The sequence below is a fragment of the Stegostoma tigrinum genome, chromosome 40 (assembly GCF_030684315.1).
Source record: "Stegostoma tigrinum isolate sSteTig4 chromosome 40, sSteTig4.hap1, whole genome shotgun sequence".
Taxonomy (NCBI): Eukaryota; Metazoa; Chordata; class Chondrichthyes; order Orectolobiformes; family Stegostomatidae; genus Stegostoma; species Stegostoma tigrinum.
In genome coordinates, this window is record NC_081393.1 from 16,454,606 (window position 1) to 16,525,571 (window position 70,966).

General features: G+C 43.6%; 4 protein-coding genes across 9 annotated transcripts; 2 read left to right on the forward strand and 2 right to left on the reverse strand.

Moving 5' to 3' along the window:
• Positions 1–326: 326 nt before the first annotated feature.
• On the reverse strand, positions 327–19,292 carry LOC125448117 (outer mitochondrial transmembrane helix translocase-like). 4 transcript variants are annotated; one of them, XM_048523162.2, is made up of 10 exons: positions 19,189–19,292; positions 16,720–16,910; positions 12,065–12,166; positions 10,740–10,860; positions 7,795–7,995; positions 6,505–6,611; positions 6,010–6,099; positions 4,845–4,895; positions 4,551–4,723; positions 327–3,998 (listed from the first exon to the last, which is right to left on the reverse strand). In XM_048523162.2, exons 2-10 carry the CDS (start codon positions 16,897–16,899, stop codon positions 3,878–3,880), a joined length of 1,146 nt encoding a protein of 381 aa, XP_048379119.1. In that variant the 5' UTR covers positions 16,900–16,910; positions 19,189–19,292; the 3' UTR covers positions 327–3,877. The 4 variants fall into 4 exon arrangements, with proteins under 4 accessions (XP_048379119.1, XP_048379120.1, XP_048379122.1 ...); XM_048523163.2 differs by having other exon boundaries at positions 19,185–19,290; XM_048523165.2 differs by lacking the exon at positions 19,189–19,292 and adding an exon at positions 17,659–18,172.
• A 5,620-nt stretch (positions 19,293–24,912) lies between these two features.
• LOC125448091 (WW domain-binding protein 1-like) lies at positions 24,913–37,827 on the forward strand. 2 transcript variants are annotated; one of them, XM_048523113.2, is made up of 4 exons: positions 24,913–25,384; positions 32,521–32,623; positions 33,524–33,685; positions 34,430–37,826. In XM_048523113.2, exons 1-4 carry the CDS (start codon positions 25,301–25,303, stop codon positions 35,077–35,079), a joined length of 999 nt encoding a protein of 332 aa, XP_048379070.1. In that variant the 5' UTR covers positions 24,913–25,300; the 3' UTR covers positions 35,080–37,826. The 2 variants fall into 2 exon arrangements, with proteins under 2 accessions (XP_048379070.1, XP_048379071.1); XM_048523114.2 differs by lacking the exon at positions 24,913–25,384 and adding an exon at positions 28,428–29,659 and having other exon boundaries at positions 34,430–37,827.
• Positions 37,828–38,865: 1,038 nt separating this feature from the next.
• LOC125447976 (profilin-2-like) lies at positions 38,866–39,989 on the forward strand. Its single transcript, XM_048522801.2, has one exon. The coding sequence runs from the start codon at positions 39,440–39,442 to the stop codon at positions 39,902–39,904; it is 465 nt and encodes a 154-aa protein (XP_048378758.2). The 5' UTR covers positions 38,866–39,439; the 3' UTR covers positions 39,905–39,989.
• Positions 39,990–41,839: 1,850 nt separating this feature from the next.
• On the reverse strand, positions 41,840–57,590 carry polr3d (polymerase (RNA) III (DNA directed) polypeptide D). 2 transcript variants are annotated; one of them, XM_048523230.2, is made up of 9 exons: positions 57,366–57,584; positions 54,276–54,454; positions 53,830–53,873; positions 50,356–50,510; positions 48,879–49,003; positions 48,034–48,199; positions 44,873–45,117; positions 44,004–44,156; positions 41,840–43,384 (listed from the first exon to the last, which is right to left on the reverse strand). In XM_048523230.2, exons 2-9 carry the CDS (start codon positions 54,438–54,440, stop codon positions 43,265–43,267), a joined length of 1,173 nt encoding a protein of 390 aa, XP_048379187.1. In that variant the 5' UTR covers positions 54,441–54,454; positions 57,366–57,584; the 3' UTR covers positions 41,840–43,264. The 2 variants fall into 2 exon arrangements, with proteins under 2 accessions (XP_048379187.1, XP_048379188.1); XM_048523231.2 differs by lacking the exon at positions 41,840–43,384 and adding an exon at positions 43,397–43,808 and having other exon boundaries at positions 57,366–57,590.
• Positions 57,591–70,966: the final 13,376 nt, after the last annotated feature.

Genomic DNA, 70,966 nt, shown 5'->3' on the forward strand with positions numbered 1-70,966 from the left:
AGCAACAGAGTAATATACTCCCTGTAATACTGCATAACATTGCCGTCCTTCAGTTTGCCATAAGCAACACGTCCTGAATAATCAAAAAGCAAAAAACTGCAGATGCTGGAGATGTGAAATAAGAACAGGCAGTGCTGGAAATAGTCAGCAGATCTTGCAGTATCTGCAGAGCAATAAACAGAGTCAAAACTTCTCCAGAGGAGTCATGTTGGATCCGAAACCTTAACTCTATTTCTCCCTCTGCAGATGATGAGAATTTCCAGCACACAACTGTTTTTAACACGGATTATCTGTTGCTTTAAAACAGAAATGATGTAAACAACAACAAAACCAAGATCTGTTTATTTCATAACAATATCTCACAGCATTAATTTACTGAAAATCCAAGGAAAACTTGGACTGATAAACGATTGCAGTCAATTGAATACTCATAACAGACAACCAAAACAAAGGTTCCTTTCCCACTGTACAATGGTCAATGATAGCAAATTATAAACATGTTCAAACAATAAATTAACACTGGAAATAAATAAATATTTCTACTCAACTTCAGCAGCGTTTGCAGATCATTGCAGCGATGCATGACTTACAGTCCCAAGCAGTGCAATATTGGAGGATCATTCTCATGACCAGGAGCACCTATTTTTCTAGCCTTTTCTCTCCTGAGTTCATCAAAATCTGCTGGAATCTGCAAAATCTCAAGGCCACCACTCATTCAGGGGGAGGTGAATGAAACAAAACTGATGCACTTAAACCACTCCCACTAAGCTGTTCTGATAAGGCTGGTTTTTTTAAAATTGTCCAATAGTTCTTTCACAAACGAGCTTCTTTTAAAAAAAAAACAAAAATCTGGTTAGTAATTGATTTTGAAGATAATACAGTGAAAATCCTTACCTAAACTAACCTTCAGAGCATAACTTGGGTCTTCAGAGAATTACATGGGCTCTCAGAGAATTTGTTCGGTTAAGGTTTTGTTAGAAATTTGAAAACCCAATTTACCGCACAGTACAGTAAAAATGTTAACTGTAAAATAACTCAACATAAAACTGGGCAATAAGATGTGACCTTTCTCTCATATTTGGCCTTGTTCTATCAATCAGACTCACTCCAGGTTTCTAAACTGGTTAACAGCTTCTCTCCCATTTAGTTGGAAGGTGGCACGACTTGCTCATGCCGCTTGCTACACAGTACATGACTCAAGACCTGCAAAAGCATGGGTTTTGCTGATTACAATGTTTCCTTATAAATATCGCAATGTTTTTGTCATATGTGCTAAACAAGCATATCTCAGAACATCGTAAGATTCAACAGTCACACTCTGCAGAGGTTTATGGAAGCTATAGTATAGCCCTTTAAATCATATAACTGATCCAGACAAGGAAGGTCATTTAGTCTGTTATGGTTCATCCATTCATTAGTGCCCCATTGTTAACTCCCACGCCATTCTCACACCCATTCTATGTGCTGGTGACTACTTATGCAAAGTGCAGCTGGAGAGCAGTTCTAAATAAGTTTTGCCCCAGTTTGAACCCTTACGTGGCTGTTGGAGCTTGAAGAAAAGGAAATGAGGTTTATTCATTTGGTGCACAGTTAAGACCACTTAAGAAAAACAAAGATGTGATTAGATGCATGATTATTTATGGTTGTGCTCTAATAAAGATGCTGACACTAGTTGCATTACTGGTCATTCTCCAGATGCCCATCAAATAAGTCACCTTTTTTTAAATGGGAGCTTACAGAAAGAGACTTGGGCTGATTATGCATTCCGAGAGGAGAAATCATGAGAAACACACAGTCATTGTGACAGGATACAGGCACAAAGCGATACAGATGCATGGGTTCACACATCATCAAAATTAGAAACACAGGATGATGGGTTTAAAAAGTACAGTGCAATTACTTTCAGAGGAATCATATTCAAAAACAGGTTGATTACGATGAACTCATTTAGTATCGTGATTAGATTACACGGCATATTGTGTAAGGTTTAGGTGTTCATATTGCAAACAAAACACCAGTGTACTCAACAGCTTTAAAAAAGTTACAGGAATCAAGAGGGCATCCTTCTGTCCAGAAAAAGAGAAGGTCAAGAGGTGAACTGATGAGATGACCAGTTTTGCCCCAGTTTGAACCCATAGCCCTTATGTAACTGTCAGAGCTTGAAGAAAAGGTAATGAGGTTTATCCATTCGGTGGTCAGGTACTTAAGAAAAACAAAGACGTGAATAGATCCATCTTCAGTCCAACCCAGTACCTGTTCACCTCTACCACAGGTAGGAGGAGATTAATCATGAAACCATCCCAGAAGAAATGAACCTTGTACCAGTCTGATCCACACCAGCCATCTGACAAACTGAGCCACACATTGTATTATACAAACAGCTATAAAGAAAAGGTGGTGAAGTTGTTAACACAGAAGTAGCTGGGGATTCCTCATGAAGCAACTGAAGAGGAAAATAGTGAATGGAACTGATAAATTAGTATCGGTTATTAGAAACAATTTGCACTTCAATCGAACTGTCATCCAAAAGCGCTTTCCAACCAGTGAAATACCTTTGAAGGACAGTCATTGCTGGAATGCAAGAAATGTAGCAGCTAACTTGCCCAGAGTGTGATTACAAATGGAAAAAGACCGCTTTATCTTAGGTTTGTTGCAAACTAAGTCTTATCCAGGAGAATAGCTCTCCCTCTCTGTGCTGGGGGATCTACACGCATCTATCCGAAGGGACAGACAGGACCTCGGTTTGAGGAACCTGTGGACAAGACTGCACGCTCTCAACAGTAGAGCATTCCTTCAGCACTGAGCCGAGGTGCCATCCTGAACTGTGTGCTTGATTCTCTGCAGTGTCAAATACTCAACTTGGAATGCAAAAAGACAGCACTACCCAATGGGTTAAGCTAACGCTCCACTGAAAGCGAATGCAATCAGTGGCGACTGCAAAACCAGCACTGCAGCCGCTGTTCAGAAAACAGTCACCCTCGAATAGCAGCAAGGCAAATTATAACTTCTGTGGCATCAGTCAGAAGAGAAATGTCGGCCAGACATTCCTGCTGCGCTTTTAAGATACGCTGACTCCTTTCCAACCAACAAGGTCAAACCATCAAAAGAGGGCTGATGGGGCTTAACACGGCAGCTGAAACAGAACACCCATTTCAATATATAAACCACACACCCCCTCCCTGCCCTGCTCTCCCCCTCTCCAACACTGCCTGCTGATCACTAGATTTAATCCTTCGTCTGCCCCTATAATTTTAATTTCCATGACCACTTGGGTTGGGGACTAAGGTAGGGAAGAAATCGGGCAAGCTTCCTGTTCCTATTACAGCCTTGGCCATCGGCAGTACCTACCCACCATCAAAAAAGCTTGGTGACATGCGCTACCCCAGCTCACCCGCTGAGAAAAGATCACATTTGGTGAGATAGTGGATGGTATTGGTACCCCAGTGACAGCCAGAAATGCAGGAAAGGAGCCAGGATGGGAAAATACAGCCCAGCCATCCTCACTTTTAGCTACTTAATGGGTCTCCACTGAAATGGAAGGGCGAGACAACAATTGCTAGTCTTTTCCACTAATACTACACTCCAAATGAGGTTTTGCACTAAGATGAGTCAGTTTGATGAGCCACTTTACTCTCAGCATACTGCCAGTGTTTTCCACACTTCTTCCCACGAAGAGCGTTTGATTGTCAGAGAGAAATGAAGGTTGATGCTGTTCAGCGTCTCTTGCAGTCCAATTTCACAAGGGGACAGTAGTTAATTTGTGAAAATTAACTGGACCACAGCTATGCAAAAGTCAACAGAATTTCCCATAAAACAAAAAAAAAGTGACTTGTATACGTAAGACCTGTTGGTCAACATTGCTCAGTGTGTGCTCCGTTCAGTCCACAGGAGTATCTTGCAGTATCAGAGCATTAGTTCCTGCCTTTGATTCTTTCAACTTCTCCAAGGCCAGGTAGAGGTCTGTCTGAGTGATTGCTCGGAGACCCTCATCGGTGGAGCTTTGAAAAGAAACAAAGCGTGCATCAGATTATCATCCCTTACAAATACAAGGACACAGACTGAAAATTGACAGCTGCTTCACGTTGCAGCCCAATCACTCAAATTGATTCAAATTTCAATGCTGTCATTTGGAAAAGATCTATTGTACACCACCACCTCCCTGTCTGAAAAATCTTCTTTCAGTTCCTAAAGCCCCTCAATCATTGGACAATGGCTCCAAAGGTACTGATTAAGTTTTGGCCTTACTCCATTGCAGTCCTCAGAGGCTTGGCTTAGCAAGAGCCAAGTCACAAGTCTTGACCATGAGGAGAAAGAAAAATCTAACCCTGGCAACAGAGCGGAAAGAAGAAAACATGGATTATCCAAAGACATAAGGCACAAGTCACCTCTGTTTTCCAATGAAGGGATGTCTTCTCTGTCTTTAATGCATTTTGTCTTCCTTTCAATCATTAACTGTCTCACACTGTGGGATAAGCTTTGCCCTTAGGAGACACCCCCAAATCAAATGCAAATACTATCAAATGAAACGAAGGCACAGCAATGAGAGGTACCTTTCCTTGTAGTCATCAGCCTGCAGCTGTCTCTCGATGCACTGCATTTGCTCCTTCCGAACAAAATCACGGAGTCGGTGCAAGGCTGCCTCTCGGCAAAGTTCCCGCAAATCACTGCCCGAGTAACCGGCTGTTTTCTCTGCTATTTCTTTCAGTCTCACATCACTGTTTAACTGGTAGGGATATTTTAAACAGAGGGACAAAAAAAACTAATCAATAACCACCTCCAAGGTAGAGCAGAAAATGCAGTGGGTGACAGACAAATGTGAGTAAGAGGAGAAGTGAGACACATACACATTCACTGGAAAGGATCAACTTCAGAATCTCGTACCGCTGTCTCTGCCTCTGTGGGATTACAGAGAAATGGTTATTGAATGTTGCTGAAGAGAGAGAGAGAGAGAGAGAGGTTATCGATGCTTTAGGTCTCGCATTCACTCGAACAAACACAAGAATGCCAAATTTCAACTGAATTTCACAATGAGGTAGACAACAGATTGTTTGGTAAGTCAACAGGCGTGGGGACAGAAAGCATAGGGAAACGATAGCTTTTTGGACACCCCAAAGCTTATTGGAAACAGGGCACAAGGCTTGAACAATTTGTTTTTATTTGGCAGAGAAGATGTATGAACGCATGCAACTTCTAGTGAATGTAAATGAGCCATTAGCATGACATTTTAATCTTACATTGGTTGCTAGTCTACCTATTGGCAGTCTCAGCAAATCATGGCATCACTTCTAATACCACAAGTTTTGTCTTGGGTTCTGAAAATGTGACCTGGTGTACTACAGTAGTTACACCCCCCATTTCAAAATTTGATAAATGATCACAAAGGTGACAGATTTAGGCACTGAAACAACCTTGCATGTCTAATGTCTTGCCCACAGATGCCAGAAAATCAGAGCAAAGCTGAAAATTCTATGCTTCCTTTTACTTAAAGAATAACCTCTTGGTCTAAGTGTCTTTTTCTCCAGAACATCAACCTGCAGAGAAATCTACTTTTCTTTCATTTTCCTGAAAGAACAAGTGTCCATGTGTGTGCGTGGGTGCCCATGGGTGCTTGTGTACATGTACATGAATTTTGGGGAAGGATTCACATTTGCATTTCTACATTAGTGACTGTGCTTGTTAACCAATTATGGCATTTTCATCAAATATGTTTTGCTTTGATAATAAACCGATACACCATGTTTATTAAGAAACTGGTAGGTATCAATTTTGCTGTTTATTATTGGTCAGTGTTTTTTCCAACCTGCAGAGAAATCTTTCATTTTCTTGAAAGAACGAGTGTCTGTGTCTGTGTGTGTGTATATATTGACACATATATGATATTTAAACTTGGTAACTGGAAAAATAATTATTACTTCCATTGTGACCATAGAAAAATGCTGTACGTCTCCAACTGCGGCCATAACAACGATGACACCAAAACAGCTCATGAAAGTACTGCTAAACACTCACAGGCAGACTGACATGGAATGTGCTGGGCATCCTTCTCAAGATGGCTGGATCGACATCCTGAGGTCTGTTTGTAGCACCCATCACAATCACCTACAAAAAATGGAACTTAAGGCACAGATCAAGCACAAAGATGGGAAACTTAAGATCGGAAGATTTACTACATTCTCCTTCTGAGAAACTGGAAAATGTATTTCTTGCTGATTAAGAGAATTTGATGCTAACACTGGCTGTTTATTAATCCTGTTTGCAATACACAAGAAACTGAATTGATCGTGCAAATTTTTAAAAGAATTAGCTTTTAATCAAACCATTGGGTGGGCTTCCTTTTTCATTCACTTCGCTTATGGAACTGAGGTCCTCTACAGCTAAAATGCATGGTTTTACTATTGCCCGTGATGAGCAGTACAGATACTCCACACTGCTTTGTGCGTGTCCAAAGTTCTACCTCTTCACCAGTGACCAAACTCTGCTGGTTTCAGGCAGAACCCCATCTACCTGGCAATCTGTGTCAGTGCTCAATCCATCCCACAAGCTCATGAACTGCGCTTTCATCATTGCTGTTGCCTCATGATCATTGCACGAACGGTTCCGTAGAAAGGAATCTGATAGATTGAAAATCAAAAATATACATACTGGCATGAGACAAAGGGCAGGGCACACAGGATTAAAGAAGCTCAGATGGTCAAGTTGTTACACATTATTAGCCTCAATAACAACACTTGTAGGGCTACCATTCTGGATCGATCAAATCTGCTCTGAGCCTGAACTTCTCCAAGGAGACTGTCTGAATTTCTCCAACTTTTCAACGGGGATTGAGAACAAAAACAGGGAGGTTTTGCTAAATTATACAAGGCACGAGTCAGACCACAGCTGGAATACTGTGAACTGTCTTGGGGATCTACCAACCATGTTGGCAGACCAGAGAAGGTTCATGACGTTGATACCAGGAATGGAGTGATTTTCTTGACAGGAGATGTTGAATCTGTATTCTTAGCTTTGAAGAATAAGAGGCAACCTTGTTGAAACGTAAGATTCTTAATGGACTTGCCAGTACAGATGCTTCTGCCTATGGGACAGTCCAGGCCTAGAGGGTATAGTCTCAAAGTAGGGAGTTGCCTACTCAACAGAGATAAGAAGAAATTTATTCTGAAGGTAGTTTGGAATGTTTTACCATTGAGTGCTGTCAAGGTTTGGTGGTTAAGTATATTCAAAGTTGAGACAGATAGATTTTTAATTAGAAAAGATAGGAAAGTGGAGTTTAGGATCATCCTATCAGCCATGATCACATTGAATGGCACTCAGTGAACCAAACAGCCTACTTCTGCTACTACACCCTATGGTCTTCTCTACAAAATGGAAGCTTCTGGAATCACTATCATGAATCTCTTCAACACCCTCTCCAATGACCCTCATACAGTTCCCAGAAATGAACAAGGCGCTCCAGTTCAGGTCAAAGCACTGTTTCGCACAGCATTGTAATAAATCCCCTGCTTTTGCACTTCATTCCCTATTATGAAGTCTAGGATCCTGATGCTTCCTTAAGTGCTTTCTCAACCTGCCCTGCCACCTTCAGTAATTTACGCACTCACAGCACCAAGTTTCTCTGCTTAGGTGCATAACAGCTAACTCTGAATATCAGATACCCAAGAGTGAGTTACAGGCTCAAATCAATCAAAAAGAGAAAAACATGGTTTATACTTACAGATGGCCCTTTTTTGTCAGACTCTGGCAGAAAAGGTAGTTCTTGATCCATGAATAATCACTCTCTGGCAAGTCAGCACCTACCTATTTCATCAATGAAGACAATACAAGGCTCAATTTTTGCAGCCAAAGAGAAGACAGCAGCTGTCAGCTTCTGTGACTCTCCGTACCACTTGTCGGTTAATGCTGAGGCCTGCATGTTGATGAAGTGGCAGCCAGTGACATTTGCGATAGCTTTGGCAATGAGGGTCTTCCCACAACCAGGAGGGCCATACAGCAACACACCTATACATAACCAGAGAAAGAAGAACCCTATTTGAAATCCAACATGAATAGGCAGACAGTCAGGATCTGAATAAGAAAATCTAGATAGATTGTCTTCAGGCACAACGATCTGCATCAGAATCAATTGGCTTTTCACTGTTCAGACATTGGTAGGCCTTTTGATTTGGGTTTTACTGAGATTTTCCAAACTTATAACTGATAGACAGGAACTAGACTTGCAGTTGAAACACAAGGCTGCGGATGCAAAGACACTCTGATCACTGAAAAACACGTAATGCTGTCAGAGAAATGTAAGCAGAACTCTGTGCTTGCCTGGACGTGAACTTTAGACAGGGCTTTACTCCATATCTAAAGCGCTACTGTATCTATTGTAGGAATGTCTAATGGGGACAGTATAGAGCAAACTTTACTCTGTAACTAATTTTATGCCAACAGTGTTTGATAGCATCTGTGGAGGAGCTTTACTTTCAGTTTAAAAGGATACAGGGGTGGCATAGTGGTTAGCACCTGGTGTCTCACAGCATCAGGGACCCACATTCAATAATAGCTTTGGGCGACTGTCTGTGTGGAGTCTGCACACCCTCCCTGCGTCTCCATGGGTTTCTGCTTTGTACTCCGATTTCCGCCCCCAGTCCAGGCCTTGTGATCACACACTCTGCTATGACACACAACCCATTGTTAGCAATTAACAGTCACCATTTACAGCTATTCACTGTCCGAGCCAGATCACGATCCACTCTTGTCTGTCCAACTGTTCTTGTGTCTTTGGGTTCTATCCCCAATCACCTATCTTTTTCTCCTGACACCCCTCCCACCACCTTACCTTCTGCATAAAAATCAATATTTTCCTAGCTACCATTAGTTCTGAGGAAGTGTCACCAGACCCAAAATGTTAACTCTGATTTCTCTTCACAGATGGAGGATTGCAAATGTTGAGCCCTTGTTCAAGAAGGGCAGTAGGGACGACCCAACTAATTATAGACCTGTGAGCCTTACATCTGTTGTAGGAAAAGTTTTGGAAAGGATTATAAGAGGTAAAATTTATAATCATCTAACAATCAACAATTTGATTGGAGATAATCAGCATGGATTCGTCAAGGGCAGGTCGTGTCTCACAAACCTCATTGAGTTTTTTGAGAAGGTGACCAAGCATGTAGATGACGGAAGGGCAGTTGACGTGGTGTACATGGACTTCAGTAAAGCCTTTGATAAGGTTCCACATGGTAGGCTATTGGAGAAAATACAGAGGCACGGGATTGAGGGAGATTTAGCAGTTTGGATTAGAAACTGGCTTTCTGTAAGAAGGCAACAAGTGGTGGTTGATGGAAAATATTCAGCCTGGAGTCAGGTTACTAGTGGTGTGCCTCAAGGATCTGTTTTAGGACTACTGCTGTTTGTCATTTTTATAAATGACTTGGACGCAGGCATAGGTGGATGGGTTAGTAAGTTTGCAGATGACACACTAAAGTCGCTGGAGTGGTGGACTGTGTGGAGGAATGTTGCAGGTTGCAGGGAGACTTGGATAAACTGCAGAATTGGGCTGATAGGTGGCAAATGGAGTTTAATACAGAGAAATGTGAGGTGATTCACTTTGGGAGGAATAATAGGAAGGCAGACTACCGGGTTAATGGAAAGATTCTTGGTAGTGTGGATGTGCAGAGGGATCTTGGTGTCCATGTACAAAGATTCCTGAAAGTTGCCAACCAGGTTGATAGTGCTGTTAAGAAGGCTTACGGTGTTTTAGGTTTTATTGGTAGAAAGATTGAGTTCCAGAGCCGTGATGTCATGCTGCAACTGTACAAGATGCTAGTGCGGCCTCACTTGGAATATTGCGTGCAGTTCTGGTCGCCCCATTACAGGAAGGATGTGGAAGCATTGGAAAAGGTGCAGAGGAGATTTACCAGGATGTTGCCTGGTCTGGAGTGCAGGCCCTAAGAAGAAAGGCTGAGGGACTTGGGTCTGTTCTCATTGGAGAGAAGGAGGCTAAGAGGGGATTTAATAGAGACATACAAGATGATCAGAGGATTATATAGGGTGGACGGTGAAAGTCTTTTTCCGAGGATTATGACGTCAGCTTGTACAAGGGGGCATAGCTACAAATTGAGGGGTGACAGATTTAAGACAGATGTCAGAGGCAGGTTCCATACTCAGAGTGGTAAGGACGTGGAACGCCCTGCCTGCCAATGTAGTTAACTCAGCCACATTACGGGCATTTAAACAGTCCTTGGATAAGCATATGGATGATGACGGGATCGTGTAGGGGGAGGGGCTTAGATTGGTTCACAGGTTGGCGCAACATTGAGGACCGAAGGGCCTGTTCTGCGCCATACTGTTCTATGTTCTATGTTGCGAGACCTGCTGAGCTTTTCCAGCATTTTTGCCTTTGTTAAAAGTTAGGTGAATAGGCCATGTTTGTTGCTTACAGTGTTCAAGGATATATACATAGGTGGATTAGCCACAGAAAACACAAGATTATGAGGGTAGGGTGGGTCTGGATGGGATGCTCTTTGGTGGGTCTGTTCACACTCGATGAGCCAAATGGCCTCTATCTGCACTGCAGGGATTCTACAAAAAAGTTTGATTCTGTATCCAACCCCCATGCTGTACCAGACAAGCAAGAACAGAAAATGTTCTGTTGTGTTCGATACCACTCAATCTCATGTTGAGACACAAACATCATCACCAAACCCTGCACTGCATATCAGATATTAGCAAGCCCATCTCAAGTACAAATCAAACCTCACCCTTTGGTGGCTGGAAGAGTTTGGACTCACGGAATAAGTGTCTCTTCTGGAATGGGAGAATTACTGTTTCCTGCAGTTCAGTGATAACTTCGTCCAGCCCAGCAACATCCCGCCAGGTCACCTATTGGAATGTGTCAAGAAACAAAGACAACAGTATTGACTGGGCTGGACCCAAATGTGACAGCAATCTAAATGGCATTGTAATGAACGAGCAGTTAACCCATCTTACGAGGAGGCATTAATCAAAACACCATAAATTCCCAGGATATTTTCTGGTCATGCTTTGGGATTTTTAGGCCCCATCTTTCCGCTAATAGAGAGCTCTGTGGGGTGGGGTGATGGCATTTTGTAGGCTGGGCTACCCAAAGAAATGCATTTCTTGAATACCTTCAGAAATTAACTGGAGGGTTCATTTAACAATAGCTCCTATCTCTTGACTGATTTGCTTATGAAGCCACTGACCTTGAGCCGAAATTGATGGGTTCAGCTAAAGGACAGAGATTGATTCTGGTGGTGGTGGTGGAGTTCAATTTGCCCCCACCACGGTAAGTGAGGGAGTAGAGAGATTGAGAGCAATGTTTTGCTGGCTGGCTTATTGCACTTGGAGGAAACACTCATTCCTTTTTCTCTTGGCCAACAAGATTTGTTACCAAGGCAACTAATCCATAAATTCTGCCCCTCTTCCTTTCATTACATTGTTGCCCTGATATACTACTTCCAATTACTTCAAAGTCCCTCAGCCTGCTTCCATTCAAACTGAATGGGCATGTTTGATTCTTGTTGAAATCAAAATGTCTGAAACATTTGACAATCTAAAGCTATACGCTTATTGAGAGTTATGATTCAATGTCTGTTTAAACTACCTAATCAAGCAGATTTTTTAAACATCCGCCCTTAGGTACAGGACTTCTGCCTGTATCCTCTCTCTGTTGTCTCAGTTTAAATGTTGGGCTCAAACCGAAAATATTTCGATGGAGAGATGGAAGTAATACAGGTTGAATCAAAAAACTCCAATCAAGTACATCTTAATGTCTCTACCAAAGAACTCTATAGCCAAACACATAGCAAATACTTCATTCTGTGCAATAGCAGATGAACAATAGGGAGTCTTGTATTGAATAAGAGATAACAAAGTACGGAGCTGGAAGAACACAGCAGGCCAGGCAGCATCAGATGAACAGGAAAGCCGAGGCTATGGGTTGGGACACTTCTATTGAACAGCTCATAGTGCCATACACACCAGCACAGACCAACTTAGATGAGTAGGTGGCCAATGATACGTCACTGACTTAATAAATCAAGAGACACCAAGAGAAAACACTCACCCCCTTTAGTGTTCTGGGATCCACCAAATGAGTTGCTATCATCAATTCATGCTCTGAGAGCTTGATTCCTTCCACACCAATCTGTTTCATCAGCTGTGCTGCCTAGAGGACAGTTCAACATCATACGTTGGCTGCAGTCAAGCACGACACCAGTGAAGAGTGGACATTATAAACTGTGCTACAGGTGTCTAAACTGATTAAAGTAATGAGGGACAGGGAGAGGTTGAAATGGCAACAAAAAACAACCCAAAGAACTGCAGACACTGGAATCAGAAGCAAGACTAAAAATGACTGGGAAACACACAGTTGATCTGGCAGTATCTGTGGACAGAAAGTAGAGTTAACATTTTGGGTAAAGTTCTGAAGGATGGTCACTGGACCCAAGACATTAACTCTGTTTTCTCTCCATAGATGCTGCCAGACATACTGTATTTTTCCAGCCATTCCAGTCGAACAGGAAGCCCCACACTTTTTCTTCACTAGACCAACAGGTGCAAACAACAGTCAGTCCAAGTTAACAATTCAGAAGTCGCAGCTAAGAAGAAAAATTAGAGAGCGAGCATTCTTCTGAAGGGCTCTGTGCTCGTACAAGATGGCAGTTGAAACGATTAACCATATTTCTGATGAGAGGACATGATGGGCCGATCTCAAACAATTTTACATAGAACATTACAGCACAGTACAGGCCCTCCATGTTGTGCCGACCTGTCATACTGATCTCAAGCCCATCTAACCTACACTATTCCGTGTACGTCCATATACTTGTCCAATGACGACTTAAATGTACCTAAAGTTGGCGAATCTACTACCGTTGCAGGCAAAGCGTTCCATTCCCTTACTACTCTCTGAGTAAAGAAACTACCTCTGACATCTGTCTTATATCTTTCACCCCTCAACTTAAAGCTATGCCACCTCGTGCTCGCCGTCACCATCCTAGGAAAAAGGCTCTCCCTACCCACCCTATCTAACCCTCTGATTATTTTATATGTTTCAAATAAGTCACCTCTCAACCTTCTTCTCTCTAACGAAAACTGCCTCAAGTCCCTCAGCCTTTCCTCGTAAGACCTTCCCTCCATACCAGGCAACATCCTAGTAAATCTCCTCTGCACCCTTTCCAAAGCTTCCACGTCCTTCTTATAATGCGGTGACCAGAACTGTACACAATACTCCAAGTATGGCCGCACCAGAGTTTTGTACAGCTTCACCATAACCTCTTGGTTCTGGAACTCGATCCCTCTATTAATAAAAGCTAAAACACTGTATGCCTTCTTAACAGCCCTGTCAACCTGGGTGGCAACTTTCAAGGATCTGTGTACATGGACACCGAGATCTCTCTGCTCATCTACACTACTAAGAATCTTACCAATTAGCCCAGTACTTTGCCTTCCGGTTACTCCTACCAAAGTGCATCACCTCACACTTGTCCGCATTAAACTCCATTTGCCACCTCTCAGCCTAGCTCTGCAGCTTATCTATGTCTCTCTGCAACCTACAGCATCCTTCGTCACTATCTACAACTCCACCAACCTTAGTGTCGTCTGCAAATTTACTAACCCATCCTTCTATGCCCTCATCCAGGTCATTTACAAAAATGACAAACAGCAGTGGACCCAACACCGACCCTTGCGGTACACCACCAGTAACTGGTCTCCAGGATAAACATTTCCCATCAACTACCACCATCTGTCTTCTTTCAGCAAGCCAATTTCCGATCCAAATTGCTATATCTCCCACAATTTTATTCCTCCGCATTTTGTACAATAGCCTACTGTGGGGAACCTTATCGAACGCCTTGCTGAAATCCATATACACCACATCAACCGGTTTACTCTCATCTACCTGTTTGGTCACCTTCTCAAAGAACTCAATAAGGTTTGTGAGGCACGAACTTCCCTTCACAAAACCGTGCTGACTATCCCCAATCAATTTATTCTTTTCTGAATGATTATAAATCCTATCCCTTATAACCTTTTCCAACACTTTACCAAAAACTGAGGTAAGGCTCACTGGTCTATAATTACCAGGGTTGTCTCTACTCCCCTTCTTGAACAGGGGAACCACATTTGCTATCCTCCAGTTATCTGGCACTATTCCTGTAGAGAATGACGAGTTAAAGATCAATGCCAAAGGCTTGGCAATCTCCTCCCTGGCTTCCCAAAGGATCCGAGGATAAATCCCATCCTGCCCAGGGGACTTATCTGTCTTCACCCTCTGTAGGATTTCTAACACCTCTTCCGTGTGAACCTCAATCCCACCTAGTCTAGTAGCCTGTATCTCAGTATTCTCCTCGACAACATTGTCATTTTCTAGAGTGAATACTGTTGAAAAATATTCATTTAGCGCTTCCCCATCTCATCTGACTCCACACACAACTTACCACTACTATCCTTGATTGGGCCTAATCTTACTTTCGTCATTCTTTTATTCCTTAAATACCAATAGAAAGCCTTAGGGTTTACCCTGATCCTATCCGCCAACAACTTCTCATGTCTCCTCCTGGCTCTTCTGAGCTCTCTCTTCAGGTCTTTCCTGGCTAGCTCGTAGCCCTCAAGTGCCCTAACTGAGCCTTTACATCTCATCCTAACATAAGCCTTCTTCTTCCTCTTGACCAGAGATTCCACCTCCTTCGTAAACCATGGCTCCCGCACTCTACGGCTTCCTCCCTGCCTGACAGGTACATATTTATCTACGACACACAGGAGCTTTTCCTTGAATAAGCACGACATTTCTAATGTGCCCATCCCCTGCAGTTTCCTTCCCCATTCTATGCTCCCTAAATCTTGCCTAATCTCATTGTAATTGCCTTTCCCCCAGCTATAACTCTTGCCCAGTGGTATACACCTATCCCTTTCCATCACTAAAGTAAACATAACAGAATTGTGATCGCTATCACCAAAGTGCTCACCTACTTCCAAATCTAATACCTGGCCGGGCTCATTACCCAGTACCAAATCTAATGTGGCTTCGCCCCTTGTTGGCCTATCTACATACTGTGTCAGGAGGCCCTCCTGCACACTCTGGAGAAAAACTGACCCATCTATAGTACTCGAACTATAGTGTTCCCAGTCAATATCTGGAAAGTTGAAGTCCCCCATGACAACTACCTTGTTTCTCTCACTCCTTTCGAGAATCATCTTTGCTATCCTTTCCTCTACATCTCTGAGGCTATTCGGAGGCCTATAGAAAACTCCCAACAGGGTGACCTCTCCTTTCCTGTTTCTAACCTCAGCCCATACTACCTCAGTTGACGAGTCCCTAAACATCCTTTCTGCAACTGTAATACTGTCCTTGACCGACAATGCCACACCTCCGCCCCTTTTACCATCTTCTCTGTTCTTACTGAAACATCTAAATCCCGGAACCTGCAACAACCATTCCTGTCCCTGCTCTATCCATGTCTCTGAAATGGCCACAACATCGAAGTCCCAGGTACTAACCCATGCTGCAAGTTCACCCACCTTATTCCGGACGCTCCTGGCATTGAAGTCGACACACTTCAAACCAACCTCTTGCTTGCCGGTGCCATCTTGCTTCCCTGAAACTTTATTTCGGACCACCCCACTCTCAACCTTTTCTACAGTCGAACTACAATTTTGGTGCCCATCCGCCTATTGAATTAGTTTAAACCCACCCAAACAGCCTTAGCAAATTTTCCCCCCTGGATATCGGTACCCCTCTGGTTCAGGTGAAGACCATCTTGCTTGTAGAGGTCCCACCTACCCCAGAAAGAGCCCCAGTTATCCAAGAATCCAAAATCCTCCCTCCTGCACCATCCCTGTAGCCACGTGTTCAACTCCTCTCTCTCCCTATTCCTCGCCTCACTAGCACGTGGCACAGGCAGCAAACCAGGGACAACAACTCTGTTCGTCCTAGCTCTAAGCTTCCATCCTAGCTCCCTGAATTTCTGCCTTAAATCCCCATCTCTCTTCCTACCTATGTCGTTGGTGCCAATGTGGACCATGACTTGGGGCTGCTCCCCCTCCCCATTAAGGATCCCAAAAACACGATCAGAGACAACACGCACCCTGGCACCTGGGAGGCAACACATCAACCATGAGTCTCTCTCGTCCCCACAGAACCTCCTATCTGTCCCCCTAACTATGGAGTCCCCAATGACTAATGCTCTGCTCCTCTTCCCCCTTCCCTTCTGAGCAGCAGGGACAGACTCTGTGCCAGAGACCTGCGCCCCACTGCTTTCCCCGGTAAGTCCCCCCTCCCAACAGTATCCAAAACGGTATACTTATTGTTGAGGGGAATGGCCACAGGGAATCCCTGCACTGCCTGCCGGTTCCCTTTCCGTCCCCTGACCGTAACCCATCTGCCTTTTTCCTGTACTTGAGGAGTGACTACCTCCCTGTAACTCCTCTCAATAACGCCCTCTGCCTCCCGAGTGATCCGAAGTTCATCCAGCTCCAGCTCCAGTTCCCTAACGCGGTTTTCAAGGAGCTGGAGTTGGGTGCACTTCCCGCAGATGTAGTCAGCAGGGACACTAGTGGTGACCCTTACCTCCCACATTCTGCAGGAGGAACATTCAACTGCCCTGACCTTCGTTGAGAGGGGCTTTTGTGATCTCCTAGCCTCACAATCCCAAACACGTTTATGTCAGTAAGGAGCAGTACCAGCACTTCACAGTGACTCATATTTGACAACCATACCCTTTTCTTGTTCTCCACCTTCTGTCTCCGTGTTGGATCTATGGTATCCACCATCCATTTGATACCAAAGTACGCGGCAGCACCAAATACCGTGAGACGGAAGAGCATCCCCAGCACCTCTTTCCGGCTCAGTGGCCGCACCACTGCCTCCTTGGAAATTTCATTCAGCAGCATGTTCATTTTGTGTTAACCTGAAGTGAGAAAAAAGAAATCAAACCGTAGGTGTCAAAACCTGCCAGTGACTTCCAAACAATCAATAAAAAAACGTGACAGCAACTGGCTTTTAGTCTATCTGGTAGTCCCCGAGACCAAAAAGCTGGCTGGAGACAAGGTGGTCACTGCGGGATTTCCAGCCTCTAACCTGTCCTCATGGCCACAGTATTGAAACGGTTATTCCAGTTCAGTTTCTGGTCCGTAAGAAATTGGAACTGGAGTCGGCTGTTTGCCTCTGCAAGTCTGCTCCGCCGTTTAATAGCAGCATACTGAGCTAACATTCCTCATGTCCACTTTTCTGCCTTTTCCCTGCTAGCCAGTAATCTAAGTCAGTCTTCAATACATACTCTGCCTCCACAGTGCATTGGCCAGGAGCTCCAAAGACACTTAAACTTCCGAGGTAAGAAATTCCCCCTCATGTTAGTGCTAAATTGACTCTGCTTTATTCTGAGACAATGTTCTCTGGTCCTAGACTCTCCAATGAGGGGAAATATATTCTCATCATTGGCCCTGTAAAGGCCCTTATGAATTACAGAATCAAAATTGCTGGGCTGTGGAGAGAAAGCAAACTTAATGCATCCGCTCTCGTGACCCTTCTTTGTAAACTGGTAGTAGCTAGGAAAAGGTGGCAATTAAGGTTTTGGAGTAGATCTGTAGCTTGGGTTGTGGGTGCTCAGGTTGGTTGGCTCGCTAAGATGGTTTGTCATTCTGCAGATGTTTCGGTACCGTGCTTGGTAACATCCTCAGTGCAGCCTCTGATGAAGCGTCAGTGTGTTTTCCCGCCTGGTTTTTAAACTCTGGGGTCCATTCCAATGGATTGCCTCACTTCTGGGTTTCCTCCGTAGTGGAATGTATATGGGGTCGAGTTCAATGTGTTTATTAATAACATGCTTCGTGGAGTGCCGTGCTTGCAGGAATTCTTGTGCTTGTCTCTGCCTAGCCTGTCCCAGGATCTTGGTGTTGTCCCAGTTGAAGTCATAGGTCTCTTTGTCCACGTGGATTGAGATGAGTGCGTGTGGCCGTGTCTTTTGGTGCCAGTTGGTGTTCACGTATTCTTATTGTTAGTTTCCTTCTTGTTTGTCCGACGTTTCTCACATTCTCTGCAGGGCATCTTGTAGATGACGTTGGTCCTGTCCATTGGGGAGTGGGTCTTTAGTTCGGGTGAGCACTTGTCATAGGGTTGATGTGGGCTTGTGTGCCACTCTGATGCCCAGCGGTCATAGGAGTCTTGTGGTGAGTTCAGAGGCATCCCTGATGTAGGGTAGTGAGATGAGTGTGTTGGGGCGTGTAGAATCTTTCTGATACTGTTCCTGTAGGCATCTCCTGACCCAGTTCTTTGGATATCCATTATCCTTGAACACTTGGAAGAGGTATTCTTCTTCCTCTTGGCGTAGTTCCATGCTGCTGCAGTGTGTTGTTGCCCTTTTAAATAGTGTTCGCACACAGCTTCATTTGAGAGTGCTGGGATGGTTCGTGTTGGAGTTCAATGCCTGGTCTGTGTGTGTGGGTCTTTGGTGTACTTTCGTTTGCAGTTCCCCATTTGTCTTGCGCTCTACCATGACACCCAGGAACCAGAAACAAACAACTCCCATTCAGTAAAAAACTTAGAGGGTGGTGTTTAGGCTTTTGAGCTCAACATTCAGTCCTGAAGGCTGCACAGTCCCCAAGCAGAAGTCTGAGATCTGCGGTTCTTCATGCAATTTCCCTGAAAAATCCCACATCGTTCAAAGAGGTCACCCATCGTTCTTGTAAATTCCAATGTGTGGACTGCCAACCCGTTCAACCACTACTCATGGTCAATGGTATTTCTCCTGATGATGTTAGGCAATAGACAACAGGTGCAGGAGTAGGCCATTCGGCCCCTCGAGACAGCACCACCACTTGACAGTGGGGTGGGAGTTGGGGGTTTACTGATGGGTCCATGAGGTCGTGGAAAGAGTTCTGACTCTGTCTGCGAGGGGGAGAAAGCAACTACCTTGCGGCCCGTTGCTTTTGTGAACACCCCAAGGCACAGCCAGGGCAATGGGACCCTCTGCCTTCACTGGAGCCGGCAGCCGGCATTCGCGCATGCGTAGAATGCACCTTCCTCACCCCACGGCTTCCCTCAAGCCCCCCCCCTAGCGGTTTAACCTGTAACCGCGAGCACAGCGCTGCCCAAAGGGACAAGACGGCAGCAGAGACCAAAAAAAAGCACAACTAAACAAAATACAGACTTCCCCACCCTCCTTCCCTTTAAAGGGCGAAACCACCACCTGCCTCCGGCCCCTCGGAGAATGCTTGGGCCATTCGGTCCGGCGGCCGCCCCGCTCCCGTCACCAGCGCGCCGCCATCTTCTGGGCAACCGCGAGCATCGTCCGGCCGCCACATTGGATTCGAAATAATGGTTCCCCCCCCCACCGCAACACAAAAGGTACTCCAAGCACTTTCACCATGTGCACCACTCGCTCCTCCTCCCCCTCCATCAGCAACGTTAATGTCATAACTTTCACACATTTTCCGCCCACCCACGCAACTCAGCTCTGAAAAAGTGGCATATCTGACTTTAACGTCAACTCTCTCTCTCCCCCCCCCCCCCCACAGATGCTGCTAGACCTGCTGAACATTTTTGGTTTTAACACGTTGTTTTCTCATTGTAATAAAAGACAACATGACATGTAAGAATTATATCTTGTGTCCTTTCTGACGTTTATAACACCTTCATCCAAATTCCATTTTATGTTTCCGAATCGTACAGTCTTAATGATCATATAGGGTTGGCGAAATGCTTTTGAGAGCGGCCCGTGAAGGACAATCTGGGTCTAGGCCTGAAACGTCAGCCTTCCTGCTCCTCTGATGCTGCCTGGCCTGCTGTGTTCATCCAGTTCTACACCTTGTTAGCTCAGATTCTCCAGCATCTGCAGTTCCTACCATCCCTGTAAGAACCTGCAGTTAGATAGTGACTAACAATATACAGCATTTGTGACAAATTTCAATGTGATATTGTGCATTTCTAAGGTATTCAGACATGATTCCTAGTTCACAGGAACATAAGAACTAGGAGCAGGAATAGGCCATCTGGACCCTCGAGCCTGTTGCGCCATTTAATAAGATCATGGCTGATCTTTTTGACACTCTGCTCCACTTAACCCACCCACTCACCGTAACCCTTAATTCTTTTACTGTTCAAAAATTTATCTAGCCTTGCCTTAAAATCATTCAGTGAGGTAGCTTCAACCGCTTCACTGGGCAGGGAATTCCACAGATTCACAACCCTTAGGGTGAAGAAATTCTGCCTGACCTCAGTCCTTCATCTGCTTCCCTTTATTTTGAGGCAATGCCCTCTAGTCCTAGTTTCACCTGCTAGTGGAAACAACCTCCCTGCCTCCACCTTATCTCTTTCCTTCATAATCTAATATGTTTCTGTAAGATCTCCCCTCATTCTTCTGAATTCCAATGCGTATAATCCCAGTCTACTCAGTCTCTCCTCATAATCCAACCCTCTCAACTCTGAATCAACCGAGTGAATCTCCTCTGCACCCCCTCCAGTGCTAGTATATCTCTGCTCAATTAAGGAGACCAAAACTGCACACAGTACTCCAGGTGTGGCTTCACCAGGACCCTATACAGTTGCAGCACAGCCTCCCTGTTTTTAAACTCAATCCCTCTAGCAATACCAGACAAAATTCCATTTGCCTTTTTAATTACCTGCTGCACCTGCAATCCTACTTCTGGCGAATCGTGCACAAGGACACCCAAGTCCCTCTGCACAGCAGTGTGCTGCAATTTTTTACCATTTAAAACATAGTCCATTTTGCTGCTATTCCTACCAAAATGGATGACCTCACTCTTGTCGACATTGCACTCCATCTGCCAGACCTTTGCCCACTCACTTAGACTATCTATCTCCCTCTGCAGACTTTCAGTGTCTTCTGCACACTTTGTTCTACATTCACCTTAGTGACATCTGCAAATTTTGATACACCATACTTAGTCCCCAACTTCAAATCATCTGTGTAAATTATAAACAATTGCGGTCCCAACACTGATCCCTGTGTCACACCAGTAGCCACTGACCACCAACTAGAAAAACACCCATTTAGCCTATTCTTTGCTTTCTACTGGTCAACCAATCCTCTATCCATGCCAACACATTGCCTGTAATACCATGCAACTTTATCTTATGTAGCAACCTTTTGTGTGGCACCTTGTCAAATGCCTTCTAGGAAATCCAGATACACCACATCCACAGGTTCCCCATTGTCCACCAAGCAAGTAATGTCCTCAAAGAATTCCACCAAATTAATTAAACATGGCCTACTCTTCATGAACCCATGCTGGGTGCTCCCAATGGGACAGTTCATAGCCAAATGTCTTGCTATTTCTTCCTTAATGACAGATTCTAGCATTTTCTCCACTACCAAAGTTAAGCTAACTGACCTATAGTTCCCACTGCCTTCAAGGTGGAAGCAGAGATGATCAGTGATTTCAAAGGAAATTGAGATTCTGGAAGGAAGAATAAATCTGCAGGGTGGTGGTGATGATAGAGAAAGCATATGGATCTCATTAGGGTGGAATGGACTTGATGGGCTGAACAGCCTCCTGTGTCATAATAACTCAAGGTTCCCCAAGAAATTACATGTTGGAAAGTACAAAAATTATATTTCAATATTTTCTATTCAGTAACTAAATGTCAACTGAGAATCATGACTCCTAAGTATTTGAATGAAAGCATTGTGTCGCACACCACAACTTGTGCTCTTAGTGAAACAAACACTGGCAAGAAACGCCAAGTCATAAAATTTTTTAAAAATCAAGAACAAACCACAGCTTTGAGATTTTTTAAGATAGGTTTAAATTACACTTACTCTTAATATGAAACTATTTGAAAGAATGCTGGAAATCTGATCTTAAAACAGAAAATGTAGAAATACTAGTCAGGTAGCATCTGTGGAAAGTGATAATAGGAGGAAAGACTGGCATTTCTATAGTGTCTTTCAGTGATTCACGCCATCCCAAAGTACTTTAGTTATAATTTTTGAGGTATAGTCATTGTAGTAATGTAGAAAACATGGCAACCACTTTGCACACAAAGATCCCACAAACAGTAATGAGATAAATGATCAGATAAACTTCTTTTTATAATCAGGAACAAAAACAGAAGTTGTTGGAAAAGCTCAGCAGCTCTGGCAACATCCAGACAAAAAAAAATCAGAGTTAACATTCTGGGTCCAGGGTAAGGGTCACCGGACCCAAAAATTTAACTCCGATTTTTATTCTTCACAGATACCAGCAGACCTGCTGAGCTTTTCCAGCAACTTCTGTTTTTGCTCCTGATTTACAGCTTTCACATTTCTTTCGGCTCTTCTTTTTATGATGTTGATTATCATCCACGCCAACATTTCATACTGAGGAACAGAATCAGACTCTCACATCTGTACAGATGTTAGTTAACCAACAGATACAGGAAGACAAGTTTCATAGCCTAGGATGATGCTGTGCCGTCATCGATCAAGGTTGACAATGTGACACTGGAGATTGTTAATAGTCTCACATACCTAGGCTCCAATGTCACCAGCAATGTGTCACTTAATGCTGAAACCTTCATCACAGTAGCAGCTGTCATGTCCAGACCGAGTAAGAGACAGAATGGAGAAGCAACCTGACTGAGAACAACAAACGCTGAATTTTTAAGCATGCGCGCACAAAACACACTTCTGGGGGAAGAAAACACTCAACAGTTTCCACTTTCACTGTTTCAGACATGTCCCAAGTATCTCTTGGTAAAGCTGATGCCATCAACACAAAGGTTCTGGACTGTGTTAATACAATTATCTTACACTCATTGCTAAGCCAGTGCTGGCTTGGCGACATTCATTGAATGGGTGATAACTTCATGTCCAAAAGGTCTCCTGTACAGTGGAACTCACTGGGTCATGACCTCCTGGGTATCCACAACAAGGGAACTTGAGTGATGTGAATATGGCAGACATTTTACTGCTAACTGGATGACAGTTGCTGATTGCTGTGACCTCAGAGGCTGACCATTTGAAAGGGCAATGTAAGCAATAACAAAAAACAAAAATCTCAGTGGGCCAGATGTGGGCCCATGAGACACAGAGCTCAGCAAATCATGCACATTCTCAGCCCATTTAGCAAATGCAGCACAGACTGCTATCCCTGAGTGGGAGATGAGCTGCGCCAAGTGTTGCTAACCCTAAGACCATATGACGCTGGAGCAAAGGAATGGCATTTGGCCCATCAAGTCTGCTTCAAAGTTGAACGAGATCATGGTTGATCTGGTAATCCTCAGCTTCACTTTTCTGCCCTATCCTGATAAGCTTCAATTCCCTTTCTCAGATGATGCCATCTGGTCCTACACTCTTCCACAAGGGGGAGCAATTTTTTTCAGATCTATCTTGTCCCTGTAAGAATATATATTTCAATAAGGTTTCAGTTCAGCCCAACCAGCTTGACCTCTCCTCATAGGACAGTCCCTCCATATCCTGACCAGGCTAGTGAACCTTCTCTAGACTGCATCCAATATCAGTATATCTTTCTGGAGTACAGTGAAAAGTTTACAAGCCATCACATCTGGTGCAATCTTAGGTACAAAGATTCCTAGGTACAGACTCTTAAGCACAAAATTTGCAATATAAAGAAATACAAAGTCTAGCATAGGCTTAGGATCATAGGAATAAATTAGAAAAATCTGAAGTTCGGTGTAACAGTCCTTCCAACCCACTTGTTTGGCACTACATTCACAAGCACTGACTTCCTCCAACCCCAATGCTCAGTAGCAGCAGCATGTACTATCTACAGGATATACTGTAGAAATTCACCAAAAATATATCCCCAGATATCACCTTTCAAACCCACAATCACTTGCATCTAAAAGGACAAGGGCAGCAGGCAGGTGGGAATACTAGCACCTGCAAGTAACCCTCAAGTCACTTAGCATCTTAACTTTGAAATATAATGCCTACTCCTTCACCATTGCTGGGTCAAAATCCTGGAATTCCCTCCCTTAATGGCAGGTGGACCGCAGCGGTTCAAGAAGGCAGCTCACCACCACCTTCTCAAGGGCAGCTAGGGACGAGCAATGAATGCTGGCCAGCCAGTGTCAGTCACATGCCACAAATTAATAAATAAAAATATCCCACTCCACACCAGCACCTAGCTGCCTGTAACTGAAAGACAGACCCCCACTCACACCAACGTAGGAGCTGCCACTGCTTAGGTGCCATCCCTTCACCACTGGGCCCCACCATGCTAATGCTGCCAAATCCCATGCTGAACCCACACAGACCCCTCAACCGGGAGTCCCCTGCACCATGGCCACCGCCAGTGTCAGAGGTTCTGCTCACCCTGACAGCTGGCTCTGAGGAAGCCAGACCTGTGTCAGGTACAATGCATGCATAAACAATGGGTGACTTGGGGATGGGATCCCAGCTTCTGCAGCATTATCTCAAGCACTTCTTCAAGTGACCTTTAACAGATTTTGGTTGGTCTCCTGACCCATCCTTTTGTGCAAAAAAACTAAATTGATGTTTCTTCACAAACTTCACCCAGACGTCATAGAAGTCAACTTGCCTTCTGCTCATCAAAGATAACAAGGTTTAGAGCTGGATGAACACAGCAGGCCAAGCAACATCAGAAGGGTCTAGGCCAGAAACATCAGCTTTCCTGCTGCTCTACACCTTGTTATCTCAGATTCACCAGCATCTGCAGTTCCTCCTACCTTCTGCTCATCAAAACCAGCTGCGGAAACCGCCCTCGAATGATTGACATGAGATTAAACCAATTGGACACCGCAATCCCTGGCACAAGCCAACCAGAAGAAGGAAGTTGGGGAAGAGGGGAGATAACGTGATTGACGGCCATACAGACCAATGGGTTACCGACATGCGGAGGAGTCCGCCCCTTGGAGGCGTGGTTGTGAGTGATTGACAACATGCCAGACCAATAGAACAGTGGGTTGGCGTCCTCTGTCCAATGCGGAATGACGCTGCTTGGCCTGCTGTGTTCACCCAGCTCCACATTTTGTTTTCTCGAACTATATTGATAGTCACCAGAACCCGATTGTGCGGCAAACAATCCATGATTGACATGAACACGAACCAATGGTAGGATGGGACGTGAAAGGGTGGACCTATTGGCATGAGCGGTAGTGCTAATTGACGGCTAGTAATCCAATGGGTTGACGAAGTGTGGAAGGCTCCAGCCTATTAGGGCCCTGTTCGCATTGACTGACAGCGCGATGATCCAATGAGACGGAGGGTAGCTGTGGGTGCCGGCCTCCTGTGGGCGGGCCCACGACCGGCGGAGCTGTGGACGGCTCGGGTGGAAATTTGAACGGAATCTCAATGAGTGCTACCGGCGGTTCCGAGACATGGAGAAGATGATCGTCGGCTTCCTCCTCTTCATCTCCCCGGCTTTCCCCGTCGGGCCGTCGCGGATGGAGCTGCAAGCCGAGGTATGGCCCCGGAGGTGACGCGCCGGCCGGGCATCGCGCTCTAGGAAAGACCGAGGCCTCAGCCATGGTGCTAGGCCGCGGTTGGTGCAGGAGTGGGATATGGGTACGAGTCCGGGTCCGGGTACGGATTGGGGTAAAAGTAGGGTATGGGGAGGAAGAGTTCAAAGGCTTCAAGATGTCCTTATCGTCCCCTCTGCCCAAAGTTGCCCCACCCCCGTGTTAAACCCTTAAACTGCAGCAATTTATCTGAAGGTTGATGCTACAAAGTTATTTTTTAAAATGCGACCTGAAAATTGACACGTTCAAAATCATCACTGCCATTTCCATAGCACCTTTCATCCTACTCAAACATTCTGAAATACACGAGTTACTGTGGGATGGATGTGTTCCCACCTGTGAGGGGGATTTCCATTCAAGTGGCATGGAGTAGGGGGGTCGCTCGAGTAAAACTGAGTTTGAAAGAACATTTTCTTCTGCGCGGGGGTGAATCTATGGATTTCTCTACCCCAGAACGTTGTGGAAACTAGATCACTGAAAGTACTTCAGGAAGAGTTGGGTGTGTAGGTAGGTTTTTGAAATATCAAAGAGTTGAGAGTTCTGAGGAGTTGGCACAAAAGCTGAGGCCTGGGCAGATCAGATAGAGTCATGATCTTATTAGAATGGTGGGGCAGGCTTGAGGGATTGAATAGCTTTCTCCTGCTGTTTATTACGTTCTCACCCAAGGACTTCACAGGAGTCATAGAGCTGTACAGCAATGGAAACACACCCTTTGGTCCAAATCATCTATGCCAACAGAATATTCTAAATTAATCTAGTTCCATTTGCCAGCATTTAGCCCATTATCCCGTGAAACCCTTCTCATTCATATACCCAGCAAGATGCTTTTTAAATATTGTAATTGTACCAACTTCCAATGCAGCTCACTCTGTACACATGCTGCCTTGTGCACAATAAAGTTGTCCCTTTTAAATTTTTCCTCTCTCACCTTATACCCATACCCTCTAGTTTTGGATTACCCATCACTGGGGAAAATACCTTGGTTATTCAGCCTATCCATGCCCCTCATGATTTTAGAAACCTCTACAAGGTCACCCCCCGCCCCCAACCTCTGACACTCCAGGGAACATTGCCCCAGACTATTGGGATGAAACTTTGACACAAAAAACACCACTAAGCGTCAGGGTGACATTAGGATAAATGACGCAAGAAGCTGGACTAAAGAGAAAAATTTTAGAGAGTGACTAAAATTAAGAGAACATTGGAGAAATTTAAGAGGGGTGAAAACTTTGCTAATTGTGGAACAATTAAAGCTGAGGACAGGCAAGAGGCCAGAAAGAGGGGAATGTGGATCACAATCCTTTTAACGTTTGGGGGACTAATTCACAAGCCTGCAAAGCAAGCATAACAGTTAGTTGTGGCGGGGTACAAAAGCAAGGAAGCTTTTCTTTTGATCAGTGAATCTTACTAAATATCCAAGCCCACGAGACCCAAGGTGACTGATACTAAAGGACTGATTTACAAAAAATAAAACAGTTTGCAAGAATACGTAAGTTAGAAAGTTGTACTAAACCTTAATGATGTAGTTTTGATGTTGGCTGGAAATATAGTGGTTAATTCTTGACACCACACTGGTGCCACATCTTGCAGTTGTGGGGAAACACTAACAGCTAGGATTGTTATCTCTGAGAAAAGGTTAAAGGGAGGTTTGTGATACTACAGGTTATGTGGGGACTTTAATGAGGATGAATAGCAAGAAACTGTTTCTACTGGCAAGAGGATCAGTACAATCCAACATGGATTGAAGGTAATTGGTGAAAAGACCAGCTGTGAGATTTGGAGAAACTACTTACAAAGTCATTTTGTGATCTGAAATCCCACTTGCTTCCAAAGGAGATATAAAGATTATACACTTGAAAAGGAAATAATTGAGCGGTTAACTTATTGAATAGCTATTTCGAGTATAAAGCTGGTAAAGTGGGTTGAAAGGCCTCCTCTGTGTTGTCATGAATGTCTGCGTTGTGGCTATATTAAATTAGATTTGTCAGACACATCACTTGGTCCTTTTATGTTACTTGTAGTGTGATATGATGTTGTCGGTTAAGTGTTACAGGAATAAGTGGGCCATCTATAGGATTACAGTTACGGGGATTGTTGAGCAATTTCTTTATTCACATTTATTTTGAGTGTTTGTATCTGTATAATGTTTAGGTCTGTGTTATTTTAAAAGAAAGCCATGAAATAATTTATTGTCATACATGTTTGGAAGAAAGTTGAAATTGACTTTTCCCGGCTTTCAGTTTTTAGTGTAGAAAGCAAATCGCCTGTTCAAAAAGCTCAGTGTCTGCCTCAGTGAGTTTTGAAATTTGACATTTCTTTAACCTTAAGTTGAAGCACGTCCCAACTGAGAGCTGTTCCTACTCCGTACAGTGTGCATGTACTGGTATAAATGTGCCCTCAGGACAACATAGGTTTTTGACTTCAGCATTTCTGTAAACTTCCATGGTGTCAGAACAGTTTACAAATGCTTGGCTGGGAGCCAAACCCCTTTGAAGTATATTTCCACTTACTTTTGCGTAATTGAATTGTAGAGCTTATTAAACTGCTCCAAGTGTCTCTAATTTATGTACATAAGTAATGACTTCAGTGTTATCCACACCCAATGTCCATTTTTATATGCTTGACCTGTGGTTTGCACTTTCGTCACTGTAAACGTTTCCCATCAATGTGCTGGCTTGAAATGAGTGTTATGGACTATTGCACTTGAATCATATTTATAGAATTCTCTATGAAAAATAAAAATCTTTACCATTTGAATTGTGTTTTTTTTAATAAATCAGCATTTGTTCTAGAGCAATATAGATTGGTGTTGTGTAGGATTGTATGAGAGCATCAAGGTTTTGGTGTTCCCAAGCACATTTTGCGTTTTCCGTTCAGCACAGTGGATGGAGATGGCAGATTGCTGCTGAAGGAGGTTTATCGATTGATGTGGACACTGTACACTACCAACCCGGTGTAACTATGGTGGAGAATGTAAATATTTAAGGTGGCAGTTGGAGTGCTTTTCAAGCCAATGGTATTATTTTCAATGATGTTCAGCTTTTTGGGTATTGCTGGGGCTTCACTCATCAAGGACAGTGAACAGTATTCCATTAAACTTGTGGAGGTGGATACGCTTTGGGGAGTGAGGAGTTACTCACCACAAAATCCCCTGCCTCTGATCTGTTCCGGTGAGCACTGTTTATAAGTGCAGAGGCTACAGATTGAGTCTGAATCTGAGATCGCTGATAAGTCCAATCCATAATCAAAGCAGAATGGAAGCGAGTCATTGTTTGACCCTGAGAGAAAAGGAGGAGAAAAGACTGATATTCTCTGGAATCTAAAAGAATGAGAGAAGATGGAGTATCATACGTTTCTGTATGAAGGGGACCTTGTTGGCATGATGCTTAGAGCCTGTTCATCTTGGTTGGAAGTATCAAGTTTTTGCACAGCAGCTGTTTTAGAGTTGGATGAGAATTTCTTCATTTGCACAGTTTGAATTTCTGGAATTCTCTCTGGGTCGCTGTTTAATCAAAGAATATATGCTAGACTGAGGCAGCTAAATCTTTTGAATGCTAAGGGAAGCAAGGGATCGGAGAACGAAATGGAACAGCAGGCTCAGAGTGTGACCTACTCTTGCTCATATTCCTTACATGATTGAAAACACATGATGGTGGAGGGACTGCAGTTGATCTTGGCACTCCTGGGAGGGCGTGAAGAGCTCTCATTTTAGTTCCTATTGAGCTAGCCATGCTGGAAGTGCTTTTGCATGGCTTCTGGCCTTGGTCTAAAGTGCCTTTTAGGTGTTAACAATGTCCTGATCAGCTCTGATGCATCCTCTTGTTAAAATATTGTGTGTCTGCTCCCTTTTGTAAAGTGCCAGATGACCATTTGTGGTTGCAGAGTTATGTGATTTCTACAGGAGAGCATGGTAGCAAATTGCAGAGGAAAAAAGAAAGAGGAAAGCAAAAGGTCTCACTCCGAAAACAAAATGAGTAAACAGTGGGATGATATTGCAGCAAGTCATCCACCTTCCCAAGATCAGACAAGTTTAAAAATAGCATTGGACGGTGGTGACTTAGAAGTAATTCAATCACGGTTCTAATGATTAGTGAACATCAGCAGACCCTAGAGATCAAATTACTGCTATGAACTTGCCATGGTTCACTTAAATTTAGTCGAAGTTCTGACTTTGAACACGGCAAACTGCTGAGCCCAACCACAATGGAAGTGTTCCAGGTACAATTAACCAGACCTTTTGCTTTCTGACATTTTGACAAGTAGCTGACGTGCTTTTTAATAAAATAAAACGGATGTTTAGATCAGATAGAGAAGAACTGCTGTTTGGATGTGCAATTGTCAAAATATACGTCTATACAACTTTGTCCAGTGCATTGCATGCTGAAACTTTCGTACACCCTTTTCAAAAAAAAAGCGTCTTTGCCACCTGGAGAAATGGATATATTCACCTTTTGATCCCTTTTGGGTTCTTGTACAGTCAGGCAAGTTACTAACAAAACATCAGAAATGTTTTGTTTTCAATATAAGCTCCAAGATCAGAAATGTGAGGCTTTGTCCTTTTATTCTCACATTGATCAAATGTTTAGGAATCGTGACTTCCAAGTAACCTTGAGACGAGTAACTGAATGTAGGGGGATCCATTTTGTGCTGTACAGTTGTCATGAAACCATTTCTTCCATCATTTCATAGTGTTAGTTAGGTGCTGTTTGAATATTCCAGCTGCCACTCCTCCTCTAAGTCCTCCGTTTTTTTTTAAATGACAGTTCTGCATAGTCTGAATATTTCCAGGTACACCAGCCGGTTTCTTAGCTTTCAATATAAGTTCTGGAACAGCTCAGCAGGTCTGGCGGCATCTGTGAGGAAAAGATCATAGTTAACGTTTTGGGTCCAGCGACTCTTCCTCGAAACTCAAGGGTCACCTGACCCAAAACATTAACTCAGATTTTTGTCTTCCTGGATCTGCCAGACCTGCTGAGCTTTTCCAGCACCTTCTGTTTTTGGTCCTGTTTTGTATTATCCACAGTTCTTTGTTTTTCTGTGCTTTCAACTATGTTTTTCAAGTTGATACAGTTCCTGTTGGTGTACCGGTGTTAAAACCAGTTCAACTTGCCTGCAAGCAACTGTAATTTGCAGACAGCAAATGGTGATTGATGAATTCTGGAGCCTGCTGCTAGTGTAACATTGCACAGCAGAAAAGGTTCCAGGAACTTTTTATTAATATGACTTGCACTTAAAATTCCACAAACTTTTGTGCCAGTTACGTCAATTTTGCATATACCAAATTGAAAAATAACAAGGTGACTAAGTGGCGATCTCTTGAAACCTTGAGTTTTCAAATTAGGCGTTTTTCTTGTTAACAGAACCAAGAGGCTGACTGGCATGCAGCATTTATAACAAACGGCCTTGCATTTAAAGAGCACCTTTTTTGTTTTTGGCTGGAAAATGTCTCAATCCAAGAAATTAGATGGTGCAAGTAAAGACAAAAGTTGATATCAAAGCATGCAATTATAGAGCCAATGGTGGTTGAATGAAGGACCTGTGGTTTAAAGTCAAAAGTACTGCAGGTGACAGCAGCATTGATCAACTGATGAGGTGAAGCAAAGCTGTGGAAGGTTGAGGAAGTAGTGGCTTGCTTTGTGATAGCAAAGATCAGGGTTTTCAACGTCAGTGTGAAATAGAGTGCAGGATAATAAAAGCAAAATATTGTGGACACTGGAAATCTGAAAAAAAGCTCTCAAATGCTGGGGAAACACAGTAGAGGTTTACTAAAAGAAAGGATAGTTAGAGATGGGGCAATAGTTTACAAAGATAGCGGATCTATGACGTGAAAATGAAGAAAAATAAAAAATGGTTTCCTATATCAACTGATGTAGAAGTCAGCAAAAGATATTAGTTGATTTTTGTAGAAGAGAAGAAATGGGTTGTATGGGAAGCTGAGAGAATGCAAAATGGGAAGAAGAGTAAAAACAGAGCTTGAGATTTTTTTTTGGAGGAAGGGAGGTTTGTGGCAGAGGCAAATGACCACTCTTCATCTTTGTGACAAGTCCACAAGCAGCTCACAATTGAAGGTGAGTGCACAGGGAAAGTCAGGTTTATCAAGAGTGAAGCAGTGAGAAATTGGACAGAAGATTGTGCTTTATCCACTGACACTTGTTTATATGCTGCAGTCTTTGCCCATGGTTATAAATAGAAAGAGGTCACTGGTGGTTCCAGAGAAATTATTTTGCTTTTGAGGGGTGTGTTACCTGTAGGCCATCAAATACACTGGTGGGGCTTTAGTTAAGTTAATCAACTGAGGTCTAAAGGATACAGAATAGAGTTCAAAAGTGCGTTAGCGAGTTGCTGAAACCAGGCCAAGTACAGAGTGAAGTACATTTGGAAGAGAAATGAAAGCACTGATGACAGAAGGCAATGGGAAGTGGAGACAAATAAGAATGGGGGGCAAGGTGGGAGGCAGGCAAGATGACAAGGCTGTGAATCTCTGGAGTGCTTCAAAGGAGGGAGAAGGTAAATGGGAAGTGGTGTGTGCTTGGTGTGATGGTCTGCAAGAGAAAGGATTGGACATTTAGGATTGCTGTTCATGAGGCAGAATAGAGTACCTTAATGTGCTTGTGAAAATGCTGAAAACAATTTTTTTTCCCTGCCATTTCACATGAAAGCAACCACGAATGCTGAGGTTACAACGTGCTTGAACGGCTTCTTCCACAGGGATCTGACGCATATTGATGGTATATGGAACTCTTAAAGAAATTCAGTCTGTTTGCAATATGTAACAAGGACAGGCCATTCAAACCATTCCTTTGTTGTACTGAAATTACTGTTTCTTGACGTTCTGGAATTTTTGCTCTTTCCATTTATTCAAAGGTGTAAGGCATGTTTCACTTGGATTCAATTTTTTTTTAAATTCTGGCCTTTCAAAATCTTTTGAGTATTTCCAACTTTAAAAGTTCATATCAAGATTAAAATGAGCCCCGACATAACACCTTTTCATTGGCAACCAATTTTTATATTTTACAACCTTTTGTAGCATGTCATTGATTGTACTTGTGGGCTGTTCTTACACTCTCTCATCTTTTCAGGCTAAAGAATTATGTTTTGGAGTGAACAACGAGCCTTACTGGTGTGAGACAGGATATTGCTGTGGGGAGACGGAATGCTGCACCTACTATTACGAACTATGGTGTAAGTTTTGAATAGGGGCACAGAAATCTGTTTCAGGATTGTGTTTCTCAAAGTCTTTGGCACAAGTGGAAGTTTCCTTGTGGCCTGGAATAGGACTTGTGAATGATATGGCAGATTCACGCAACTTCCTTTGACACAATTGGCATCAGTTTGCTTTCTCTCACTCAGTGCTGTTGAAGGACCCAATTATCTTACCTTACAGCTGGTTGTTCTCCATGTTACACACTTTCCTACGTGCAGAAGAGGAGGCAATAGTGCAGACATTGAAGAGCTGGAGTGTAGTCCACCTGAAACTTGAAAATCTGGTCAGGGTATTGAACTACTTGCTATCCAATACAGGAATCCCTAAGGACAGTGTGTTAGAACAAGCACCATCTGCATAATCCGGAACTAATTGCAAGTGTTTAAAATTATATCACATTTTCGAGAGAAGTGCCAGGATGTTTTTGTTTGCAGGGAGACTGCTGGCCAAGGTATCAGGAGCTTTCTGCTGTTCTTTGGACAATGCTATAGAATCTTTGACACCCAACTAAGACAATAGATGAAGCCTTATTTTCCCACCTCCGACCACCCAATTACACTGAAACCCATTTGGCAACACTGACCTGCCCTCAAAATGCCACTGCTCTCAATTCTGGGTGAGGTGGTCAAACAGGCTATCTGAAAGGTGATTCTGTATCCTGCAGCCTCTGTACAGATGACAAAAGCATTAATGCATTTATATGCCACCATATGTATGATTTATTTAATTGGCTCTAGTTACAAGGTGTGAAATGAAAACTAATAAATTGAGCCTTGTTCATTAAATGACTTGCCAAGATATGTTTTGTCTGTTTTGTATTGGCTCATCTAAGTAAAACACAATGCTGAGTCACTTTTTGTTCTGCCTGACTGTGGCAGGGTTCTGGCTGGTCTGGACTATCATTATTATGCTCAGTTGTTGTTGTGCGTATCGACACCGACGTGTAAAACTACGGTTGCAACAGGAGCAACGTCAGAGGGAAATCAGCTTGATGGCCTACCAGGGCGCTAGTACTTACACAACACAGCCACTGGATTTAAGTGAGTAAGCCGTGTATGTGAGATCTTTGCGAGGGGCATTGCGCAATACCTATTGTTAAATCTCTCATTTTCTGTTTCACAGAATAAAATACTGCCACAGCTCTCCTATGGCCTTACCCATTGCACATGGGGCAGTGCATTCAGTCCGTTATACACAGCATTCATTTTCTCCGCTGCTTTTCACTGGTATTTTCTGTTTATCTGCTTGAATATTTATTTTGGTCAAATATCTTTTGTGTACTGATTTCTTCCATTCTCTAGCAATCTCCAGCACAACTTCATTTGTCATTCTCTCACTAAGGTGTGGAGAACATTCTTCTAAATGTCTACAGTTTATCAATAATCCCTTTGTTTGCTGATCATGTCTGAGTCACGTAAGCCAGATAATAAAATGTAGCTGCTCACTCTTCCCTGGAGATTCAGATTTAGTTCCTTCATTCCAGCAAAGCTTGTTATACGACAGGTCCATTTAAAAGTAAAAGCAGACTCCTCTCCTTTCTCATGTTCCATTTCCAGTTCTGATAAAGTTATGCAGTTGAAAAAGGTGATGTACAGTTCAGGATAGTTGTGGAAATAATTCATGATTGTGTTCCCTTTTGGCACCTGCTTCATGTTGATGAGGATGATTAGGAGCTCACCCTGTGTGGTACGCAGCACATGCATCTTTTGTTTAACTAGCAAAAAAGTCCTGTTATACACATTCAATGGGCTAAATGTTTTTGTTTTTTCCACCCCTTCTGACAGGATTCTGGACAAACTGTAAGCTCCCAGACTACGAGGAAGTGGCAGGACACCCTCCAACACCCCCACCTCCTTATACTGAACTACAGCAGCAGAACACACAGACCTCTACCTATGAAAATGTGGTTGTCGAGAGCCAGCCTGCTTTACAGGAGTCTGTAAACTCACTTGCATTAGAGGCAACACAAGAAGCAGAGGCAACACAAGAAGCAGAGTCTAACTCATCCACTCATGAACAGGAGGATGACCAGGTGTCTGATGACCCCACAGAGGTATCACCCACTTATCCAGCTGACAGAGAAAATGGTGACATTATTCAAGAGGAGGAATCTGCTGCACTCTCGGCCTCCGATTTTAAAATGTTGGATACGGATTCCGACCTATGTGATCAAGGGGAAGGGAAGGAAGAAAGCTCAAGGCATAGGCGGATCACAGGAGACTCTGGCATTGAGGTGTGCGTGTGCCAGTTGGATGAGGACTCTTACCATGAGGAAGTGGGCCTGATGGGTGGTGTGAGCGCCTCTGAATGTTGCGAGTCCCCGTCATCTTATAGCTCTCACCTTCACACAGAGCAGCTCTCCAAGCAGGCTGCTAATACACACCCTCAACTGCATACTGCTAAAGAACGAGAGGAGGATGGTGACATTGTGTAGCATGTGCCATTGCCCCTGGTACACAAGTGAAACACACAGATGGTGCAATCATGACTGCTGACTGTTCAGCATCAATTCTGGACTTATCCAGCGTTTTCCATAAGGTGCCTGAAATACATCAGGTGTAAGATGCAGGTTGTAGTCTATAGATGTAGTAGTTTGGATCTGTCCAGGGTTTCGCAATCAGAGTTTCTTCTAACCTTCTCTAAAAATTGACTGTAGCACTATGTACTGCTTTGGTAATTTTTCAAATCTTTGTCTTCAGAACCTCTCGTATTGAAAACATTTGACTTTCTTTTTCAAAAAGGGAGTGGGAAACAAAATCTTTCCAAAAAGAAACATCTCCTGAGACTATGCCATTTTGAGTAGGATGGTATGGGCCTGTGGTCCAGCCGTTCATCAGTACTGTTGTGCAGGTTGCTTTAGTTAATGGCATCGTTCTTTTTACCTCCTCATGGTCATATGCCACATATACTTGGAGCTCCTCATAGAAAGGCCAGCCAAGGATGAACAGATCACTATGTGGTGACTCTATGCCTGTGGTGCAGCACATTGACTCATTACTGCCACATGCCTCCAGGGCATACTCTTCACTTTGTTAATTTATTAGCAGTGGACCTGTTGGATGCAACGTGTTGAGATGGGCGTTTAGTTTTCACATGTTATGTTGTCTAAACTGCACTAACGCATCAAATATTTCTAAATACGAGTTTACTTTTTTTAAAAAGTTTAACTTAGATTTGGGCCTACCAACTATTATTTCTGTGGTACTGTTGGTAGAAGTTTAACTGAAACTTTTTACCAATGAATGTTTATGTACAAGTGAAATACAAAGCCTTTATATTCATGTTAAATATAGCACCCACAGCAAAAAAAAACCAAACCCAAAGGCATTCACTTATTGGATACTAATACTGTTTGTATGAGAAAGTAGATAATGTGAGATGTGCAGTTTTTCTGCCCAGTTGCAATAAGCTTGCAGTTCTGAAGGGTCACTGGATTCGAAATGTTAACTCTGCTTTCTCTCCACAGATGCTGTCAGACCGCTGAGTTTTTCTAATACATTCTGATGTTGTAATGCTTGGGGAATGGTGAGTGCATTTTCAGCTATAGGGGAAAATAGGTACGGGACTAATACATATTGGTACCAAGTTTAAAAGTGTGTTGGGTTAAACATGTTGCTTTTCTCCTCTTGTTGACCGGACAATCTATATTTCTGCAGTTCACTTTAAAGCCAAGAGTTGAGTACAGTGTTGTACAATAATTTATAACCTTAAGTACCTCTGATTAATCAGCTTCAGTGTCAAGGAAAAGACAATAATTCTAGAGTCAGCTATTGCATATGAGCAAGGAAGAATAGTTTTGTAACAGAAATGCTGCAGAACATGGGGTGAAATTGATCTATAGTGACTGTTGTTGAACAACAATCCTTATTTGTTTTGCTAGACCTATATAGTCCAAACACACTCCCAAAACTTGGAGGAAAGCATCATGTGCCACAATAAAACTGCTGCTAAAAGTCAAGGGAGCTAGGTTGAAAATTAAGCAAGGAGTCAAGAAATATATTCTGAATTGGACTGAAACTTGAGTCACATGGTTCTGCATTTCATAAAACGTTGGGTGAGCATGAAGGAAAAATGTACAACCAGTGCCTTGCAAATAACAGGGCTGAGCAGACGATTGTCTTCTTTTAAAAGAAGACATTTTTGCAAAGTACAAGTATTGAAAATGTCTGTTGATTAAAGTGGAATGAGGTGTTGCATTACATGCTTTCAATGTGAAATCTGAACTCATTGAATGATAGTCTGGATAATTTAGGTAGCATACTCACCACATCAGGCCAGCGTCATACATTCAGGGAGTGTTTATTACAAATACTCGAGAATGAAAGTTGGCCACACTTAATGCTCTTAGTATCGATTTTGACTGAGAACAAAGAATTAAAGACTTGTGCTCTGCGTTACAGAAGCAAATGTCACAAGCCACAATATTGTGAAAGGAAAGAGCAGCTTCCAAAAAAGAACCTTCAAGTGAACAAATAGAAATAGAACAACTAGAGTATTGTATACTTTCCCTAACATCAGATAAAGTTAGGCTTATGAATACAACTGCTAAAAACCCTTACTGACAATGTACAAAGAGGTTTGTGGCAAAACTAAGCTGATGGTAAGCAAAATATTTAAAATTCCAGTATGAAACTCCTCCTTCAATCACAAAGCCAAGTAGTGATGACTGGAGGCCTTTTAATTCTGATATTATAGATATTTGGGAAAACAAGCAAGTAAGAAAGCCTGATCCTCGAATTAACACAAGAGAACTGAAAAGGTTGCTTCCGATGAGAGAGACAGCACATTCAATCAGCAATCAGAAAGAAAGTTGATTTCTCCTCCAGTGACATGTAAAGAACAATGTGCTTAGACGTTGAGTTGGAAAAGAAAGTTTAGCTGTAGATTCTTCTTTGAATCTATGAGCAGACCAGGAAACATATGGAGCTGTAGGGACAGAAACCTAGAGGGCAAGGGAAAGAGGAAAAACAGATATTCAGATCCTCAGACAGTGTCTTTTTAAGTAGGTAATGAGGTATCCTTTTAAAATATTAGCTTGAGGAAGATTGTCTTTTTTTTGCAGTAGTGAAATGCAGTTATATTTTGATGCCTTTTTAATAAGAAACATTTTAATTTTGTAATACTTTGATAGACAATGCATGTTCAAAGGTTGATGAAATTTCGTTGTACAATCTCAGTTACAGTGCTGAAGTCTTTCATATATAAAATAAAAACAAGTTATTTGCTGTTTTGGATTATGACTTTGTAGTTTTGAATCACAGTGAGATTTGGTGGAAAAGTGGACTTGTCTGATCCTGCAAACCAAAATAAACTTCAAAATGTCATGCACAGGATAGAGACTAGGTTAGAGTTACAGATTTGGGATGGGAAGGAATTTCCTGACAGTAATGTTAAGCGTGCATTCCTCAAACACAGATTTACAAAGGGCCTTGTTTCCTCGTGCAAGATTGAAATTATCATCTGTTAACTGTCTTTTAAGGACTATATGTTATTTACAGCAAATAGTCTAAAAGTCTAATATCCTTTGAAATCATTCCCATCTTGTTCATTCAAAGGTTGCCTCCCCAAAATTATGGCAAATGATGCCTACAAGTAAATCCTACTTAACTTTGGGACTGCACAGAATTACAAATTTCAGCACAAGAAATAGGCTATTGTCAAGGTGCAAGTTGGAATGAATGTTCATTCAATTTACCCTTTCAATTTTTTCTTAGGTAAGCTAATAACACTCAAATGCTGAGACTGATCCTGCCACAACAGACCCTTGTACTACTTCTTACACAGCTAATTTTGTGAGCTAGAAAATTTGCAAAGGGCTGTTGCGAGTCTTGTTGTCTAATTGATAAACATAACCAAACATTAAAATGAGTCAGTTTCTGGAGCTCAGTGTGGCACATGAAGATGTTCAGATTTTGCTCAAATTCCCCTTAGTCAGGTGCAGGAAAGCTCAGTGAATCAGCAATAACTTGGGGAAGAAAAAGAGTAGAATCCCCACAATGTAGAAGCAGGCCATTCAGCTCCTCAAGTCCACAGAAACCTGAAGCATCCCTGTAACCCTGCATTTCCCATGGCTAATTAGCCTGCACAGCCCTGGATACACTGGGCAATTTAGCATGACATGTACATCTTTGGACTTGCATCTCAATCCTGTAAAGATATCAGCATCTTCCCTTGCTGAGCTCTACTTAAAGTCTTTTTCTTTTTCCGCCAGCAATGGATGCCAAACACTCCAAGTGATGACCTATGAAGCAAATCAAAATTCGGAAAGCATTCTACTGATATAGCAGCGTAATGATTTCCCAAGCTCCCAGTACAAAGTAGTAACAAACTGACTGCATTCTGAAAGCGAGAGAGCCACTGTTACTGAAGCAAATGGACATCAGGGATGCAGATGAAGTCAGAAATGGAGAAGTGCAGAGATCTTAGGAGAGGGAGTTAATTTGACAACCAGGATGGGCATTTCACTTTTGAGCATTAGCGGACATGAGATGTAGAAGGCAACACAAATACTTTGTGTATTTTGTTTGGTTAAATCATAAACACCAAACGGTTCAAAAATATATTGTGATGTCACAGTAACCCTGGTTGTCACAGTGTTTGTGACACCAAGAGTTGAAAATTGATCTAGATACTTGCACATTGCATTTTCTTTCCCAGCTTTATCCTGCACACTCTATTTGCTACTCTCTCTCTTTCCAAGTGTGTTGTCTACTGCAACAGAACAATTTAGAGCAACTTTGCAAGAAATTCAATCTGAAAACCGAAAAACGTCACTGACTTTGGCACTCTGTCTCATGTTAAACCAGACCCCACTGGGGTCTGCTTCATATAACAGGATGCTGGGCTGGGATGAGTACGTGAGAAGTTTGCTTGCGGATGGGTTATGCCAAGATGCAGCAGTATTTGCATGCTCATGGCCCAGGCTGCTGGCTGCCAAACAGCAAGGACTGTTTGAGCAAATGAGCCCTCAGGAAATCAAAGCCATTGTCAGCAGTGATCGGAAGACCTTCCTCGTCAAAGGGCTCACTGTTGGCGGTAAGAAGTGCTTTGTCATCAGAGATAACTTTCATGTGGATGGGGATTACACCATGGATATCAGGATGAAACGATGGGACAGCAACCATCCTTGCCACAGCATAGCCATTGCTAGGTCCAACAAAGTCTTCATCATGATTATGGGTAAGAGAGGGGTCCATGGAGGAACGCTCAACAAAAAGGCATTTCAGATGGCAAACTATATTAGAAAGTCTGGCTGTTAGGAAGTTGCCATTAAAAGCTGACTGCGGCTGCTTCTGTGGATGGTCATCGTAACAACATTGCAACTCTTTCAAATAAAAATTATTCATAGAAAAAACGGTTGAAATCCATACGTTTTATGCCCTTAAACTATAGAAATTGAGTTTGCAATGCTGAATACAACAGAAAAATTACTTGCATTTATCTCCAATAAACATAAAAAAGGTTTGAGGGTTCACTGTTTCACTTTGAAAGGGTGAAAAACTGTGATGCATTGCAAAAGACAGAAGTACAACAAGTACAGTGTAGGAATCGCTAAAATGTGCAAATATCCAATTACAACTTGCCATGTAAATGAGGCATAGAAACAATCTAATTCTCCTCCAATCATACACAGAATATTGAGCTTCGTGTTCCACCAGTGACCAATCCGTTGGAACCAAGAGTCAAATCCATGACTGAAGGAAAAGGAGATCATGGCTCAGAATACATGGCACTTCTAAACATGAGCCAGTTGATGCATCTCCAAAAGCCAGATCACTGCCCAGTTGGCTTCCGCAAAACAATAGATAAGTTAACCAAGGGGATAAGTCATCCTGGCAAACAGCCAAAAAGAAAATCTCATCCTGATTCATCATTAGTGACTGGCTGAGCTTTGATATTAATAGTAAATCCATTCCCAAGTTTCACTCAGGGGCAGCAGTCAGCTTTTTTTTAAAATAAAAAGTGAATCTGAAGCATTTTTGCAAATGAGTTTGTTTCTCACCTTCAAATGGCTGAATGAGCAATTGTAATAGGTTACGCCATTGTGATTTACCACAGGGCTATTTATAAATGATATTTATGGCACAGCTTGATTATCTGTTTCTCAGTATACTTAGCGCAGTTTGATTCTGGACTTTAGGAGGAACAATACGGAGATCATACAGTGGAAACATTTCAAAGGAGACGCAGGGGCATCTGAGGATGTTGGTACACAAATCTTGAAGATGACAGAACAAGGTGATCAAACTTCTGCAAAAGATCTGAATACCCTGACTTTATAACAAGAGACATAGACTATAAACAAATTAACCGTAGCTCATGTCACCGTTCAGCAAGACCATGTCAGATCTGACTGTGGTCTTAAGTCCTTACGTCCACCTTCTCTCCTTCCCCCAACAAAATGAGCCACACTACAAAAGGAAGCTATGTTAAGCATTTATAAACTATTGATTAGACCTCAATTGCTATATTGTGTTTAATTTTAATTACCAGCCTTTAAAAAAATATCAAGGCCTTGAAGTGAATGCAGAGTTTACTTACAAGTGTAAGGGAAAGTTTAACATTTTGAATGAGAGAAACCTTACACTGGCAGCAGAGTCAGTAACCAGAGGATACGCTTCAAATAACTGGCAAAGCAATCATATGGGGAGATTTTTCTTCAAATACATGAAGGCAGAAGGATCAAAAATGCATTTGTTGAAAGGACAATTGAAGCAGATCGATTTTACCTTTTTAAAAGGAATTGTCACATACTTGAAATGACAAAATTTGAAGGGCAAAGGTTTACTCAGAGTCAGTGGAAATTTACAATTTAAAAACATTATCAATCCAGCTAGATCTCCTCAGAGGCAGCAAAAGTACAGTGTGAGCTAATGGTGGCAGCGACTTTCATACATTTACAACTTAATCCCGTGCAAACTTATCAGACAGAGGACAGCACTAAGTTTCTGAGTAAGCACCCACGTTAATCTAGAAACATGAACCTCACTTGCCCCAGTTCGTAGACTGGTTTAGCTCTCCGGAGAAAGACTGTGCATTTGTTGAATGCAGAACAGTTGGTAGAATATGCATTGTACTGAAAATCATTTTCATCTAAAATACTGTTCAGATTCTTGATCCTGTTATAACTTTCCAACCCTGATAACAAGCAGATTGTGGTTCCATACAGTAAGAAACAGAAAACCAAGTTCAACTCCATCTTAAAAAGAAATGAGAAGTTTATTTCCAATCCAAGATCCAAAAATACTCATCCAAACATAGCACAGCAGTGGAAGAGTTGCAATATGATTTTCCAAACTTGTTGTGATTTTAACATCCATTAAGTCAAGAACGAGGTTAACATAGCCTTAACCAGTTCCAATCCTGAGCTGTCCAAATCAATATTAACATTCAGACTCACTATACACTGGTCAAATAGATCACTGATTTAAGTGATCATCTTACAAAGGGCAGACGTTAAGCTCTGTGCTGTCAGTTTCCTCCTATACTGTAACATTGCTCAGCACAAGCCTTTTCAAGAGTGCAAGAGAGAGTGAAAATGTGCAAAGATCCTCTGGCCAGTCATACATTTAAGATGCAATTTTAAAGTATTAGGATTTCAGGACAATTTGTGTTATGAGAAACCATTAGAACTGTGAAAAGCACCCAGCAGCACAATTAAAAATTATGCTTTGTCTCTGAGTTACACAAAACATTGATAGAGTTTTGAGGGATGCAATTCTGACACTAAAAATGGGTGTCAGTCTAACCATGACTTATGAAAGCTATAGGTAAACCATAAAGCACTACTAAACTATTGTGGTTAATAGTGCCATGCCCTAGTAAACTTAAGGAAAAGATATTCTAAGAGGTCCCACAAATTATAGGATTTCTTTGGCTGAAACCACATCATAAAACATCATCTAAGTCACCGAGACAACAATGCCAAACTAAAATAATTTAGCAGGAAAGCTGACATAGCACAGCAGAGTGCTGTTACAGTGTGAGACACAATCTAAAATCTTCATTCCCACCCAAACCAGGACATCTCCTAACTTGCAATACGTGGAGTGTCGAATGTTTTTGATGCTGATCTTGTTACCTGACCAAAGTCCAGCAAGCAAGAAGAATCAAATGGAACATTAACTTTCTGTTCCTGACAGCATGGATTCAAACTAGAACGAAGTCTGAATGTGAACTCTCAAGAGTTCAAACTCTTGGATCACAACTGTGCAAAGATTCCACCAGCTCTCAAAGACTGACCTCGGGTCAGCAAGGCTGATGGCCCTGGATCTCACTGCCTTTTATTCTGAAAATATTGCTGATTCGTGTACAACTGTTCCCACAGTTCAGTATTGCTTCCACGATCGTCTCTCAAAATGATTTGTGGACATTACCTTGCTGACTGCCAGCAATTAATAGAGAAGCCAGACCAGATATATCCTCATTATGACATATACACAGCCATAAAGAGAAAGTCTCATTCCAGTTTCCCTTGAGAACTGGCTGCTCATTTCTCTGCAAAGCCGTCCTGCATTCCCCAGCTCAGGGAATGCAAGAGCAGCTCACCCTGCCACCTGCTTCTGTCTTGGTGTTGCAGGTGCTGTGCTGCCTATTGACATGTACATCTCAAATTCCAGCTAATGCCTCTGCTCAAGGAGAGATTCAAAGTCAGGGGAACAGACTAACTTGTGTTTCACATGTCCCAGCACCGTCATTTCACCAGTCCGGTTCTCTCCGAATCCAATAGAAACCAGCTCCTTAGAGAAGGACAACAACAGAAATTAAGTAAGTGGAATGATCAAGATGGAAGTTTCATAGCTGTTTGCAAGGTAGGGAGCTAAGACTAGGGCTAGGGCATGGGCAAGGGCACAGAGACCTTCACAATGTCCCGTCTCAAAGCAATTCACAGCTGACACATTTGCACTTGTAATAACTCCACTGCTCCTTCTCAAAGCATACCATGATAGCTTTCACATCCATCTGCAACGGCAGAAGGGTCCTCTGTCTAATGGCACATTTGAAAGGCAGCACCTCCAACTGTGCAGCTCTTCCTCCTTGCTACGCAGGAGAGTCATCCTAGATTACATGCTCCAGCATTTCTGGTGTGAACCGACCGGCTTAATCTCAGTCTGCTGCTAGGGAGAAGGAATGGATTTTGAAGTGGGGACCCAGTCTTCAAAGCTTTAATGAGAGGAAATGATTCGTTTTGTAACAAACTGAGTCCCACAACCATGACAGTATCTCCAAATTAATGACATGAGCCCCAGCAAAACAAAATGCCTAAGCTAAACACCCAAGTTAGGGGACTCCTCTCAGGGAAAAATAAAAAGCTTACAGTAAACCGCTTCCCTACTTAGGAAAATGTGTATAAAATACCTGGAGAAATGAACAGGTTGTGCCCATGGTGACATCCAGGATGACCTGTCCCAGTACAAGCTGCACTCTCCCCGACTTTCTGATCAGCAACTTTCCAATCTGACCTTCAGTTAAATCCATCAGCGAGCAGGAATTCTCAGCTTGTTTCAGTTCCTGAAGGACACACATACACACCGATTCGTTACAGAGCTGTTCAATTTAACTGTACTGCATAGGCCAAAAGTAGCATCCAGTGCTCCTGGCACATTAGATTACAGTTTGTGTTTCTATTCCGGGAATAATAGACAGGGAATAAACTAACTGGATTGCAAAATGCTGGAAACAGCCTTTAAAATGTGTCTTATTTCCCAAGTTCATCTTTTATATAAATTTGCCTGTAACTCATTCCCAGGCATCGATAATTCCACATATAAAACCTCGCGAACTGGTCAATTATATTTTAATGTGTAACTCACTACTGAGTTTCTCTTATTCTATATATGAGCCACACAAACTCCTTGATTAGATTCCATTCTGTAACTTATTCCCAGATGTTATTTAAACATAAATCATCTGAATTCTTCAATTATATTTCAGCCTACAGTAACACAGTCTTGCATATCTGTTACTTTAAGTAAAAACTTGCCAAACCTCGATTAGGTTCCAGTCTGTATCTCACCCCTGGTTGATGTTATTCTATGTATAAACCACGTGAATTCCTCAATTAAATTCCATTCTGTAAGTCACCCTGCTTATCCCAGCACTTGATGCTTTTTATCACAAAACAGAAGCGCAACAGGTATTTTTCCAATTCACAAAAACATAGGTGCAGTTTTGGAAATAGCTGGAGATCGACGAGTAGCCCTAGCTGGATGTTCCCCAGTACAGACCTGAGCCTTCTCTTGCTTGAGCTGCATAGCCTGGCCATCGTCAGCCTGAACCTCAGCTTTTACAGGTTTCTCATCGCGAGTGGGAGCCTGGCCAGGCAGTGTGTCAGGTAGCTGCAGAAACAGAAGTTCGTCATCTTTACGCACACTAAGCTCTTGAAGCAGCTCAGACACCGAAACCTCCTTCTGCACAGCCTGGGTCATCTTCGACATCTGCATTTCTTTGGCAACTCCAGGTTCATCCTTAACTGAAAACAGAGCAATGATTCTAAGTGATTATACACTGTAGATTTTATAAACCACAGGCAGTATATTGAAAGATTGGAAAAAGATAATTTCATCTGGCTTTTTAACACTCCCCTCTCAAATGGAGCCAACTACTCTTCAACAGCTCATGCAAGTGAGTGAGTTTGTACTTGAATATTGCTGGATTACACCACCATGTAGCACTCTTGCCTTAATCAGAGTTTTGGGGTTCAATTTCCGCTCTAGGACTTGAGCACATTATCTACGTTGACAAAGGCCATGCAGTACTCAGGTGCATTGTCAGAAGAGCTGTCTTTCAAGAAGAGACAACAAACAGTCTGCCCTCTCAGCTGGCCATTAAACATCTCTCAGTCTTATTCAAAGAAAGGCAGGGAAGTTCTCAGTGGTCTCCTAACCGTGACTGAGCAACAACACTTGGACAGTATTTCCCACACAACACTGATGAAATTACGGTGATGCAGGGGTTAATGTTGAACCTACTGCATAATCCACCCTAGAAGTATTCCTCAAAATGAAGATTCAGATAGTAAAACCATGACAAAGTAAGAACAGACAAATGCCAATGAGGAAGTGTTGCCAATGCTGTAGCAATAACCAGTTCCCTTGGTGCTAAATTCAGATGCTTTCATATGGACATGTCAGCTACAACATTTCATAATGGAACAAACTGGATCTTAAAGAAGTGAGCCGAAACTACCTTGGTCTGAAATTTCTACCTCAGTTAACCATATACAATTTATTACCGACAAAAAAAGCACATTTTGTACAAACTTTTTGTCTTGCATTCAGCAGAACAATTCATAAGAACACATTTCAAAGAGGGTGTGGTGGGGTTTTGGCAGGGCAGGGAGGGAGTGAGAAAACATTCACACTATGACAGAAGTGCACTGATTACTTACCAAGTGAACACCAGCTGGTACAGGCATTATCATGGGGAATGCAGCATCTAATGATGATTGACAGCTAACAGGTTTTGTTTAAATTTTAAACCAGGCAGGTTGACTGATTAGTCAGGGTGTCGTCCTGAGAAATGAACCAGGAACTGGTTGTCACCTGTGTTGTGGAGTTGAAAGGGTGCAGTATATGTACATGTTCTTTCTAACTGCAACAAAAAAGGTCTGCATATTAATACATGCAGCTTCCATGTTTCTGTAAATGTCATTCTGCAAAGCGGACTGACAATCTTGGTTGTCAGTTCAGTTTAATCCTTTGCGTACTCAGGATTATACAGCATATATTGCCCAAATGCAGAATCGCACCTGATATTGGCAGACTTTGTTGAAAACATTTAAGTACGGGCTGGCTGGATGCAGTCTGTACTTTATTAATAGAGTCACATAGTCACATAGCACATAAACAGACCCTCCATGCCAACCATAATCCCAAACTCAACTAGTCCCACCTGACAGCTCCTGGTCCATATCCCCCCCAAACCTTTACTCTTCCTGTACTTATGCCTTGGGGGCGTACAGCTTATATAGCTAGCGTCACAACAACATTGAAACTCATATACCACATTACTTCTTTGTGATATGTAGAATTTCTTTTGGGCTTTACAACAGGATTTATAATAACAGTGCAGAGCTGGAGGAGCACAGCAGGCCAGGCAGCATCAGAAGAGCAGGAAAGGAGGACGTTTCGAGTCAGGACCCTTCTTCAGAAATGAAGAAGAGTCCCGTTCCTAAATGTCAACTTCCCTGATCTCTGATGCTGCCTGGCCTGCTGTGCTCCTTCAGCTCCACATTGTTATCTCTGACTCCAGCATCGGCAGTTCTTGCTGTCTCTGAGCATTTATAATAATGTCTTTTTCTTAGCAACACAAGTTTGTACTACAGAACAATATATTACATACTTAACAAAACATGACCTTTTTTTAAAAAAAATCACACAGTTTAGCACTCAAGGTCATGATGCTGGGACTAAGAGTCCAATTAACTCCTAACTGAGCTAGCCAGGCAAAGTTCTAGTCTGCACAGGCAGATAATGGTCTGTTCCATGAAGGCAGGCTATAATTGATATATTCATTGTTATATATTTTCTCTTTGCATTTTCTTCTTTGACTTTGTCATTGATTTGCTATCCTCATCACCATTTGAGGAATATAACGTTCATAGAACAAGGTTTTAAATCTCACCAATGCGCTTTAGTCAACTGGAAAGGCATCGGGAACAGTGACCCATTCTCGAGGTGATAAATCCAGATGGCTTTGAATGGACGTGTCAACTACAACATTTCATATTGGAACAAATTGGATCTTAAAGAACTGGCTCCAACTGCCTTGTCTGAAATTTTTAGCTATAGTGCAGGCTAAGTGCCAGTTCTGAGAAAGGGTCACCAGACCTGAAACGTTAACTCTGATCGCTTCTTCACAGATGCTCCCAGACCTGCTGAGCTTTTCCAGCAACTTCTGTCTTTCTAAGTGCCACACACTACTGTCCCCGATTCTTTTCCTGTCATCAGTAGGAGTTCGATCTAGCCACTAAAATCACCCATATAGATTATGCGGTCATCGTCACACTGTTATTAGTAGAGCCTTGTTGGGCATTAAGTGGCAGCTGTGATTCCCAAATTATGACAGTAACCACACTTCAAAAGCGCTTCACTGGCTGTAAACACATTTGGATGTTTCTGATGTTGGGAGAAGTACCTTATAAGTGCAAGTAATTCCTTTGACATGTGGGAGGTACCCATCACAATTGAATCTACCTGCAATCACTCGGTGTCCCGATGCTGCGGGACTCTACAGGTGCACAAATTCTGATAATAAAACTTTTTAACAACTCATTCCCTGCCTTTCCATTCTGAATGATTCCTCCCTGTCTACCATCATCATTAAATTGCTATAACCCCACTGCCTCACATTCTCCACAACCTTGACAGTGTGTTGTCACACTCACCTTTCACAGAGGAGATATCCAGCTCCATCTTCTCTTCCTTGGCCAGCACGGCAGGTTTCATCCCCTCATCCTCCACTTCCTCCTTGAACAGCCAGCCTGACTGTGCCAGTGGCAGCTGGACGGGCATGTTTCGGGCATCGTTTTTTAGACCAGGATCATCAATGAACTACACACAAAGAAACATACTCGATGGATGGGTAACACAAGACAGAAGTTAATGACTACATGAAGGCTCTGAGAGAAAAGAAATGCAGAACGTAAGGGAGTGAATAGTCAGAGTCTCTGTCTTAGCTCTAGGCTAATATTGGCTTCATATGAAATGCCATTGAAACTAGTCTGGCCCAAGTTCCCAAGTCTGCTTTATCTGTTCTAAAGTCAGTCGTGGCCCCAGTGTCCAACCCAAGAATAATCGTTATTTCGACATAACTCTGTCCCTTCTGACAGGCACCAGTTCTCCTCATGGTATGGAGTCTCTTGTCTAAGCACGAGACTTGATAGCAACTGTAAGGAAGGTATTCTACAAACAGGGCACAAGAGGCGAACTTAACACTGATCTTCGATTGATGTCTCCATATGCTATGAAGTACCAGCCATGACCCCCTCAATTACTCACTGCCACCTTCTTTATTTAAATGGTAAAAGGCCTACTGTGATCGAAGAGATTAGTTAACTTTACTCAGTCCCAGAACCAATCATAGGCTTCCTGATTTTCATTCACATCGAGACACTCATTCTTCTTGAATTAACCTCTTTTCTCAACTCAACCATGTCTGTCATCAGTGTCCAAGCCCCAAATCTAGGGCACTGGGAAACAATGTAAGTGCTCCCCCTAAGCCACTACTTACATCATCACGGTCCAGCATTCGGAGAATCTGTTTGGTTTCCTCTTCTGACTCACGCTTTTCTTTCTTTATATTAATAATTGGGGATGTTCCAAACTCCTTCATATCCACGGAGGAATCCCAACCAGCTGTGAAGAAAAATGGAGATGTATCAAGATAAATAAATGAAATATATAAAAATAGTTAGCAGGTCATTACAAGGAACAGCACAACAACTGGGCAATTGCTAATTATGAACAAACTGACCTGGTTAACACGCTGTCATAATTTAGAACGTACTTAGCACTTGTATTGTTTGTTGGAGGATGGCTTGGTTGGTGAGCTCCGTTTAGTTCTAAATTATTAAATGATGGTCATTAACTGTTTCTAGCTGCCCTAAATCAGTGGAACAAACGCAAAGCCCCAGGTGTCATTTTCCTTCAACGTTCTGTCCCTCTCCTTTCCACTGCAGTTTTGGATAGAGGCATGGACACATGCTTCCTTTCTACATCGTGGAGGCCAACTCAAAGTCACAATTTGGAACAGGATCTCTTAGAAGACTAAAGGAAGAGAAAAGAGGTAAGAGTGACAAAGGAAAGCCAATGCTCAGCACCACTGAGTGGGAAGGCAACACTTACGTGTGCTGTTACACTGAGCATGAGTGACAGGGAGGAGGAGCAGGATCACAGCTTAGGCATCCAAGAATGGAAGCGAATTAAGCCGATAGCCAACTGCTGCCTACTAGCAGCGCCAGTCTCGCCTAGCACCAGGCATTTGGAAAAGCCGACGTAGCCTTTTGGCTGCACAGGCATCCAAAAAGATAAATCAAACCATACATGAAAACAAAACTGAATTAGATGCCCTGCCTCAGAGTAAGCTCACCAAGTCATTCATGAGATACTTGCAACTTTCAGTGAGGCCCGACAATCCGTAGGAGTCTGCACGTAACAGGTTCTATCTACAAGGGTTGCTCAATTTGATGCCAGTGTCTTTGAATTCCATAATGCCAGATCTAGGGCACCCCTGTGTGAACCTGACTTAAACAGATCAGAGCAAACAGCCACTCTCTGTACTGAAATGCAGTGCAACCACAGCATTCTGCAGTGCCAAAGTACACGACATGAAGGATTTGGATATTGTACATGAAGAGAAGTCATTTCCGGTGGTTGAAGGGTCAATAACCAGACGGCACCTTAAAGGTGACAGCAATGAACCAGGAGACACATAACAACATCATCTCATGAAAGAACCAGTTAAGTTTTTGGAAGATCCAGCAGGAAGCCGAAGAGAGAATTAGATTAAATATTTAAAATGTGACAAATCTACAGAGACATGGAGAAAAAACAAGGGATACCAACTGACTTGACTGCTCTTTAGAAGAGCTAGTGCCCACTCAACAGGCCAAATTGCCTCACTTCCTGTTATGCACAATTCTAGGAATATAAACTGGAAGAAGCAAGAGAATGTAAAACTTGATAATGGTTTCATTCCAGTGTCTCACCTTTTTTCTTCCTCATTTCAGCAGGTCCCTGCTCAAAGATAGAGTGGGATTGAATTGTTTCGGGTCTGCCTCTTCCCCTGCCCCGCGCCTCCCTCTGGCGATCCTTGTCTCGTTCTTTCTTCTCTTTCCTCTGAGAGGCATTGTCCTCCTTTGGTCTGCAAGTAAAGTAAATTTGAGGGTAAAGACATCAAGTGATGCAAATGAGTGCCGTGAAACTCAAAACCAAGAGCATGTTTTTCACGTGAAAGGAGATTAACATCAGCGAGTAGGTTGACAAGACATTACTGACTACCTTCAGCAGCCTGCAGATCTGGGTGGTGCACATGCTAGTCTTTCATGTGATACCAACACATGGAGCAGAGGAATTAATAGCAGGAAATCCAGAAACTGTAAAGTAAAATCATGCAACACTCGCCAGACTTGATCTGACACAACCTCGTCCAATCATTAATTTCATGCTTCCAAACACGCATGGACCCATTTATAGTACATTGAAAAATTCTGAAATTAACATGCTCTGAATCTTAGATTTCATCCACCCACACCATTCTCACATCCAGTGGCAGTCCTGTCCCCTGCCAGTATTTAACCCAGTACTAGCCAGCTCCAAGGGGTCTCTCCATGCTTGACTCAGGAACACGACCACTGGGTTGTTTACGCTCCCTGTGGACATAGCAGCAAATCTGTCACTGCATTGTGCCAAAACAGAAGTTAATCTACTGACTGAATTGCAGACACTTAATGCGTATGCATTCACTTTAGAAAATATTGTTGAGGCTGGCTTAGGCACGGCTTTGAGTTTAATATTCAACAGTTAATTTGAGTCGAGTTTTGTAATGATCAAGCTAGCAAGGTATTCATATTATATTTGGTTAGTTGCAGTCAACATACACATTATCTTTCAAGTGAGAATGGCCACATGGTTTTAATACTGTTTCCATTTTGGAACAAGTATGTATATTTAAGTTCATACATTCTACAGTAATGTGGTGTGGTCTAATAAGATTTGTTGTAAATATGCAATGTATTTTCCCCAATAAATATGCAGTGATTTTCTTTTGTTAACTTGGTCCCAGGCAACAGCAGTTATTGCGTCATATTAGTAAAGGGTTCTTTTCGATATAACGTATTGATGGGATTTGAAACCCCCCCAGAATATTTAGATCAATTAGACCTTGAGGATGACATTACTCATTATGATGTTACATGACACATCCTTCAAGCAGGTGTCCCTATCTCAGTGGAGATCTATATAAACTCAACAAACAGGGAAAAATGAGGATCCCACAATTTACTGACATTTTCGGGAATCAGTCACGAGATAGAAGAAAGTGATATCGTTAAGCAGACCATCGCACTTAACAAACCAACCAGGAATTGGCACACATTGTTAATTCAAACCAAGATCAATTTTGTGCAGTTCATGTGTTGGCAAGTTTACTAGGATTGTGCCACAGATCATGTAGCATCTTAGCAAGGGTCATGTACAGGAGTAGTGGCTAGTAAAGGTTAACAATCATTAATTTTTAACAATCCAGAACATCACAGTCAGACTAGACAGAAAGACTTTCGTCAACAGGAGATGGGCCTGGTCAGCCTGAAGTCAGATGCCCTGCGTTCCAACACAGACAGACTTATTTCAGTGAAGTGTTTGATAAGGTTCCCCATGGGAGGCAATTGCAGAAAATTTGGAGGCATGGGATTGAGGGTGGTTTAGCTGTTTGGATCAGAAATTGGCTAGCTGGAAGAAGACAGAGGGTGGTGGTTGATGGGAAATGTTCATCCTGGAGTTCAGTTACCAGTGGTGAACAGCAACGATCTGTGTTGGGGCTACTGCTGTTTGTCATTTTTATAAATGACCCGGTTGAGGGCGTAAAAGGCTGGGTTAGGAAATTTGCGGAGTTGTAAAGTTGGTGGCGCTGTAGATATTGCACAACAATGTTAGAGGTTACAGAGGACATAGATAAGTTGCAGAGCTGGGCTGAGAGGTGGCAAATGGAGTTTAATACGGAACAGTGTGAGGTGATTCACTTTGGAAGGAGTAACAGCAATACAGTGTACTGGGCTAATGGTAAGATTCTTGGTAGTGTGGACAAGCAGAGAGATCTCAGTGTCCATGCGCATAGATCCCTAAAAGTTGCCACCCAGGTTGACAGAGTTGTTAATAAGGAGTACGGTGTGTTAGGTTTTATTGGTAGAGGGATTGAGTTTCGGAGGTCATTCTGCAGCCTGTACAACACTTTAGTGCGGCCGAAGTTGGAGTATTGTGTACAGTTCTGGTCGCCACATTATAGGAAGGATGTGGAAGCATTGGAAAGGGTGCAGAGGAGATTTGCCAGGATGTTGCCTGGTATGGAGGGAAGGTCTTATGAGGAAAGACTGAGGGACTTGCGGCTGTTTTCGTTAGAGAGAAGGTGGTTAAGGGGCGACTTAATAGAGACGTACAAGATGATCAGAGGATTAGATAGAGCGAGCCTTTTTCCTCGGATGGTGATGGCTAACACGAGGGGACATAGCTTTAAATTGAGAGGCGATAGATATAGGACAGATGTCAGAGGTAGATTCTTTACTCAGAGTAGTAAGGGCATGGAATGCACTGCCTGCAACAGTAGTAGACTCGACAACTTTAAGGGCATTTAAACGGTCGTTGGATAAACATATGGATGATAGTGGAATCGTGTACATTAGATGGGCTTCAGATTGGTTTCACAGGTCAGCACAACATCAAGGGCCAAAGGGCCTGTACTGTGCTGTAAGTTTCTATATTCTATGACTGACTGAACCATTGCTTTAATTAAGTATCTTTATTTTGTATTTGTTGTGACTATTCTATGAAACATGTGAAACAAATCATACACAGAGTGGTCTCGAATCTAATGAGAACTGAAGGCTCTGTTAGATTGCTGCTTTTTCAATTCAGTCTTATTGCAATAACACCCAATTGTGAGATTTCACTCAAAGTTGTGCATTCCAAACTTACAAGTAGATCTAGGAATGTACAAGATGTTCTCAGGTCTGCTTGCACAGGTACAGTCAATGCCTAATTTTGTTTTCTCACTAAGGAACCTGATCTGCACCATGTTCTGATTTTAAATATACATTACCTTCAACTCATTTCAAAAAGTGGAAATGGATCTTTCAGAGAAAGTAACATTGACAATAAATGATGGGAGACTGTCACAGTTTCTGCAGAGTAAAGCAATCACTAGTCCAACAGGCAAGTCAAGCATACCAGAGGTACCCAGCTCCTCCTAGTGGATATTTTTGCCTTACAATCTGATAAGCTTTTAGCCTCTGATGAGTGACTTGGCAGACAGCATGTATTCGGCAAATGGAGGCCATGTGCATTGACCCACAGTTCTGCACTTGTTTCCCTAGCTCTTGTGGATAACTTGCCAGATGAAGCATCTTAATTACCACTCAAATTAATTTAAAATCTATGTCACAAATTGCCTGGAGCAAACATATACTCACTCTTCCTTAACCTTCCTGGTGATGATGTTGGGAGTGAATGTTTTCTGCAAAAGAGGACATCATAATGAAACAGTGCTGACAACACAATCCATGTTACAATTTACATGCTGTGATCACTGCAGTGACACTCCGAGTCAGCAGTACACCTACTACCATTCCCCTGCTTTCTCTCCATAACCCTGCACATTCTTTGCTTTTAGAGCACTCTCTTTTGAAAGCCTGAATGGCTTCACACTCTCAGGCACATTCCTGATCCTAATCACTCACTACATAAAAACGTTTAATCCTCCCATGGCCTTGGCTGGTTTTGCCACTTCTCTTGCATCTGAGCACTTCAATTCCTAACCTACCAACAATGGGAACTGTTTCGCACACACGGCCCTCGCCGCACCCCTCCCACCCCATCTACTTTGTCCAGATTCTGAAAATCTCCAAATGGTACTGACCTTTTTCATCCCTCCCAGTGTTAGGTCCCGTGAGCGGATGGAGGGCAGGCGGCCTGGGGTAACGGTGGCAGAGCTCCGTCGACCTGGCAGGCCCCTAGCTACTGTTACAGCGGGCCTGATGGTGCTGGGATGGCCAGCACCTCCACTGGGGCCTTGCTCAGACATCGCTGCTTCGCAATCTGCACGACAAAGAACAAATTAGTACCGCGGCAAAAACTGTGCCAGTTGGGGAACAGAGGAGATCTCACAAAACCAGAGCCTTAGAACCTCATCTGAGGGCATACCTGTACAGGAGAATCTCCAAGCTTTACCATAACCGTGGGCATATGTATTATCACAAATTTGGCAACCTCTGCAGAGGTTGCTCCAAGCTGGTCAAAGAACCAAAATGCTGCTGTGATGAATACAGCCAGGATCAAGCTTCTGCCATGGACATCATAAAACAGCAGATCAAAAGCCACTGTGGAATACAGAGTGGCTCACAGAAACACTGCATTTGGCCCATCAAATCGATGCCAACTCTTTGCAGAAGCACAAAGTGATGTAACGCAAGCAGCCAGGAACAGAGTGCTACAAGAAGCAGACTGTGGTGCTGCCATTCTGAGGCAAATATTTTCAATCGACATATTCAGGGGATTGCCTTTTTCTTACATCTGCTGAGACTCCAGCTTCCAACAGCAAGGCAATAGCTGCCATGTAGCTTCAGCCAGTCTTTCAGTTGTGCTGTCTCACTGAATCTTACAGTACACAGCTCCAAACAACTTTTGTTTTGTTTACTTGATTCAATATTTTGAGACACTTGGGGTAAACATTTATACACAACACTCGAGAAACTGAACCCGTCTAAGACAAAGCATCCGACTGGATTTACACCCCAACCACAATCAAAAACTAGGGACGACCTTGGCAGAACTAAAAGGGGAGGGAGGTAAAATTAGGCTCGGATGTAAATGTTTTGCGTAGCTGGATGCTTTCCAACATCAAAGAGGATTTCGTGATAAGACCAGTCTTTGTGAAGCTTCAACTCCCCAGCCCCTCCAAATGGTCTTCCCCATCCCAATTTCCGCCATCCCCCAACACTCCTAACAACTGTCCCCTCCCTCCTCCTTTCCACCCAACATCCTATAGCTCCCCTTAACTTCCCTTCCCCACCTCTTCCCCAGCTGCTTTCTCTCCTCTCACTACTCCTTCCTAAACCCCTTCCTTTCCCTCCCCAATCCGTCCTTCCTTCCCTGTCTCCCCCTTCCCCCACCTCCTCTTCCCTTCCGCCCTCCCACAGTCCCCCATCTCTCCTTGCTCCCCAGCTCCCCTCCAGCCAATCCCCCTCCCTGCATCTCCACTGCCCTGCCAATATCCCCTCCCACCTGCCCCTTGCCAACCTTTCCCCCTCCCCCTCCCCCTTCCCATCCTTACCCACCTCCCCCTTCCCCAGCACCTCCCTCTTCCCCCATCCTACCCCTTGCCCCCTTCCCAACCTTACCCCCCTCCCACTTCCCCAGCTCCTCCCTCTTTCTCCGTTCTCCCCGCTTGCCCCTTTCCCCTCACCCCCCTCCTCCTCTGCCCCCCGCTTGCCCCCTCCCACTTGCCCAGCCCCTCCCTCTTCCCCCCACTTGCCCCCTCCCACTTCCCCAGCTCCTCCCTCTTCCCCCCACTTGCCCCCTCCCACTTCCCCAGCTCCTCCCTCTTCCCCCACTTGCCCCCTCCCACTTCCCCAGCTCCTCCCTCTTACCCCTGCTTGCCTCCTCCCACTTCCCCAGCTCCTCCCTCTTCCCCCTGCTTGCCTCCTCCCACTTACCCAGCTCCTCCCTCTTCCCCCCGCTTGCCCCGCTCCTCCCTCTTCCCCCCGCTTGCCCCCTCCCACTTCCCCGCTCCTCCCTCTTCCCCCCACTTGCCCCCTCCCACTTGCCCCCTCCCACTTCCCCAGCTCCTCCCTCTTCCCCCCGCTTGCCCCCTCCCACTTCCCCGCTCCTCCCTCTTCCCCCACTTGCCCCCTCCCACTTCCCCCCTCCCACTTACCCAGCTCCTCCCTCTTCCCCCCGCTTGCCCCCTCCCACTTCCTCCCACTTCCCCGCTCCTCCCTCTTCCCCCACTTGCCCCCTCCCACTTCCCCCCTCCCACTTACCCAGCTCCTCCCTCTTCCCCCGCTTGCCCCCTCCCACTTACCCAGCTCCTCCCTCTTCCCCCCCGCTTGCCCCCTCCCACTTACCCAGCTCCTCCCTCTTCCCCCCACTTGCCCCCACCCACTTCCCCAGCCCCTCCCTCTTCCCCCCGCTTGCCCCCTCCCACTTCCCCAGCTCCTCCCTCTTCCCCCCGCTTGCCCCCACCCACTTCCCCAGCCCCTCCCTCTTCCCCCCGCTTGCCCCCACCCACTTCCCCAGCCCCTCCCTCTTCCCCAGCCCCTCCCTCTTTCCCCCGCTTGCCCCCTCCCACTTCCCCAGCCCCTCCCTCTTTCCCCCGCTTGCCCCCCCCACTTCCCCAGCCCCTCCCTCTTTCCCCCGCTTGCCCCCCCTACTTCCCCAGCCCCTCCCTCTTTCCCCCGCTTGCCCCCCCCACTTCCCCAGCCCCACCCTCTTTCCCCCGCTTGCCCCCCCCACTTCCCCAGCCCCTCCCTCTTTCCCCCGCTTGCCCCCTCCCACTTCCCCAGCTCCTCTTTCTTCCCCCATTTGCCCCCTTCCCCACCTCCTCCCCTCCCCAACCTTACCCCCCCACTTCCCCAGCTCCTCCCACTTCCCCGTTCTCCCCAGTTGCCCCTCCCCCTCTCCTCCGACTTCCCAACCTCGCCACCCCCCACTTCCCAACCTCGCCCCCCCAGCTCCTCCCTCTTCCCTGTCCTCACCTCACCCCCCTCCTCCCTTTCTCCTTTCCCCGCTCCTCCTCTTCCCCCGTTCTTCCCCTCCCCAACCTTGCCCCTCTCCCATTTTCCCAGCTCCTACCCCTCGTCCCCTACCCTTAGGCACTCTCAGGCCTTACAGCTTCCTGGATCACTGGGCAGCAATTATCTGATGAAGGGTCTAGGCCCGAAACGTCAGCCTTCCTGCTCCTGAGATGCTGCTTGGCCTCCTGTGCTCATCCAGCTTCTCACTTTGTTACCTGATGAAGGCCTGTAATCCTCGAACCTGGCAGCACGGCCGCGAGCCCACACTGCTCTCGAGTTCTCCCCAAAGGCCGATTACCGCCTCTTTACTCTTGTTTCTTTTTCCCGTCTCGGTCCTCCAGCCGTTTCACGTCCGAGCGAGGCCGCTGTGAGCCGCCATGTTTGTACGGGGCAAATCCAGCTCTCCGCCTGCGCCCTAGGGGGTCAGGTGGCCGGCATTTTGCCCCGCAACAAGATGGCGCCTGGCAGCGGGGCGGCGCTGAAGGCAATGTTGCCGGTTCGTTCGGTGGGAAAGTGAAGAAACTGAATGAAAATTGTAGCTCTGCATTGATCTTGTTGCAAAGGAGCTCCAACGGAAAGCGAGTGACAATAGGGAGTATTACTGGGTAAAAATATGTAGCATCCATTGGAAGTGCGTCAACAGTTTTGTTTTGGGGCTCAGCTGTCAGCATTCCACTGATCTGATGCCATTTTCATGTAATGCATCAGTAGTAAATGTGTACAGAACCCCTAGAGCAGCTTGATTTTATAAATACAGAAATTAGGCACTAAAATTAAAACAAAGGACTGCGGACGCTGGAGATCTGATTTTTTAAAAAGTGGGGAACAAGTTGAGTTAACGTGTCGAGTCCAGTGACTAATTTGTCCGTAGTGCCCAGGGATGTGCAGGCTAGGTGGATCAGGCATTGGAAGTACAGGCTTGCTACGACAGGGTAGGGTGGTGTGTCTGGGTGGGAGGATCAATGTGGACTCGATGGGCCAAATGGCCTACTTCATCAATGTAGGGATTCGATGACTCTCCCCTCAGATACTGCCACAACTGCGAAATTTCAGCATAAATTAAGGCAAGGGTCCGCTAATCCAGAATAGCATTAATGGGGGAAGTTTAACTTTAATATTGATTGGGAGAGGCAGACAAGCACCGTCACACAGGTAGTGAATTTCCAGAGTGCATCTGGGACAGTTTCCTACAGCATTTGGTTCTGAATGCAACAAGGGGACAAACAAAATTTGATTTATTCATGAGTAATGAATCAGATTTAGTTAGTTACCTAATTGTGCACAACCGTTTATCAAATACTGATCATAACATGATTGAATTCGATGCAGCATTTGAAAGCATAAAACAGAGGCAGCTTTATGAGCAGCATGAAGAGTTTTACATTTAGGTAAGACTGACTTGAATGACATGACACAGAGACTATCCACAGTAAACTAGGCAAATCTGCTCACGAGTAAAACAACTAAAGAGCAGTGGAGGATGTTTAAAGAAACATTTAATACAAAATCAGTTTATACCGTCTGCTCTGGAAGATTAGGTTGCATGGAACCCAGGGAGATCTGGCAAATTGGATACACAGTCAGCTTGTTGATAAGAACTAGAGAGAGTAATAGTGAAAGGATGCTTGTCGGACTGGTGGCTAGTGGTGTGCCTCAGGGGCCAGTGCTGGGACCATTGCTATTTGTTATCTGTATCAATGATTTGATTGAGAATAGTAAGTTTGGGGATGACACGAAGATATCGTGGACAGTGAGGAAAGTTATCAGAAATTACAGCAGGATTTTGATCAGCTGGGGAACTGGGCTCAGAAATGGCAAATGGAATTTAAAACAGATAAGTGTGAGGTGTTGCATTTTGGAACGTCAATGCCGGAGTTTCATGGTGAATGGAGTGTAGTGGAACAGAGGGACTTGGGAGTTCAGGTGCACGGTTCTCTGAAAGTGGAGTCACAGGTAGACAGGGCAGTGAGAAAGGCTTTTGGAACACTGGCCTTCATCAGTGAGGGCACTGAGTATAGATGTTGGGAAGTTATGTTGCAGTTGTACAGGATGTTGATGAGGCTGCACTTGAAATATTGTGTTCAGTTTTGATCACCTTGTTATAGTAAGGATGTTATTAAACTGGAAAGATTGCAGAAGAAATTTACAAGGATATTGACAGGACTCAGCTATAGGACTGAGTTATAGGCAGAGGCTGGACAAGCTAGGACTGTTTACATTAGAGCGTAGAAGACTGAGGGGCTAACTTATATAAGTCTATAAGATCATGAGAGGCATTGATGGGGTGAATGCAATCAGTCTTTTTCCCTAATTTGGGGAATTAAGGACAAGATGGCACCAGTTTCAGGCAAGGGGGCAAGAATACATGGGAACCTGAGGAGCAATATTTTTACACAGAGTATGGTACGCATATGGAATGAGTTGCCAGGGGAAATGGTTGAGGCGGGTACATTAACAACATTTAAAGGCATTTGGATGAATACATGGATAGGAAAGGTTTGGAAGGACAGAGGCAAGTGCAGGGAAATGGGGTTAGTGTGGTAGGACATTTTGGTTGGCATGGACCAGTTTGGGCCGAAGGGCCTGTCTCCATGCTATCGGACTCTATGTCTCAAAGAGGAAAAGCTCCACTTCACATAAAAGTGGTCAAGAGACATAAAACTGAAATCAAGAGCTTACAAAAATGCAAAAAGAAACATAGATCCCGGTGAATGGGAAAGATACAAAGATCAGCAAAAGACCACAAAGCAACTTATACAAGCAAGTAAAAGGAACTGTGAAAGAAAACTTGCCAGGGATATCAAAATCAAAAAGAGGAAACATTATAGTTACATAAAGGGAAATTGGGTAGTCGGCAACAATTTTGACCCACTAAAGACTGAAAGTGGGAAGGTTTTTGAGATTTGTAGCTCGGATTGTACATACTCGAATAGCACATTGCGGCATTATCTCTGACAGGCCACAACAGAAAGACACAACACGGCCAGACACACTAGTCACCCAACCATACATTAGGAACATATCAGTGATGACCACAAGACAACTCAGGCCCCTAAGTATCAGGGTAGATCACAACCCAATAACCACCCTGCAACAGCAACTGACGAATGTAAAGGACCCCATTCCCACAAACAATACAACAAATGTAATATACAAAATACCATGTGTGAGAAACATTACATAGGCCAAATTGGAAGAAAACTGGCAATAAGAATACATGAATGCCAAGTAGCCACCAAGAGACATGACCAATTCTCACTGGTCTCAATGCACATGGAAAAAGAAGGGCACAGATTCGACAGGGACAACACATCCATAATAGCACGAACCAAGTAGAGACATGCCAGGGAATTCCTAGAGGCCTGGCAATCCAACCGGAACTCCGTCAACAAACACAGTGAACTGGACCCGATATACAAACCAATGAAGAACAAAACTGGAAGTCATACCACCACCCTACTAAACCAAAGCATATAAATAACAAATGGGTCAGAACACCAACGCTTCACTGTCAGCGCACTGACATTGTCCCCTAGCAGAGTGACGAAACATCTGCAATCAAACATGCTGGCTTGGAGAGCAAGCCTGCAACCTCACCGAAAGTGGGAATATTGTCAATGACCACTAGGAATTGGCAGACATGTTGAACAATTGCTTTACCTGAGTTTTTATGATTAAAAAAGAGAACAGCTTGCCATAAGTCTGAGAAAATTAAATGTGGATTGGGAACAGGGACTGAATAAAATTAATGTATGTAAATCATTGAGGAAATTAATGGAATTAAAGACTTATAAACTCCCAGGACCTGACGGTTTCTATCTAAGGGTGTTAAAGCAGATAGGAGAGTCCATTGTAGATGTCCTAACTATAATCTTTCAGAGTTCTCTAGATACAGGACTCATCCCTCTGGATTGGAAAGTTGAATATGTCACACTGCTTTTTAAGAAGGGCAAAAGACAAAAACCAAGGAATTACAGACCAGTTAGCCTAACATCTGTGTTGGGGAAATTGCAGAGGTAACTAAGGTAATTCTGGTCTGGACAAGGACAAATCAGGGTACTTTCTGGATGCTTAAATACAGTGTTTGTCCAAAGAGACTTGGGGTTCAGTTGCAAACATCTTTAAAATGTCATGAGCAGGCACAGAAAATAATCAAGGAACCTAATGGAATCCTGGCCTTTATATCTAGAGGACTGGAGTTCAAGGATGCAGAAGTTTTGCTATGGATGTACAAAACTCTGGTAAGACCTGCTGTGGGCATCTGAGAAAGAATATATTAACCTGAAAGGGGGTAAAATGTAGATTTACAAGAATGATACCTGGTCTTCAGAGTTAAGTTATGAAGAGACATTATACAAATTAGGCCTGTTTTCTGTTGAATTCAGAAGATTAAGGGATGACCTGATCAAAGGCTTCAAGATAATACAAAGAAAAGAAAGGGTAGATAAAGATAAACTATTTCCACTGGTTGGGGATTCTAGACCTAGGGGGCATGGCCTGGGAATTAGGGCTAAATGTAGGAGTGATGTTAGGAAGTACTACTACACTCAAAAGGTGTAGATGTTTTCAACTCTTTTCAAGTGGCAGTGGATACAGGATCAATTATTAATTTTAATTCTTATATGAATTTTGCTTAAGCAAAGGCATTAAAGGATATGGGTCAAAGGTAGGTTCATGGAGTTAGGCCACAGATCACCATGAGCTCATTAAATGGTGGACAGGATTGAGGGGCTGAATGGCCTACTCCTGTTCCTACGTTCCTGTTTTCTCACAACCCCTTTAGCTTCTTGTGTAAGACTTATTCAGCACACATTCCCAGTTTAGCAGCTACTTGGTACGTGACTCCAATTTAGTACACTGTAACAATATTGTGGCTGCTGCCACTGCCATACACTTAAAATTGAAAACTCGCAAACATATCTTCATTACTATGGATGGAAGAAACAAGTCAATTAAAGAACTATAAAGTACTATAAAGAACAAGAAGCTAATTAATTTTTAAAAATCATTTGAACTTTTACAGCATCTTTCACAATTGCAGAATGTCCTAAAGGACCAACGAGATACTTTTTGAAAGGTAACCTCAGTTGCAATATACAAATCGCATCAGCCTATTTTCACACAGCAAACTTTCACAAACAGAGATGTGTTGATGAACATCAATCTCTTTTGTGATGTCTGCTGCAGGATAAACATGGTCAGGTCACAGGGATAACTGGCCTATTATTAGAATTAGTGGCTTCGGATCATTCACATCCCCCGAGGAGGGCACCGAACAGCTCAGGCCTCAGTCCAAATGTCTTATCTGATATATGAGACATTCATCTGATAGTGCAGTGCTCCCTCAAAACTGCATCAGAGTAGCTGCCTTGACATTCATTCTCACAACTGGTACGATTCAGACATAAGTGAGAAGCAATTGACATATAATGCATTGCATATTGAAAGGAAGTGGGGAAGAATGTGTCATTTAAAAAAAATACACAGCAAGAGGTTAAAAAAAATGGCGACAATGGGATCAGTATCAAGTTTTGATTTCTTGAAAACTGCAAGGAGGGACTCGATAAACTGAGAGGTGAAAAGATGGATAAACGGATAGATAAGTAAATGACTGTACATTTCATTGCAGTCTGTGGGACTCTAGAGTGTAGTACAGCTGCTGTGTCCACCTATACAGTTTGGCTGGACTTCAAAGCAGTTCCTTGTATTCAGAGTACATGGTTCATAAGACAAATCAAAGTGATAAAAATGCTCCTTGTAGCTTGTTTTGCAGCTGTTAGCTTTTAGTCTTCAAGTTGTGAACAAGATTTAAAGTGGGATTCAAGCGATGTATTTTACAGTTCAAATATGTTGTAATGGAGACTCCCAGAGATTTGCAATAATAACAAGACACATAAATGCAAACACCTACAGACAGAGTGAAGGCAACAGCAGATGAGGACTAATTCTTTCAACTATTATTCTGTAATGATTTAATTTCCAAATTCAGAGATTATTTGTAATTATTTAATCGAATTTAACAACATTCAACTAAAGAGCAGAATGTGAATAATGAGAGAACAAATGTATCTTCAAAAAGAAATTTACACAACTTGGAGACTGGGAATTATTTTAGTAATGCAGTACCCCCAAAACATATCCTACAACGCAGGTATCACTGTAAGACTGCTTTCACACCATGCCAACAACTTGACAAGGACAAGGTGATATTTGTTTTGGGGTTTTCTTGATACCAGCTATGCTTTAATTTGCAGATTGTGTGCAGGGAAAAGAGACAGTGGATTCTGTTGGAATGGTTCTCCAAGTCGACTACAAACTCATTTGGCAAACCTTTTAAACAAGACTAAGATATTTCTTGGCTGGTGCTGAAATGTCCCCTCCTGGTTATACCCTTCCCTTGAGCTGGATGTGAAGGGGTAGAAACTGTTGCCTACCTCCTTCCGGCATATGCCTTTGCAAAGTAAAAAGGCCTAGAAAGAGAGGAAATTTTTTTTTCATGGTGAGATGCATCCCGAGCAGCTCTGTGACACAGGATTCTGAACTCTACTATTGTCAGGCTGACGTAAAACATCAGACGGTGCTGGAAGAACATCAATCAGTGAAACATCTTTGGTCAGGCAAACACTTGCTGTTGTTCCAGTATAAAGACATGTTCATGACCTGGTGTTGCAGACAGGCATATTTCAAGAGCCAGGACCTTAGGCTGACAATACACAAAAGCTTGGGGCAGCAGCCCACAAAGGCACAAGAAGAAGGACCATGAAGGCTATCCTATTATAGAATAATGAATGACTCAAACTCTTGAACTGCATGCAGCAGGGAATGTTTGATACAAGTGTAAATATATATTATATGTATAATCTGTAATTACAAGTCGAGTGAAGCACCTCATATACTATACCTGTATTGAAAGAACATACACTGCACCTGTTTCAGCTGAACATAATAGAGATAGACGTGCTGTAGTTAAAGGTAAATCTGAAGCATTCACAGCAATCCTCAGCCAGAAATCCCAAGTGGATGGTCCATCTCGGCCTCCAGCATCTGAGTCTTCAGCCAAATTTAGTCATTCCACATTAGATCAAGAAATGGTTGAGGGCACTAAATACTGGAAAGGCTACAGGGTCTGACAGCATTCTGATGATTATACTTAACATATGTGCTCCAGAACTTGCTTGTCCCCTAGCTAAGCTCTTCTGGTGTAGTTACAACACTGACATCTACCTGACAATGTGGAAAATTGTCTGGGAATGTCCTGTACACAAAAAGCAGGACAAATCTAACCTGGCCAGTTATTGCCCAATCACTCCACCCCTTAATCATTTGTCAAGTGATGGAAGGTGTCAGTAACAGTGCTATCAAGCAGCATCTGCTCAACAATTACCTGCTCAGTGATGCCCAGTTTGGGTTGCGCCAGAGCCACACAGCTCCTGACCTCATTACAGCCTTGACTCAAACATAGACAAAACAAAAGTTGAATTCCAGAAATGAGGCAAGCATGACAGCGCTTAATATCAAGGCTGCATTCAACCAAGTGTGGTACCAAGGAGCCTGAGCACAACTGGAATCAGTGGGTATCAGAGGGCAAATATCCACTGGTTGGAGTCATACCTGACACATAAGAACATGGTCGTGGTTGTTGCTGAACACTCCTCTCAGCTCCAGGACATCTCTGCAGGAGTTCTTCAGGGTAGTGTCCTCGGCCCAACCATCTTCAGCTGCTTCATCAATGACCTTCCCTCCGTCATAAGGTCAGAAGTGGGGATGATCGCCAATGATTGCACAACATTCAGCACCATTCGTGGCTCCTCAGATACTGAAACAGTTCATGTTCAGATGCAACATGACCTGGGCAATATCCAGGCATGGGCTGACAAATAGCAAGTAGCATCTGCGCCACACAAATGCCAGGCAATGACCATCTCCAATAAGACAGCGTCTAATAACCGGCACTTGACATTTAGTGGTGTCACCATTACTGAATTCCCCATTATCAACATCATTGAGGTTGCTATTGACCAGAATCTCAAATGGACTCCCTCATAAACCCAGTGGCTACAAAAGCAGGTCAGAGGGTGGTAATGCTGCAGCAAATAACTCATCTCCTGACTCCATAAAGCCTGTCCACCATCGACAATGCACAAGTCTAGAGTGTGATGGAATACACAAAATTTGCTTGGATGGGTGCAGCTCCAACAATACTCCAGAAACTTAACACCATCGAGGATAAGGCAACCCCCTCGATTGGCACCACATTCTCAAACATCCACTCCCTCCACCATTGATACACAGTCATAGCAGTGTGCGCTATCTACAAGATGCATTGCAGAGATTTACTACAAGTCCTGACAGAACTCCTTCCAAACACATGACTGCTTCCATCTCAAAGAACAAGGGTAGCAAATACATGGCAACACCACCATCTCCAATTTCCCCTTCAAGTCACTCATCATCCTGACTTGGAAATATATCAGCTGTTCCTTCAGTGTTTCTGGGTCAGATTCCTGGAATTCCCTCCCTGAGGGCTTTGTTGGTCAACCTAGCTGCAGCAGTTCAAGAAGGCAGCTCACTACCACCTTCTCAAGGGCAACAAGGGATGAGCAATAAATGACACCCAAGTTCCACAAGTGAATAAAAAAAAAAGTCCTCATGGCACTGTCTCAACTAATCAGAATCAACCTGCCTGGTATAAATTTAAACAAAGGTTGGCAGCTAACTGTCAGTCATCATCATCATCTGTATTCTGATTGGTAATCTACCAATTAGAGTCCACTTGACAATGAAACAGCACACTCTTCAAATTTCCCTTCACAGCGGTATTCTTGTGAATTATCTTGAGGAAAGCAAGACAAAGCTAGCTTTAACAAAATGTGTATTTTTTTCAGTGAAACTGAAGTGGACTGTAATAAACTATACATCATTTCAACAGTTATGCAATGTCATTGAACAAATTTGATTAATAAAGTTATATTATTGGTAAAAATAAATTGCAGTGTGCACCATGGTTTGGGACACGTTTTGCCATTACAACTGACCAGAAGTTGTGTCAGGGATAACAAGGTGTTGAGCTGGATGAACACAGCAAGCCAAGCAGCATCAGAGGAGCAGGAAGACTGATGTTTTGGGCCTAGACCCTTCTTCAGAAATGGGGGAGGGGAAGGGGGTTCCAAAATAAATAGGGAGATAGGGGGAGGTGGACCGAAGATGGATAGAGGAGAAGACAGGTGGAAAGGAGACAGACAGGTCAAAGAGGTGGGGATGGAGCCAGTAAAGGTGAGTGTAGATGGGGAGGTGAGGAGGAGATAAGTCAGTCCAGGGAGAATGGACAGGTCAAAGGGGTGGGATGAGGTTAGTAGGTAGGAAATGGAGGTGCAGCTTGAGGTGGGAGGAGGGGATAGGTGAGAGGAAGGACAGGTTAGGGAGGCGGGGACGAGCTGGGCTGGTTTTGGGATCCCGTAGAGGGAGGGGAGATTTTGAAGCTTGTGAAATCCAAATTGATACAACTGGGCTGCAGGATTCCCAAGCGGAATATGAGTTGCTGTTCCTGCCAGGCCCAGGATGGACATGTCATCTGAGGAATGGGAGGGGGAGTTGAAATGGTTCACGACTGGGAGGTGCAGTTGTTTATTGAAAACCGAGGGTAGGTGTTCTGCAAAGCGGTCCCCAAGCCTCCACTTGGTTTCCCCAATGTAGAGGAGGCCACAACACAGTATACCACATTAGCATATGTGCAGGTGAAAATCTGCTTGATGTTGAAAGTCTTCTTGGGTCCTGGGATGGGGATGAGGGAGGAGGTGTGGGGGCAGGTGTAGCACCTCCTGCGGTTTCAGGGAAAAGTACTGGATGTGGTATGGCTGGACGGGAGTGGGGTGCGGACAAAGGAGTCACGGAGAGAGCGTTCACTCCGGAAAGCAGACAAGGGTGGAGAGGGAAAAATGTCTTTGGTGGCGGGGTTGGATTGCAGATCGCGGAAGTGTCAGAGGATGATGCGTTGGATTTGGAGGTTGGTGGAGTGGTACATGACGATGAGGGGGATTCTTTTTTTGTTGTTTTTGCCAGGATGGGGTGGGAGGGATGAGTTGCAGGAAATGCGGGAGACACGGTCGAGGGCGTTCTTGACCACTGCGGAGGGGATGTTGCAGTCCTTGAAAAGCAAGGACATCTGAGATGTATGGGAGTAGTATGCCTCATCCTGGGAGCAGATGCAGCGGAGGCGAAGGAATTGAGAATAGGGGATGGAATTTTTGCAGGAAGGTGGGTGGGAGGTGGTGTATTCTAGGTGGCTGTGGGAGTTGGTGGGCTTGAAATGGATAGTGGTTTCTTGGTGGTTGCCTGAAATGGAGACAGAGAGATCCAGGAAGGTGAGAGAGGTGCTAGAGATGGTCCAGGCGAACTTAAGGTTGGGGTGGAAGATGTTGGTGAAGTGGATGAACTGTTCGAGCTCCTCATGGGAGCACGAGGTGGCGCCGATACAGTCATCAATGTAACAGACGAAGAGGTGGGGTTTAGGGCCAGTGGAGGTATGGAAGAGGGATTGTTCCACGTAACCTACAAAGAGGCAGGCATAGCTTGGGCCCATGCGGGTACCCATGGCCACCCCCTTTGACTGTAGGAAGTGGGAGGAATCGAAAGAGAAGTTGTTAAGGGTGAGGACGAGTTCAGCTAAGCAGATGAGGGTGTCAGTGGAGGGGCACTGGTCAGGCCTGCGGGACAGGAAGAAGGGGAGAGCCTTTAGTCCATCTGCATGGGGAATACAGGCAGGGCTGACTACAGCTAATCGCAGACTTTGTCTGCTGCCCATCAAGCTCCCTATGGCTTTATTTTGTACTTGGAAAAGCACCTTTTCTGCCTTTCTCCCTTCAATCTGTCCCTTCCAGTACCTCAACCTAGTGCCGTCCAGCTCAAATACTCTTGCCAGTCACAGACCAAGTTTGAAGGGACAAAATATAAGGGTCTATAGCCATGTCCTCCGCACACCTCCAGGTTTCCAGCCATGCCAAATTCAACAAATACAGAGTGTGTGAAATTTTCACTTCCTGACATCACATTTTCCCCAAATCCTGATGACTGCATTGCATTTGTTCCACGTGTGGAGTGATTCACACACCTGCCGTATAAATATTAGCCTTTACTCCAAATGTTCTTTGATACAAGCATAAATTCTTTGTTGGTGAGAGTTGCAGGTTCGTGAGAACGGTTCCGGGATGAGAGACTTTAGTTATGAAGATGAACTAGAGTAGTTTGGATGGGTGTCCTTGGCAAAAAGAAGACTGAGGCGATTTGATGGAGGAATTAAAAATCCTGACAAATCTGTAGGGGGTCAGACTGTTTCCACCTGTGGAAGGATTGGGGATGAGTGGGCACAGATTTAAAGTAATTGGCAAAAGAAGCAAAAGTATGACTTGGAGAGAGACTTCCACACAGTGAGTGGTTAGGGTCTGAAATGCACTGGCTGAAAGTGTGATGGAAGCGGATTCAATCCAGACATTCACAATGGAATTAGACAGTTTGAGAATGGAAAGGATTTGCACAGGTATGGGGAGATGACAAGAGAATGGCATTAATGAGTTGCTTATTCAGAGGGCCAGTGGTGAATTGATGGGCCAAGTAGCCTCTTTCTGAGCTGCAATAAATCTGTGGTTCTGAAATTATACGCACTGCATTCAACATGTCATCAAAATGGCTGTTCTTCACCGGTGAGCCTAGACTGTGAGGGTAGTCTTCAGTTAACATCACTCAATTGAAGTATTTCTGGAACAGTATCACAGCAAAAAGCTACATAATTTATCACGGACTACAGTTTCAGCATTGACTGATCCATTCTGTTAATCCTTGCTATCACTTTTAGAATCGTATTGTATTCATCATTTTGTTCAGTATTGTGCTTTGGCTCTACTAGCTGCCACAATCTATCTCCAGCTCCTGACATTTTTTTTTCTCTTAATTCAGGCTCCTTAATCATGGGACCTGCTTGGTGAGTGTTTCCCATTTGCTCACAACCTGCCACAACCTATAAATCAGAAGTTGTTGGTGCATTTTCTGTTTCTGATCTAGTTTACTGCTGGCAGGCTCCAGAATCGATGCCTGTGTGTTATCTGCAGCAGTTGACAGCAGGTTCAAGGAACTTGATTTTCAGCTGGCAACAGTAAGCCAGGGACTCACACCCAACTGACACATACGCATGGTCAAAAGTGGTGGATTGCACTCATCACAAGTGATGGGAGACAGTGGACCCGATTCTTTGAATGGTGCTGAAAAAGGGACATGTTGCTGAGGTTTTTGGCACCTTCCAGGACAAATGCAAGAATGCCAAATTTCAAACCATAGCAACAATTTACACTACAGGAGGAAAGGGTGCTATTTCGTTGGCAAGTTGACTCTTATTGGAAACACTTTGTAGGTTGTATGAAATTTGGTGTTTTGTGTATTTGGCCTGATAAGTGCAGAAATGAAAAGCTTAGCAAGACGTCTATCCTTTTAGCAATATTCGAATTCTGTCTTGCACCACCTAAAACTCCATGCATTTCCCTCTCTAAGCAGTCACAAGTGCCATCTCTACTTTCCCAATAAACTGGGAATTCCCAACATGATTAAAACTGCTTCCAGTCATAATCTCAAGGCAAGAACCCATAATATTGCAGTATCATGTGTGAGAATCCCATTGAAGGAAACAGGTTTGGTAACTCAAACAGCAGGCAAGCAGCATCTTAGGAGCAGGATAGCTAACGTTTCGGGCCTTTTCTGATGAAGGGTCTAGGCCCAAAACATCAGCTTTCCTGTTCCTCTGGTGCTGCTTGGCCTGCTGTGTTTATCCAGCTCCACACCATGTTATCTCAGATTCTCCAGCATCTGCAGTTCCTATTATCTTTGGTAACTCAAACAGATATTCTGCCCATTCTCCATCAAATTTGTGATATTGTAACTTTGTGATATTTTAATTTACTGCTTCAAGAGTGGCTCAATTGTTAGCACTCTCTCTCTCTGAGTCATGTTTTGGATTCAAGTACCACCCCAGGCTTCACCACAAAAAGTCAAGCCTAATACAGGTGTACTGATTGAGTCATGGAGTTGTACATCACAGAAACAGACCCTTTAATCCAAGTCATCCATGCCGACCAGATATTCTAGACTAATATAGTCCTGTTTGCCAGCATTTGGCCCATATCCCTCTAAACCCTTCCTATTCATGTCCCCATCCAGATGCTTTTTGAATGTTGTAATTGTACCAGCCTCCACCACTTCCTCTGGCAGCTCATTCCATACATGCACCACCCTCTGTGTGAAAATGTTGCCCCTTAGAACCCTTTTAAATCTTTCCCCTCTCACCTTAAACCTATGCTCTCTAGTTTTGGACTCCGTTACCCTGGCAAACAGATCTCGACTATTCACCCTATCCATGCCTCTCATGATTTTATAAACTTTTCTCAGTTCACCCCATCAGCCTCCGACAGTCCAAGGAAAACTGCCCCAGCCTATCCAGTCTCTCCCTGTAGCTCAAACCCTCCAACCCTGGCAACATCCTTGTAAATCTTTTCTGAATCCTTTCAAGTTTCACAACATCTTTTCTATCACACTCTCGAACAATACCAATGAAATACTGCCTTATCTGAGACATTGAGCATTTGGATGAGAGAATCTGTTCTCTTCTGTTTTCTCAAGCATATTCAAAACAGCCCTTGGACTATTTTGGAGAACAGCAGTGGAGCTATCCCCAGAGTCTTGGCCAGTGCTTATCCTTTAACCAACATCACTAAAAACAGATTATCTGACTATTATCACATTGCTGTGTGTGGGAACTGGCTATGTACAAATTAGC

Bases quoted from the DNA above. Each gene is read 5' to 3' on its own strand.
- LOC125448117 (XM_048523162.2), bottom strand. From the start codon at position 16,899: ATGAACATGCTGCTGAATGAAATTTCCAAGGAGGCAGTGGTGCGGCCA. The intron at 6,612-7,794 runs GTAGGTGCTGAC...TCAATCTATCAG, and splicing joins TGTCTTCATTGATGAAATAG to ATTCCTTTCTACGGAACCGT. The intron at 4,724-4,844 runs GTATGTGTCTCA...TATCCCTACCAG, and splicing joins TGATCCTTTCCAGTGAATGT to TTAAACAGTGATGTGAGACT.
- LOC125448091 (XM_048523113.2), top strand. From the start codon at position 25,301: ATGGAGAAGATGATCGTCGGCTTCCTCCTCTTCATCTCCCCGGCTTTC. The intron at 25,385-32,520 runs GTATGGCCCCGG...TCATCTTTTCAG, and splicing joins GGATGGAGCTGCAAGCCGAG to GCTAAAGAATTATGTTTTGG. The intron at 32,624-33,523 runs GTAAGTTTTGAA...TGACTGTGGCAG, and splicing joins CTACTATTACGAACTATGGT to GGTTCTGGCTGGTCTGGACT.
- LOC125447976 (XM_048522801.2), top strand. From the start codon at position 39,440: ATGTTAAACCAGACCCCACTGGGGTCTGCTTCATATAACAGGATGCTG.
- polr3d (XM_048523230.2), bottom strand. From the start codon at position 54,440: ATGTCTGAGCAAGGCCCCAGTGGAGGTGCTGGCCATCCCAGCACCATC. The intron at 48,200-48,878 runs GTAAGTAGTGGC...CTTTGTGTGTAG, and splicing joins GAATGCTGGACCGTGATGAT to TTCATTGATGATCCTGGTCT. The intron at 44,157-44,872 runs GTCTGTACTGGG...TGTGTCCTTCAG, and splicing joins TCAAGCAAGAGAAGGCTCAG to GAACTGAAACAAGCTGAGAA.